Genomic DNA, 72,089 nt, shown 5'->3' with positions numbered 1-72,089 from the left:
TAGACTGTGATTGGTTTTATTTGTTTGCTTTGAATTTGGGGCCACACCTGGCAGTGCTCAGTCTTTACTCCTGAATCTGTGCCCAGGAATCACTCCTGGTGGGCTCAGGGGACCATATGGTTTGCCTGGGATAAAATCCAGGTAGAGCACATGCAGGGCAAGAACCTTATCCACTGTACTATCACTCTGGCCCATTAGTCTGCTATGGATGCCTGCTACATCACTTTGAATTCATAGTCTGGTGGTCAGACTCTCCAGCTCCATGTGCTACTGTGCTCCCTCTTCTGTGACGAATTCCCTAAATTTTGATTACTCTTAGTAAGTCCCCAAACTCTTAATTGTGACTTAGCTTTTAGTCTTTGATTCCTTGTAACCCTAGGTTTATCCCAGCTGAGCTCTGGCTGTTGGGCAGGTTTCTGAAGTTTTTGTGGCTTGTAAGTAACACAAACTTCCCTAGACCAACTATGGGTGTGTGTGCAATATTATTTATAAATGTTAATAACTGTGCATTTTAAACTTTGCCATTTTTCTGGAAATTTACACATATTTTAATATCTTTTAATTTTACTATCGGTTTTCAGAGCAATATACCTTCAGATAATAGCATAATTATTTTCATCTAAATATGAAAAGGGGTATTTATATATTATTATTATATTGCCAAGATGTAGGGGGAAACCTTTTGTTGTGTTTTTATTGTAGTTACATTGCTATATAAAAGCAATTAGAATGAAAATGTATTTTCACCTCATATATAAGTATCCGTGCCCGCCTATACTATTTTTAAACCAAGTATCTGTCCTCCTTAAATGTATTTCTGTTAGTTAGAAAGTTTTCAATGCTATATTTAGGAGTTATGTATTTAATTTTTAAAATAATTTTTCTGCTTTTGATTTATTTTTTAGATTAATATCTATGTGTTCAACAGAGAAGTTTAGTTAGATTTTTTTTAAATAAAATTTTCTGAAGTCTCACTGAACAGAAGGTAGATATTCCCCAGATGAGTTCTCCTCCGCCACATCTCTTTCCTATCAGCGTACTTACCGGACTGGCACATTGTTACAAATTGATAAACCTACATATGTACCCCATCGTTATCCAAAGTCCATAGTTAGGGGGACTACTTGGCTTTGTAGAATCTATAGATTCGAATCAATGTGTAATAGAATGCATCTATTATTATAGCATTACAAAGAGTAGTTTTATGTTCTAAATGTTCTTTCTTTTCATCTATTTATCCTTCTCTTAACTTCAACTTCTGGTAACCTCTTATTTATTTGTACTGTTTGCATAGTCGTGCTTCATTAACAATTAGGAAATTGTTATAAATAACAAATTATATTTATTTAGGTATATGAAAAATCTTGAAGCACTTTCATATATATTCTCTAATTTTCTATACATAATATCCCTGTTTTATGAGCCAAACACAACACAATCTAAAACTAAAGAACTCCTAAGATGCAGAACTAATGATTCTGAGTTTCAAGTTCATTCCATCAATATGTGCAAGTAGGCAGTGCTTGAAGAAAGGCAGGGAATGGAACCCAACTGTCTAATCTTGAACCCAATTCTGAGAGTAACTTTGAGCAAGCTTTCTAATGCCATAATGTCAAATTTTTCTTATCAACTGAAAAATATGCGTAATGTTTTCTTCAGCATAATACCATGAGGATGAGATGAGATAGTGCACTCAAAGCTCTCCTAGCACAAATTTGAACATAGAACAAGTCATGGAATCATTAGATATTTTCCTATCATATTTAAAATATATGGACAGTAAAAATTAGTTTGAAAATATTGAATAAAAGATGAGAAAATGCAATGATAAGCATATTCATTAGCTGTCTAACTATGATTTTGGTCTATTTTTTTCTGGTCATCTTGGTTAGCAAGCATACCATTTAAAAGGAATCTTGTGGGCATATTTACTATAGAATAAAGCTGAATAGGATGAAATGGCATTTCAATTTATGTTCCACAAAGATTGTTATTTTTTGCGATAGTATCTAGCATTCCACAGATACTAGAATATATTGAGTAGTATGATGCCAGTATTACAATGAGAAATTAAAAAACAAATGTAAAAGGACATTATTAGGTATTATGAAAGGTGTTATCATTGCAACCACTATAAATTGCATTGCCCATATGTAATGATGTACAGACATATAGACTTACATAAATATAAAGTAAAAATACAGAAAAATTAAATTGTGTGTTTGATGTTTGAAATTAAATAAAATGAATAATAGCAAATACTGCATTTGGAAGCCTGCATGTCAACTCAGCCTCAATAGTTAAAGTGCAAACTTAACATTGTTAACATTTTTCTTTCAGGAACACGTCCCTGGACTCCTCACTGATCTTCATAAAGTCTCTGGCTCCATGTCTTCCTCATCACCACTTAAAAACACTTGGTATAGGGACCAAAGTGATAGTACAGTGGGTAGGTAGTTTGACCTGCATGCAGCTGACCCGGGTTCAATCCCCGGCATCCCATATGGTCCCCCAAGCACTGCCAGGAGTAATTCCTGAGTGCTGAGCCAGGAATAAAACCTGAGGATCGCTGATGACCCAAAAATAAAAAAAAAAAACACTTGGTGTATCCAATATAATCTTGCATATTTCTTAAACAACAAGCCTATTTCTATGAATGATTTAATATGCAATCATTTGTATCAAATAGCATGGATTTTTTTTGTATAGGCAGATAAAAGTAGTGACTCTGTTATTATAGTAGAATGCTAGATAGAAACTAAAAAAATATATAGATGAAAAATATTTTCATTCTACAATGTGGCAAAAAAATGAAACAATTGAGGCTATGCCATGCCAGACCTCATTGAAATGGTGTGTAGGCAAATCAGAAAACCTAGAACTGAAAAACTTTCCTGGTTTCATTTTCTTTCCTCAGGTATAAGACTTCCTAATTAGAAAATCATTTTTTAATAAGAAGTTATTTCTCAATGAGACCTTCTCTGACATCCTATCTTAAATTGTATTTGTCTTCCCAAACCGATATATTTACATCCTTAGCAATATTAATTTTACATATTGGGGTGTTAATTATTTGTGTGCTCCTACTGGTGAGAACCTGGTAAAAGTCATGGATTGCATGCTTTGTTGACTATTGTTTCCTACCACCTACAATGACTGACAAATAGAAGTTTGTCAATATTTATTGAATTGCTGGTGATTCATGATTTAAAGGCAAACCTGAGGGACTACAGGAGAACAAGGAGACCAGATCTGTGTTTGCTTACAGCTGTCTATCTAGGTGCTGATTTCAAAAGATAAATTAAATGCTGGCATCTTTGGAAAATCTGATTACTGGGTGCTTATTTCTTTTCATTTATATTTTACTTAGTTAATCAGGATTTTTTAATTTAAAGAAACACTTAGAAATGTGTGAGAAGAGAGACGAAGAAATAAATGTTCAAGAGAGAACATGGCCTTCTGAGTGGGAAAGGCCTACAGTGTTATTTCTGAAAAAATAAATAAATAAATGAAAACAAGCATCTGGTCCTATATTAAACAACAGATATTTGAGGGGTATAGTAGATAGTTCAAAGGGAAATAGTGCATTCTTTGCATGAGTGAGGGCCCAAATTCAATCTCAGTATCTCATTCCCTCCCTAGCACCATGCATGTTGCTCTTATTGAATCTCTTTAAAACCCCAGCCCAAGGACTACTGGAAGGTTTCCCGAAAATAAACGTTAATTTTATAATTTTAACCTAAAGTACTTTTCTCTCCATCTCTCTGTCATTTGTCTCTGTTTCTCTCTGTCTCTTTCCCTCTCTTCCCCTCCTTCCCCTCTCTCTTCCCAAATCTTAAACTTATGGTAGTGTGTCCCCAACTGACCTAGTTCTCAGTGTTGCCCAAAGAATTGAATGTTGGATGTTGCAGACTGTCCTAGTTTAGTAACAACTCAGATTTTCATTACTATATATTTTTTCCTTTCAAAACGAATTCTCAAAGCATCCAATACATAAAGTCCTTAAACTTTATGACTGGCAATGGAGCACTATAGCTAACTCTTGGCTTTCAAACTGAGATTTCATTTTCTCTTCACTCTTCTCTAGATTTATTAGTTCAGTGCTGTGATTTTTCTGTGGGTTATGAACTTAGACTGCATTGGTTTTCATTATTGTATCTGACATGTACTATCCAGATACTTTAGGCAAGTTACTTAATATTCACAAACCTTAGATCTTTCACCTCTAAAATGGGCCTAATAACAATATCTCCCTCATAGAATTGCTATTAGCATAAAATGAGGTAATATACATGAACCTCTTAGTATAATGATGTGCAATTGTGTGTGCTCAATAAATACTGTAATATTGTTGTTGTCAGAATTTAAATGTATGAAAGGTAACAATTTATTTCCCCTATGTCAGGATAAACAATAAGAATACAGTGATAAATGCATGCATTAACTGCCCAATGCTGATTACTGACAGTGTTCTGGTATTTTTGGTCAGTAAGCCTATAATTTAAGCATGGAACAATTTGTAATAATATTAAATTGACTACATGTTAAAGGTGCCTTAGAATATTGTGAGGTTTATTTTTAATGCTTCTCAAAAATTCTACATGTAAAATCTTTTTCTCTTTCCTTTTCAGTTCCAAGTATAATGAGGAAAATGTGGGTAAAGAGGGAGCAACCAAGGAAAGGTAAGGAAGACGTACCAGAAGAAAAGGTATCATAGATATATTAGGGTAAGGGGGAGGAAGAAGCATGAAAAACAAAGAAGTATAATTAAAATCTTTCAAGGATCCAAAAGGCAATATTTATCTTGAGCATAGACAGGTGGTAGTACAATCCCTCCTGTCTTTACTTAGTCATGTGAATTATTCTCAAGTTCAATCTTCCCAATTATTTCCTTGTCTTATACATCAAATAACTGGTGACAGATTTCTATGTTCAAAATCCTAGTTCTCAAAGTCAAGCCATATTGGTGATAAATGAGAGAAAAATGTTGCATTATGTCACTTTGTAAAATGTCATTCTATTCTTAAAAAGAAACAGAGATTACTTATTTCAAAATTTCTAAGAATGCAATCCTCCAATTAAGTCAGTGTTAAACACTGAGCCTTGAGCCAATGGCTTCTAAAGGCACATGAGTTATCACCATCACACCCACCTCACACAGTGTCCTGTACTCAACACCCTGCTTTTTATTCCCTCATAGCACGTATTTTAATAGACATGTGATGCAATAGTTTGACTATTTTCTACATTTTCTACATTCCTGGACCAAAAGCATGCTTACTAACAGTGGAACTTTGTCTATTTAATTACTTTCCTCCCAGAAACTGAAAGTGTACATAGTACACAGTCCACATTCACCATAAAATGGGAATAAATTAAAATATTTTAGGGTTTTTATTTTTTTGCCTCTTGGGTTATACCCGGCAATGCTCAGGGGTTACACTTCTGGCTATGCACTCAGGAATTACTCCTGGAGGTGCTCAGGGGACCATATTGGATACTGGGGATCGAACCTGGGTCAGCTGCATTGCAGAGCAAACACCCTCCCCACTGTGCTATTGCTCCAGTCCCAAAATATTTTAGTTTTTATTACTGAGAGGAATCAGTATTTATGTTGACTTTCTGTTTTATATAAAGCTAAATATATCTACCAACAGATCATTGAGTGTAGATTTATCAGAGACTTACTAAGTACAATAAACCCAAGGGTAGTGATCATGCACACAAGAAATCTTGAAATAGTCAAAACTTCTAAGCTTGAAAGTATGGCTTGTCACCAATGCCATCACTTGAATAAACCATGGATAGAATAAATTTTAAATTTTTAGAATATGAAAAGTGTCTAATCATCTTACTTATCTTGTTTAGAAACCAGATAATTAGTTTCTACATGACAAGAGAAACATGGGCTAAAACTAAAGACAACCAACTGAATAGGAGAAAATATTTGTGTTCAGCATATGAGATAAAGGGTTGACAGTCAATATGCATAAAGTATTCAAAAAATCAGCAACAAAGAGTCCAAAACCCCATCAAAACCTAGGAGTAGAAAATGAACAGGAACTTCACTGAGGAAGACCAACGGATGGCCAACAGTCATATGAAAAAGTGTTCACCATCATTTATTATTAGAAAAATCCCAAACAAGAGGACAATTTGATACATCTCACACCAGTGAGAATGGCACATATCAACAAATAATTGGAACAATGTGTGTTGGTGGAGATGCAGTTTAAAAGGAATTCTCATCCACTGCTGGTGGAATGCTATCTAGTTCAACTACTCTGGGAAACAATATGGAGAGATGTTGTTAAATTTAAATTGAGCTACCACATGACCTAGAAAATCCACTTTGGGGTAAAGACCCCAAGGAGAGAAAAACATTCATTCAAAAGAACATATGTACACCATTATTCATTGCAATACTCAGTACAATAACCAATACTTGGAATCAAGCTAGATCCCAACAACAAATCAGTGGAACATTAAGATATGGTACATATACAAATGAAATGCTATTCATGTATGAGGAATTATTAAATCTTGTGATTTGCTGCAACATGGGTGGAATGGGAAGATATAATCTTAAATGAAGTAAGTCAAAAGGACAAACACAGTATGCTATTACTTATATGTGGCATTAAGAGTAACTGGATATTCAAATGCTGTGGTTTAAAGAGGAGATGCCTAGATCATCCTTAGGCCCAGAGTATAGGGAGGAGGAGAAAAATATAATGAATGGAAAAGGAAAAAGAGATAAATATAAGGCAATAGGGGCAGGGGTCAAGGGAATTCAGGTATATTGGTGGTGTTAAGGAATGACAGGGCTAAATATATAAACCACTAACAACACTCACTTTAATAACCAAAGTTATTCAAGACCAGATTTTAATGAACAAATTTAATAGGTGCCTGTCAAGAGAGCAGACAAAGTTTGGGGTGTAAAGTAGGAGAGAGAAACTGAAAACACTGGTGGAAGGAAGTTGACACTAGTGGGGGGAATGGTGACAGAACATTTATGTCAAAATCCCCACTATGAATAACTTTGCAATTCACAGTGATTTAATAAAATAACATTTTGTAAAAAAATAATTTTTAATAGAACTGAATAACTCAGATACTTAAAAATATTTAAAAAGTTATTGAACCTTTCTAATTCCTACTGAAGTAAATTCAATCACACAAACACTAAGAAACTATTATTGAATACTATCAGAACTTTGAGATGTAAATGTTTCTATAATTAGTTATGGTAGTAAATCACCACCAAAAATAACACTCAGAAGGTACAGGATCAGTTGCAACTTTCTATTCACAGAAGTCTCATACTCAACAGTAAAATCTGTCCTTTCTTAAGTATGGGATATTTTAACATGTGTAGCTTACTTAGCATGAATGGTTTTCAATGATAGAGCCGACCTGAGAGCAGTCACCTGTTGAGTAACTGAGAGTTGTCTTCTACAGTATGACTGACATCATTTGATTCTCCCCATTGTATTCAGAAAATCAATTTCAAAAATAGTATTACTACAAAAATTATAGATCTCTGGGATTTGAACTCATCTGACTTCTCTCAAAGCATGTCTTCCAGTACACAGGGGAGAAGACTGTGAGCATTTCTACAAACTATATGATCTCAAATCATATAAACACCTGGGCACACTGAGGTTAATAATCCCTTTTTAACAAAATAGAGGTTACACCTAGAAGTGCTTTGGCAGACATGACAGGCTGCAGGGTCCCCAACTTTGACTCATAGCTTCACTTTTGCTAAGCATGTTTTCTAATGTGAGTTATCTCTCTGACCTTAATAATGCTTGCTATTTTAATTTTTCAAAGAGTCTCTTAATCTAGACTTTTCTTTGGTAACATTATTTTTGTTGCTGTTGGTCTCTTTTCCTTCACCTGCTTGAGATCTCAGGTTTTGGGGCTTTCAGGATCAAGTTGAAAAAGAAGGGGATTAAACTCAGGGTCTTCCACTTCCCTTTAGTGCATTAAGTCACTGAGCGTTCTTCTGAGACACACCTCTTTGTTTTTTACTAATATTAAATATTTCATTAAGCATACATTTGTTTCTCAAAAAAAAACACCTGCCATTTAAAGAGGAATACAGTGCATTGGAATAATATATAAAAATAGATAAATTCTGTTTTCTAGTACCTAATACAACAATAATAACATCAAAATATTGCACTCAGGTTATGTTTATAATACTGATTTTTGTACATGCATTTCAATGATATATAACTGTGAATAATATTAGTAGACCAACTTCAAGAGATGAATACACATTATGGAAACCAAGGACATAGATAAACTTGTATTAGTCAAGAAAACTAGACTTGTACATTATCTAGAATATAATTCTGGCAAGCAAAATTAATTCATAAAAGAAATTTTAACTGAAAATTTTGAGCACATGTAGATATGTTAGTTTAATTGCAGTTATTAAGGCTATAATTCAAAGCCTTTACCTTGATATTTTTACCAAGAGAAAAAATATGGTAGTACTCAAAGACATGACCAGGTTAAATATTTTTGCTTTATCATTTATAAAATTTGTCACCATGGAAATTTACCTAATATTTCTAAGACAAGTTTCTCACTAATAAAATAAAAATAACAGTATTATCAAAATTCCAAGTTTTAAGTCTTCATACATAACTGGTTTTACCAATCATTTATTTCGCATTAAAGAAGTACTTTAAAAATGGATGTGATGTGTCTAGATTTTATTAGATGAAAATTAGATATGATATGTATAGCTTTTATTAAATGAACAAATCAATAGTAACAATAAAACCTTAATGAAATACAGAAAACAACTGATTAAAAGTACTTAGAATTGCCTGAATTTTTAAGTGTTTTAGATAGAATAGTACATGTTCATGTATGTATGTACATATATTTAAAACACAAATACAGGTATGTTTTTACATGTCTACACAAACATACATACGTATGCAGCATGAGAAACATCATTAAAATTATATAAAGGTTATATTTACATATTGGATATGAATTACTAAAGAAAATTTGAGGACATCAAAGATTTATAAGTAAAAAATTCTAAGTATGATGCTTAAAATTTAAGGTAGGGGCTGGACAGGTAACCCAATGGGCAGAGAACATTTGAAAAGCTTGGAATTGATCCCTTATAGTACATGATACTCTCAACACTACTGGGAATGACTTCTAAGCACAGACAGACAAGGACCCCTGAGCACGTTCAGTTTACTCCCAGAATGAAAATAAAGCAAAGTGAAAGCAATTAGTCAATTAAAATGCTGAAAAAGTTTTAAAAATAAAATATTTTATTATAATTTGAAATTGAAATGTTTTAATTGATAATAAAATAACTTGAGGTAATTAAATATATGCAAGCATTTTTAAGTTTACCTTTAGTTTTATTCGGTCAGAGACATCAATATTACTTTCTAGTAATAAGTTTTAAGGAGAGAAATTTTCTACTATAACATTATGACAGGCAATTTCTCACATTGCATATTGGCCATTGAGATCTTGATAATTCTTTGCTCTAAAACTATTTTTCTTCCCCAACCTCAATTAGGTAATATTCCTTTCAGAATAATTTGGCTCTCAGAACTGATTTTTCCAGTGCACAATCCATAAGAGTCATGAATCTCAAAGTGACTTGAACCCTGGGTACCAAAGTGCAAAATACGCTGGTACACACTTAAGCCCCATGACTGAAACCAGCAATCCTGACTGTGGTTCTGAACACCCTTCTGTAATTAACTGTGTTGGCTGATTTCCTGTGTTTGTCTTTCAACAGAAGGGGATATAATGCAATAGCTTGAAAAATGAAAGACCTTCTCATTTACACATGAAAAACCATCTTATGTGGTAGCTCTGCAGGGCTGTCTGCTGAGCTCTGTGTATACATTGCATTTAAGGGCTTAGATCTCTCTGCACCTGCTGTGTCACTACAGACCCCCACTAGTTTGAAGACTGTTAGAGCAGGAGACTTTTCAGGCTGTGTCTACAGGACGCCAATGCAGCTGGTCAATTCAATTCATTTGATGAGAGAAAAAAATCAGTCACTCCAGTGGGGGAAAATTCATCAAGTTGTTTCTTGGGTGTTGTGTAGACAAATAAACTGGTTACCTATATTTCCTATTTTGCCACCTGTTCTGTAGAGTTGTAGATACCCAGCTTCAGGCTCATCATTTGTACTAATTCCACTAAATGCAGCATTGAATCAAGTTTCCAATCTGAAAGCTGCCATCTGTTCAACTCCAGAGAAGAGATTTAGAAGATGCTACCCAGTTGCAGTTCCACAGAAGCCTCAGGCAGCTTTTCCCAGTTAAAAAAATGCAGCAGTACTGGTTACTGTTTCTGTGAGACTGCCCTTAAGAGATAAATATTTTTGTGTATTATTATACAAAGAGATTTATGTCGTTGACCAGTCATTTATAATGGGGATGTAGTGCTACTGAGCTGATAAAAGGGCAGCAACCATTATCTAGTTAATCGAGTTATTAACTGGAGCCAAATTAGTTCCCTAATTTGAAAGCAATAGGAAGTATCTCAGAAAGTCCGTGCTCATCCACACAAAACAAAGGACTTAAAGGATAGAAACACAAATGCTCCACAGAAAAGAACATCAATAATACAATATACAGCATATTTACATTTTACGCATTGTCTTATATATGAGCCACTTTCTCTCTATATATAGATATTATGTTTTGGAAATATTCCCTAATCAGCATAGTTTGAGTAGGAGACTTACTCCAGATGCTAGCATTTTAACAAAAATGTGGTAATAGGTAAACATATAGATAAGAACATTATTGACAGAGCATCACAAGTTATTTGCATTACTCAAAGGTATTTAATGTAAGCTTATAGAAGCAATATTTTACTGCATATTTAAATTTTAATATTAATTCTATTTTCTACAAAACTCATGTTTAAAATCTAGTCATTTTTAATAAAGCGTATCTCAATGTATGCCACCTTATATTATTATTTGAGAAAAATGGTCAGTAAATATATTTATGTAATAAACAATTGTGTATTAAGTTAATAATTTCATTTGATGATTAATAATATAGCCTGACAGTTGTGTCAATGAAAATTGAAATTATCAGAAAAGCAAAATATATGATGCTGAATTTGTGAGAAATTTTAGGTTAGTAAAAGATCAAATTCTTTTCAAATAATGTATAAATTATTCAGAAGGGTATAGTTGGTTAAAATAAATTTCAAATTTAGTTTTCAAAATGATTGTCTCTTTCATTTTTTTCCAAAATACTATGCTATAAAAATATTTTCACCCTCAATTTAAAACAATCTTGTAGAAAAAGGCAGAGGGCTGGGGGAAGGGGAGAGGAAGAGAAAAACATTGGTCAATTCATAGAAAGAACAGAGCACCACAAGGAAAAGGAAAACCAATATAAATGGTATTTTGAGATACTTAACCTGGACATAAGGGAAAAAATATTAGTAATGGAGGTCTGTTAAGTATGAAAATTGGTCACATAGAAAAGAATGACTTTTTGTATAAAAGGCAGATTTTAATTTGACTAGAGAATATAAGAACAATTCTGCCAGAAGTTAAAAGTTTGAGTACTCTAAATGAGTCAGAAAGAGCGGGATAGACACAGAAAGATTGCATTCATCTGGGGAACATAAAGCAACAAAATAGGAGACTAACACCCAGGAGTGGCCAAGATTAGTACCAGGAATTTTGCTCCATGACTTTGAGGTCAGCCACACATGCTAGGGGAAAAGGAAGCTCAGATAGAGAAGGGAGCACCAAATAAAGGATGTTCGGAGGACCCTCCCAGGGTGGGAGAAGCATGCTGAAAGTGGACTAGAGATCAAACATGATTGCCACTCAATGCCTCTCTTGCAAACCACAGGACCCAAAAGGAGAGAGAAAGAACAAAAGGCAATGCCCTGCCACAGAGGCAGGGTGGGGTTGGGGGGGTGGGGGGTGGGATGGATGATGGAACCTGTGGTGGTGGAGGATGGGCGCTGGTGGAGGGATGGGCACTTGATCATTGTATAACTGAAACCCAAGCACAAAAGTTTGTAAGTCTATAACTGTATCTCATGGTGTTTCACTAATAAATAAACAAATAAATAAAATTTTAAAAAAAGTTTGAATACTCTGTCTTGAATTTTAATTAAAATTTTTCTTTAGTAAAACCAGCAAGTAACACAGTATTATACATGTGCACTGCAATTTTAACCATGTGCAATTTTTCTAATTCTTTCTAAGACCCATTCTAACCCATTTAATAGAACTTTCAAAACTCTCTACAATATTTTCTATCATTCAATATTGTGCAGAGATGTCAAATCTTTCCTTTTTCAGGAGACTACCTAGAGCTTAATCTCTAGCATTTTGCACTGACTCTTCTCTGTGAGAACTAAATATCTTTTGTACTGGGTTTTCCCATTCAATTATATATTGTAACTCTTGCTTTCTCAATCTAATTCATTGTCAATACCTATTTCCTACTACCTGTAGTACTTACTCATTGACATCTTTTAAGAAAAGATACATGCAAAACAAATCTTATAATTTTATATATATATACATATGGCATACATTTAATGGCATACATATATGCGTATATGTACATATATGTACTCATATTGAAAGTTTTGTTGCATTCATATTGTTTTATTCCAAATTTGAAATAATTCTCTTTCAGCTTCTAAGTTACTAAGTTTTACTAAGTTACTAAGTTTTATGTGACTAAGTTTGATGTGACTAGAACTTTAATCTATGTTGTCTAATACATTTTATCTTCCCCAAAATATAGATTTTTCTCTGTATTTTTGTCATTTGGAGGCAAATTCTGTTGCCTCTCAATCATTCTTTTCCCCGAGTGCTTCATGAGCTCTACCATCATGATAAGTCATTTCCTCACCTTCTTGCAAGTCTTTCTTCTTTCTTTGATACTTAATATCAGACCTGATTCTTTCTAATTTTTCCCATTCTAAAACTCCTCTTGGCTTGAAGTTGCCTTTCTTGTCTTTTAGTTATAACTGTCTGAAATGACATTTTTAACATGTTAATTATATTTAGCTTTAAATAATCATTTTAATTATTTAAAACATACTGTTTTGTTCAATGAATAACGTATTTTCTTTTATCTCTCTGAGAACATTAATTAAACTTTTTTATGATACATTCTTCCATTTTCTGCATAAACTCTGTTTTCTTTGGGTTTGAACTTGTTTTGTTTCTGATATTGATTTTTATGAATATTTTTAGTGCTATACTACCAATCACATATGCTATAAAGTGAAAAAATTTAAAACTAGTCTAGAACTTTGTGTGTAGGCTAGATTATTAAATCCATTAGCTGCCATAAAAGTCAGTAGGGCTTGAATTTAGAATTGTATATAAGAAAATAATTTAATGTTTGACCATAACACAGATTATAGGACTGAGAGAAAAAGAATAAAATTTGGATGACTATATGTACAGAAATTTGCTTAAATTCTCCATTTTCAGAAAGAAAACTCTCTCTCCACTTCTGTTGTTTTGTGATATCTAATTCAAAATCCCTTGCAAGTAACTGCCTTTAGGAAACAGATTTATTTTTCTCAATTAGAGTTGGGAAAGAAGAAGTTAACTGGCTGTCAATGGTAGGAAAGGAAATCCAATGTTTCTTTATCTTTTTTTTTCTTAACAAAAATAAACCACTATTCTTGATTTTATTTCCTCCAGTTCTTCCACAAAAACTGGTACTTCTATGTGCCTTAGAAGGAACTTAAGAGATTTTTCAAGGTCCAATAGGAATAAAAATAACAATATAATCTCTAATATCTTATAGCTACTTAGAGTTCCAGTCCAATACACTTATTACATGTCAATCTGATTTATACCTAAAGTTCAATGTCATTTCTAAGCTACATTTGTCTTCAATTCTATTTATCTATGTTGTTATTTAGTCCTGTATTCCTCTTAATTGTTTTGTTTTTCTTAGCTGGGGCAATGCAAGCTTTCAGTGTGTGTGTGTGTGTGTGTGTGTGTGTGTGTGTGTGTGTGTGTCTGTGCGCTTGTGCATGTGCGCGGTATTGGGGTATGTTATTGAACACAGGACCTGACACAAGCAAGACATGTGCTCTCCCACTGAGCCCCAACCTTAGTTCAATGAACAGTTTTAATGCACCAAATATAACTAGACTGAAATTCTCTTTGTTCAACTGGAAAAATGGGCTGGAATGATAGCACAGGGGGGAAGGCCGTTTGCTTTGCACGAGCTGTCCACCTGGCCTAGCCAAGTTCGATTCCTCCACCCCTCTTGGAGAGCCTGGCAAGCTACTAAAAGTATCTCGCCCTCACAGCAAAACCTGGCAAGCTCCCCATGACGTATTCAATATGCCAAACACAGTTCACAATGGAGACGTTACTGGGTCCTCTCACAAATCGATGAACAACAGGAGGACACTGCTACAGTGCAACTGGAAAATGAAGAGAGATGATATTCACATACTTTAAGAATCCAAAGAATAAATCCCATATATAGAAAACCTTATATTTAAGAAATATTTGAGTAATCGTTATTGATGAGAACAGATGGAAGCAGAAAGTCTACGGAAGATTATTGCTGTTCTACATCTGAGTTAGGAGCAGCCAAAGTTAAAGCAGTCTGACCTCCAGGAATGTAAGATACTCACACTGCAGCAGAGTGCCAGCAGGAAGAAAGTAAGGGAAAAGATTCAAGGAAATCCAGGAAGACAACTCTGAATGCATTAGCATTTACATTGTTCTTTTGGTTCAGGTTCAAGGACAAAGGAACATCCAGGAGAAGAAGAAACATATAATCTGACTAAAGAACATAATAGAAATGAATAGGTCAGGAGCAAAAATGGTTTGCAGAAGTATTTGTGCCAGGCCACTGAAATTCTGAAGAGAGAAAAATGAAAAAAAAAAGGAGACATCAATAAAGATCAGAAATAATCAATTCCAAATAAGTTAAAGTTCAAAGGTTACAGAGGTGAACATTCAATTTTAAGTGAACATCACACTATATTTTTATTCTAGAGTTTAAACAGTTAGTGAGAGGAGTTCTGACAGTACTTGAAGGATCTACATTTGGAAAAGTTCCATGTGCTCATTTTAATTTTGTTTCCTCTTATTTTTCATTACAAAGCATGCTCAATTTTGAAAACCCTTACTGGAAGCATAAAATATTTTATGCAGTCTGTTTCTCTGGCAACATATGTAATAATTAACAAAGTTCTAGAAAGGCAGAATTATGTTAGTGTTGCAGGTTTAGAACAATTTAGTAATTCCCAGGTTCTAATAAACTCCTAGTACCTACAGATATCCCATTAAAGGCCATACATTATTAGAGATTGAAACATTAACAGAAAAATTCCAAATAATTCACTACAATTTTGACAGTAGAAAATAAGAAGCACAATAGTAAAGTGCCATATAAAATGTGCAGTTATTTTCAAGGAAACATACAACTTAAAAGACAGCATATTCTTCTACTTTAAAGCTATGCTGTCATGAAATCTGCTATAGTAGACACATTATAGAGACGCATATTATAGTTTTCCATAGCAAAATTTCCAAAATGCTTACACTGGACAGTTTTGAACCCAAAATGATCTCTTCTGACATAGATACAAAAAATACTAAACAAAACAAAATAAAACAGAAAATGAGAGATTAGTAGCCAGACAAATACAATAACAAGTAGCTTATATTCTAGACTCTTATAGAATTAGTAAGACTCACTAAAAGTATAAATGTTTTAGTACCGTAGCAATATCATCTTTGGTAACTGCATTTGACTTGAGAAAATACAGTACATTCAAAGATAGCCCTAAAATATGTAAAATATCTGAGAATAATATATAGCAATTCAATTGTTAAGTCATTAAAATTTGGTGGCATTAACAGAAAAAAAGTATCAGTATGTCTGTTGCGAGTATATATGTGGTTGTAGGTTCCTGCAGTATAAGTCTGCACTTCATAAAGATAGCTAACTTTTTATAATGCATCATTCTTAAATGACTATAAAGTACCACTAGTACAGACATCAAAATATTGAAACTGGGACTAGAGAAAAAGTGCAGGACTTAAGTCACTTGCTTTGTATGCAACAAACTCTATTTATATTTGCTTATGATTCCCCAAGCACCCCAGGAATGGTTCATGAGCACAGAACCCTGAGCACTGTTGGATGTGGTGCCAAAATAAAAAAATACAAAATGAAAAACAAGAACAAAATAGAAAAAGTAAAAAGATGAAAACTCAAATATATAATCTATATTTGACTGCTACTATTCTTTGTACAGTATAGAAAAATTCTATAATTTCAATTACTTGTCTGAAGTTAGGGTTATAGATTTAAAATCATTAATTTACTTTTAAAATCTACAGTAGAGTCTAGAGAACAGGGAAAACCTCAGCTTTATTGTATAAACTCTAATGTTTTTTCCTAGAGTGAGACTTTCAAAATTATATCATCTTATCTGGATGTCTGAGCTCCATACAGGCTACTAATCATGGCATACCTCACTTGTCAACTCTAAATCAGCAAACTTTAGCTAAGGACTAGTTCATACATATTTGTAGTTTTGCAGGCAATATATTCTGCCTCTACTCAACTCTATCGTTTTACTGCGAAAGCAGCCATATTCAATATGGAAGTGAGACGATGTTCCAATAAAACTTTGTTAAAAACAGGTGGCAGTCCCAATTTACCTTTTATAGCAAATCCCTAAATTAGAGGATCATATATCTAAAGAATAATAATAGGGGTCATAAGCAAAGAAATCTACGAGTAATATCTTAACCAAAACATAATAGTTTTGAAAGGAGTTGCTCAATATTTTGGCCTAATGCCAGCCTGAAGGTCACAGATGTCATTTGGTTATAAGTTGTCAAGGTATGATCTACAGTTAAGGCAGTGAAATCCTGAAGTTAAGAATTTGAAAAAGCCTCCATAGGTCAAAAAATCTGATTACGTATAGGAATACTGTATGTAGGAGGTCAAAGATCCTTTTTTAGCATCTGGAGAACAGTTGTATTATTGCATTGATTATTATAATAAAATGACTTTCTGGAGACAATATCTTGCATGATTAGTTATAATTTGGTGATATTTAAGATTGACGTTTAGATGTTGAGCCAATTTGAAATTGTATATGTCAAATACAGTTAAAATTATTTAAATTATTCATGAAAAATTAAATGCACACCAATCTAAAGAAGATTTACACAATTATTTAGTTGTGAGAAGCTTAAAGAACCTGGGAAAAAAGCCTAACTTTAAAATGAAGAGAAGAGCTAGCAGAAATGTCAAAGAGTTCAGCAGAGCACAAGTCACCACAATAGCTAAATTCAAGAAGGGAGAACATAGCAATCATTTATGATCTAAAATAATTCTTAACACACATTTAAAATTCTGAAAAATATGTGCTGACATGGTTTTCCTATATCTTGCCTCAGGAATAAATATTCTAACTCTATGTACCAAGGTCAAGCAAAACAGGGCCATACACCTTGTTTACTTTTCTTTCTTTCTTTCTTTCTTTCTTTCTTTCTTTCTTTCTTTCTTTCTTTCTTTCTTTCTTTCTTTCTTCTTTCTCTCCCTCCTTCCCTCCCTCCCTCCCTCTCTTTCTTTCTTTCTTTCTTTCTTTCTTTCTTTCTTTCTTTCTTTCTTTCTTTTTCTGGAAAAGCAAAATCTATCTCATTTGCTCACAGTGTGCTTGGTAATTTTTAAAAATGATTGAGTTTCTGTTTTCCTCACATCCTACTAACATAGCTCAGGCTCTTTAAAGGAGGAAAATTTAGTAAGGACTAGGTATGATATGAAAGATAATGGCAGGAACAGCTTAGATTAACTTCTTCTAAATTATAAACATGACTGAGTATAAATTTATAAACTCTTTCTAATCTCTAGGATAATTATATTTGTATTCTATAACATATTTTTGGAATTAAAGGGAATAAAAATAAATTTATTCTATTTTGTATTCTGTTTATATTTAAAATAATTTTGTTTATATTTAAAATACTTGCTTTAATCAAGTGAACCCAGAGGAGACGTGAGTTTATAAATTTCATAGACACTTTTTTACTTTGATTTCTTCTTTGTTGCAACATGATGGAATTTCAACTGCTAAGCCATGGTTAATCAATATGAAATTATTAAAACTAGAGCTGGAGCATACGTGCTTGGACTTTATTTTTCTATAATGCTTATTTATTTGAGGAAGGTGACAACAGGGAACATTGGGACATTCACTTTGAGAACTTGCACACGAATGTGGGCCTGATATCTTTAGTGCTAGGATCTGACAGTGGCAAACAACTTAGTCCCTGCAGTATTGGGGGCCACCAGGGCTATCCCTTATGTCCTCATTGTTCTCAAGGGATGCATTTGGAAGGGCTCATAGAAACAGTTTGTGCCAGATACCAAACTTGAGACCTTGTATGTTGTTGGCATATGGTCTAGTCCTTTGAGGTATCTCCCAAGCTGCCACTGATTAGGATTTTCAATAGGATATTACGAATAGCTGAATTAACCTTTCTTTTATCTTTTCTGGATACAGGTATGATATCAACCTCATCAAACCTTAGTATAGAAACAAAAAAATATCTCAGAGTTGTAATATAAAACATTAAGAGAGGTATAAGTATTAAGAGAAAGTGTTAATGTTAAGAGAAGTACCAGTATTAAGTATAAAACATTAAGAGAAATATAAGAGAATAAGAGCTAATATAAAATAAGATTTTAATACCTGGTTCTTACAGCAAACTTTTTCTGTATTAGTTCATTTAAACCTTATTAAGTTAATAGATAACAATTATTATTTAGAAGATGTCTTAAATGTCATCAAAATAATAACTGGCTCAAGTTTTCTTTTTCATTCTATACTGGCATTTTAGGTGGATTCAGCCCAAGCAGTTTGATATCTCACACACACACACACACACACACACACACACACACACACATACACACACAAACACACACATACACTGGAATACTACTTGATCTCTCTACAGAATCTCTCCCACATGTAGATATAAGAAAGTACAGTAAGAGAATTAACAAATCTTCAAAGACAATAGAACCTGAGAAATGGACTCAGAACTGAACTTCCCATTATAGGTAGGCAGTAAGGGTAGGTGGTCATGGGGGAACACTGAGACCATGATGGAGGAACTTGGAAATTCTTGAGGAGAGTGTGGGGCTAGAACACTGTGTGCATGAAACTTTATCATAAACAGCATTATAGATACAGTACCTACAGTACATTTTAAAAAATGAATTCATTTACTAAGTCTGATTTGATTCAGAGACAAAATCTTAAACTTTCAGCGAGATGAAAAAGATACCTTGGTATTCATGTGAATGATAGCAAAAGAAAAATAATTGATTTTATTTTTATCTGTACTCTAAACTGTATTATTGGTTGATGAAGAGTTTAGAAATATCTATAATGGAAAGTTAAAATAAGAGGTAAATTGAAATTCAGCAGTGTACTTTATGCTGATTATGGATGGAATATTAAAACTATTAGCTAAGTACCCATCATTACTTTAAAATATTGGTGGGGGAGGGAGGTTGGACCTCACTCAGTGGTGCTCAAAGCTTACTCTTATCTATGCTCAGGGATCACTCCTTGTGGATTCAGGGTGCTGAGTACCTAATATGAGGTGCTGAGCATCAAACCAGAATCAGCCTCTTACAAGGCAAGCACCCTACCTACTGTGCTATTGCTCCAGACCATAAAGTCATTTGAAATATTTGCTGTTTGCATTTTATGTTGTAGCTAGTCCTTACCTGAACCTTATTTTTTTCTTGAATTTTAAGAATAAGTTGCCTGGTCTCTGTTCCTCATTAAGATAGAAAGACACTTGTTTCTTTTGCTTCTTTATGAGCATAAATCAAAACCTGAATTGACAGAAACAGACTTTTGGAAACCATCACAGATCCCAAAATAAATTGCAGGTGATTTCTTCTCCTATATCACCCCTTACATCTGTGATATATAATTTCCCAGGTGCCACTGATTGACTAAAGAAATAGAAATAATATTTAAATTATTTCTTTCAGATTTAATTAATTCATAGTGTCAAGAAAAAAAGGCATATGGTTAAAAGATAAGCTTTAATTTACATAGAACTTTGCTTTTCAACCCTATTAAAGATACAAAAACAAAAACAAATGGCTTATTTATAATAAATGTGACTTTGATCCTTTGAGATATTAAAACTGTCAGAGAAACTCAATTCATTTCATGAATCATGACAGTATGTAATAATTATCATTTCCTTTTTTAAGATTAAAATAAGAGGCATTAAAATAAAATGCTGGTATTCCACTAGGGCTATTTGCACATATTATCTCACTTAATGCTCAAAAACACTATAGAAAGTTGGCATATCATTTCCACTTTAAAAATGAGAATGCCCCCAGAAGCACAAGGACTTAATACAGAAAACCAGCAGCTTGGAGCAGAAAAGCAAACTGACTATGCATTAATCTACGCCATCTTGCCTGCCCGGAGGGGAAAGGGTGTTGCCCCATTCGCCCTCTCCTCTTTTGAAAGAAAGATGGTGGCTGCATGGGAGCCTGTGGAGAGCAGGTCTGAGCCGGGGGTGGGGGTGCGATGGACACCTCATGGGACGGGGGCGTTCCGGCCCGTCCTTCACGCCCTACCAAGGTCACCAGTTGCCCCCCACAAGCGGCTCTCCGGCATGGCCACGGCCCCAGAAGCACAGAGACCAATCTCTTAACTATCTGACTCTCAGTAGAAATACTTCCAGGGTTAATAAGTAAAATAGCAGAAATCCAAAAACGCATGGCTGCTATTGCAGCCGCGCAACATCATTTAATTCTTGAACCCAGCTGTAGAAAGCAAATCATTTCACAATGCTTTTTCAGCATGGCTGATTTGGGGGGGGAGGTAAAGTCTAAATAATAATGGTGCAACTTTTATCAAAACAATGAAGCTTGTCAAAGTAGACAGAGTGTTAACTAGAATTCATCTACCACACAGACATTGGGGGGGTTTGGGGGGGGGGGTTATTGGGGTTCTTCGTGGTGAAAAATAAGTATTGGTAAAGGGAAATGTGATTGATATTTGCATGACCGAGACCTAAACCTGAAAGCTTTGTAACTTTTCACACAGCGATTCAATAAATAAAAAAAAAATAAATAAATAAATAATAAAAATTTTAAAAAATAAATAAATAAAAATGAGAATGCATTTCAAAGAAGTAAAACAACCTGCTCAAAATGATAAAGCTGGTCAAGGGCATTAGAAATTGAATCTAAATCTTTAACTTTCTTCTTGCTTCTTGTTATAACATATGTAGTGTGATTATTTTAAGCAAAATTCTGGTCTTTATTCCTCATTTATTATCTATTCTGATACATTTTCTATATGTAAAGAAAAGATAGGTTAATGAAGAGTGATAGAGTCAAGAAGAAATAAATAAAAGAAAGTTGTATAAGAGGACAAGTGTGCCTTTCAACCAACAATATATTCATTTTCTGTTTTCTGCACTATTTACATACAAACTAAATTTTACTGGTTTGATGGGCAAAATTTAGTTTGGATGATTACGAAAATGTTTCTGTGGGGACTGAGTGGGACAGCTGCTTTAATTCTAAAATGTTTTCTACTCTTTCTATTTGGGAGCAGATATTAGAGAAAAGTTAAGTATACAGCAGTCACTGACTTCAAATTAAGTGGTAATGAATGCAGATTTCCATGAAGATTCCATGAGTTAGTAATTACAGTTTTATTGCAATTCGAAATGGTGAAATAAACTCAGTCTCCACTGTCCCATACATGTAATTGATGAGTTAATTTGTCTTCAGCACTCTCACTGTTCTAATATTTCTCTATCGATGCCATGAAAATTAATAGGATGCAAAATGTATAAAATTATACCCACTAAAAAACCATTGTACAGTACCAGGGAGGCATATTTATTTCATCTGTGGATGGTACAGGGTCACCATCTTTTTTTCTCCTTTCCCAGTGACATTTTCAGATTTGACATTTTGTGACATTTTCAGTTTAATATTGCTAATATCCTGGCTGCAGAATTAAAAGTACACCCCGAGGAAGGGTAGGCTGCAAATGTATCAGGAGAGTATAACTCTTTCTTCCTTCTTTAACAAGTGTTTATATGTAAACAAGTCACACATTAAGAAGCATGGAATAACTCTTTTTTTATTTTGTTTTCTGATTAAATGAGTAGAGGGCGGGTTGTCATTTGCAGTTCCTAGGGCTTGACTTCATTAAAATCCTTATGTCCAATGAGGCAATGTGAAGCATTTCTTGTGTATTACCCAGAGACTACATAATAAGTGGTTAAAATACAGATTGAGGAAAAAGTACTTACTAAAGTCACAATGAGGCAGCCTCCCCTAAAGACAAACTGAAAATTTTTTTTAAAGATGTTCTACAAAAATGATTCAGGAGAAACACAAATATATCTCAAACTGGTAAATAAGAAGTCAAAATGTTAACCGAATGTTAACATTAACCAACATTTACATAGGGTTCTGTTTGATAAATTAAAAGTCAGATTTGGGTTTGGGTTTTTTGTTTGTTTGTTTGGGTTTTCTTTTTTTAGTACAGTTGATAAACTCTGTCTGATTATACCCAATCAATACTTGTGGATTTGAACTGTACACTGCATAAACTTAGCCAAATCATACCTTACTTCACTTAAACCAGAGCAGAGCAATATTTCAGGGGCAAGCGTTATATCTCTATGAGAATCAACCATTGAGTAAAAGAAATGTGAGCAATATCTGAGCTATTGTATTTAAGTCCATATAACATTTTCTAAGTCTAAACAAAATAGTCTATAATAGATTCATTTACCTCCACAACTAATAATGAGTTTATGGTATATTTAATACATTGATGCGGGTGTTGCAATTTGTATGAATTAAGCCATATTCGAGATTAATACATTGATGATAAATGCCAGCTTCAACATATTTAAGGAAATAAGTACCTCCCCGCCTCAGAATATGGAAATTTGAATGAGAGATAATTATTCTTGAAATGGAGACAAAGAACTTGGGTAAACCCAGGGAACAAACCAATAATCTGGATCAATTTATCAGTTGATAATAAGGTACATTAGTTTGCTACTGATCCATTGAGGTATGATTGACTATTTTTTTTCTTTTTGGGTCACACCCGGCGATGCACAGGGGTTACTCCTGGTTCTGCACTCAGGAATTACTTCTGGCGATGCTCGGGGAAACATATGGGATGCTGGGAATTGAACCCGGGTTGGCCGCGTGCAAGGCAAACTCCCTAACCTCTGTGCTATCACTCCAGCCTGATTGACAAATATTTAAGGTGTCAATGTGATTATTTAATGTATGCATTGGGCTCATTATCAAAATGAAGTTAATTAGTACTTAGATTAACTCACACTGTTATTATTTATGTATGTGGTACAACAACACAAGATCTACTTGATAATTTTCAAAATATAATACTTAACTTTAGTCACAAGTCGGTATATAAGTTCCTAAGAACTTAACAATCTTGTAACTAAAAATCTACTCACTGACCACGTTTGAAAATGAAAGTATGTACCTAACTCAATTTTGTTTCATGTCTAGGAGTGTTGCTTGCCTGCATGCTTTGTTTAGGATCTTCAAATAATACTTTGGTATAAAGACAATTTCTTCACAGGCTAAGTCAATATATGCTTAATACTCAGACTCTCTCAAAGAACCGAGAGGCAAACAATATGACAAAAAGTGTGACTCTGAGGGACTTGAATCTGTCATGAGATTTATTTGGTGAAATTTTAGATGGAAAAAGTAATATAGAGTATTGCTATTCAAGTATGCTAGATTTCCTATTGTTCATATGTTACAATCAAGGATTTATGGAAAAGGATAAACAATGATTTCTTCCTTTCCTACCTGAATGCCCTTGCATCCCTGGGATGAATCCTAGTTGGCCATGGTGTATGATCTTTTTGATGAGTAGTTGGATTCTATTTGCTAGTAGTTTGTTGAGGATCTTTGCATCTGTGTTCATCAGGGATATCGGTCTGTAATTCTTTCTTTGTGGTATCTCTTGCTGCTTTTGGTATCAGTGTGATATTTGCTTCGTAGAAACTTTTTGGAAGTGTTTTTGATATTTCAATTTCGTGGAAAAGCTTAAAGAGGATTGGGAGTAAGTCCTCTTTAAAGATTTGGAAAAATTCACTAGTGAATCCATCTGGGCCAGGACTTTTGTGCTTGGGGAGACTTTTTATTTCCATTTCAATTTCCTTGATGGTGATAGGTCTGTTCAGGTATTCCAGGTCTTCTTGGTTCAGCCTTGGGAGTCTGTACGAGTCTAGGAATTTATCCATTTCTTCGAGGTTTTGATGTTCTGTGGCATAAAGCTTCTCAAAGTACTCCCTGAGGATCCTTTGAATTTCTTTAGTTTCTGTTGTAATGACCACCTTTTCATTTCTGATTCGGTTTATTAGGGTTTTCTCTCTCCCTTTCTTTGTGAGTTTTGCTAGAGGCTTATCGATCTTGTTAATTTTCTCGAAGAACCAGCTCTTGGTTTCACTGATCTTTTGGATTGGTTTTTGGGTTTCCATCTCATTAATCTCTGCTCTGAGTTTTATTATTTCCTTTATCCTGTTTGGGTTGTGCTCCTTTTTTTGGTCCTTCTCCAAGCTCTTAAGCTGTGAGGTTAGTTTACTTATGTGTGCTCGCTCCTCCTTCCTGAGGAATGCTTGTAGAGCTATAAACTTTCCTCTTAACACAGCTTTTGCTGTGTCCCATAAGTTTTGGTAACTCGTGTTCTCATTTTCATTCGTTTCTAGGAATCTTTTGATTTCCTCTTTTTTTTACTTTCTAAGCCACTTGTTGTTCAATAGCGCACTGTTTAATTTCCAGATGTTTGATATATTTTTCTGTTTTTGCATGTGATTTACTTCTAATTTAAGCACATTGTGGTCTGAGAAGATTGTTGATACATTTCTATCTTCTTAATTTTATGGAGGCATGTTTTGTGGCTCAGCATGTGGTCTATCTTGGAGAATGTTCCATGCACGCTTGAGAAGAATGTGTATTCAGCTTTTTGTGGATGAAGTGTCCTGTATATATCTACTAAGTCCCTTTCTTCCATTGTTTCCCTCAGATGAAGTATGTCCTTGCTAAGCTTGAGTCTGGTTGATCTATCAAGATGTGACAAAGCGATGTTGAAGTCTTAGCGGGAGACTTTCACATCGCTTTATCACCTCTTGATAGATCAACCACACTCAAGCTTAGCAAGGATATACTTCATTGGAGGAAAAAAATGGAAGAAAGGGACTTAGTAGATATGTACAGGACACTTCATCCTCAAAAAGCTGAATACACATTCTTCTCAAATGTGCATGGAACATTCTCCAAGATAGACCACGAGCTGAGCCACAAAACATACCTACAGAAAATTAAGAAGATAGAGATTGTATCAGTAATCTCCTCAGACCACAATGCACTGAAATTAGAAGTAAATCACGCACACAAACAGAAAACTAAATCAAACACTTGGAAATTAAACAGCTCACTATTGGATAACGAATGGCTTAGAAAGGAAATCAAAGAGGAAATCAAAAAGATTCCTGAAACAAACGAAAATGAGGACATGAGTTAACAAAACTTATGGGACACAGCAAAGGCTGTGTTAAGAGGAAAGTTTATAGTTCTACAAGCATTCCTCAGGAAATAAATTTTAATAATAAATTTAAATTTTTAACTCATCCCATTTTCTTATCGCCCTTTTCTGCTATGTACATACAAATATTTCCCTTTTTGTTATATATTTTCATTATTTATCCTAGGGATCGAACTTGGATCTTGAGATCCATGTTGTACGATGAGCCATATCCCTCGTCACAGTCAATGCCAGAAGCAGGGACTAGGCAGAGCTTCTCCTGAGCCCATGTCTCCTGTGAAAATGCTGCTCAGGTATGGGTCTGTTTCTCTGTGTTTAGATAATTGGTTGATATCCTCTTCCTCACTTTTTTTCCCAGGGAAATTCAAATAAAAACAATTAGATATTTGTATCAGTGAGATTGGCACACTTCATAAACAACTTATAGAAATCTACAAAAACTATATATTGAGCTTTCATATGACCAAGTAAATTTCACTTCTTAGAATCTACACAGGAACCAGAAATGATTCAGAAGAGACATTTACACTCCTATGTTTGTTGTAGCACTGTTCACATTAGCCATAATCCAGGAACAACCCAGGTGTCTAAAATCTAAAGAATGTAAAAATAACTAGTGCATATATACACAGTGGAATATTACTTTGCTCTTAGAAAACATAAAATCATACAGCTTTGAAACCATAAATGGATCTGGAAAGTATCTTGCTGTGTGAAGTTAGTAAGGAAAGCAAGACACAGAATGAACTCTCTGATGAAAGTAGGGGTATAACAAATGCCCAAAGGTACAGAAACTGAGAATTGGTCTTCAGTAGGAAGCTAACCACAGGGGAGGGAGTTGTATAATATTGAGTTGGAATGAAAAGACCAGGACAAAGATGGAGAGAAGCAGATCGATCATCTGGTGGAGGGAGTGGTGCTGCAATGCATTATGCATGGAACCCTTCCATTAATAGTACTGTAAAACATGGTGCCTTAATTTAAAAGGAAAAGAAAAGAGAAGATAAATTTCAAATCGTTCTTTGAACGACCAATGCTCGAGATGCCCAAGTTAATCATTTAAAAGTTTGGTGAACTTGCTTTCCAAAACAATTCAACCTATTTTAAAGCTAAAATAGTTTTAAAAATTGTATTATTTGAAATGCGGTGAAGCAAAGACCTTCAAAAAATCCATTAAAATATGGTTATTATGAAGGAAAAAAGAGGCATGATCAATTTAAAAAATTATTGGTCTCACAAAATAAGAGTTGAAAATACGCAGATACTATCAACCAGCAACTACAAACATGGATAGCCACCATATTACAATTTTTACAAATGAAAAAGAATATTTGTTGTTGCATTGTTAGAAAGAGTTCAAAACAAAAATTATTTCAAATGACAATAGAAAAACAAAAATTATTTTGAGATTGAAGAAATAGTACAGATGTCAGGGTGCTTGCCTTTTATGGAATAGGCATGGGTTCGATCCCCAGAACCATATCTAGTCACCTGACACCTGCCAGAAGTGATCCTTAATTGCAAAGCCAGAAGTAAGTTGAGAATTGTTTGGTTTGGCATAATTCTCCCCTGCACACAAATTACAAATGATTGCTTAAGTGTTGATTTTTAAAGGAATTACACATCAGTGACTATCACAAACAGCAATTTGCAACTTAATGGACAATCTATGAAAGAAAGCAAAATGAATAATATATAAAAGAATACATGCTACATGGTTCCATTTAAATAAGGTTTAAAGCAATCAAAATTTGCATTTAGCAGCATAAGTCTAGGTGTTGAAATTATAAATAAAATTCCTGAAGCTATTAATTTATTAGAGTAGGAGAGACGTCATTGGGAAGATTTTTTTTAGGTCTTTCCACTCTTGGTATGTTCTATTTTGTTTATATTATGTTCTACATTGTTAAGGCTGAAAGCATGTTATAAACAAGAAAACATGTTTGTTTAATTAGTATTTCTATATTTCACAATAGAGTTGTTAGCATTAATTATAGAAAGTATGGGTTATTCAAGTAGAATAAATATCAAAAGAATGACTAAAATGTCTCAATATATAAAAGAATATTAACTTCTTTTACTAAAACCCTTTGTTAAGTTTTATTACTGGTCCATCTGGCTATTAGCGAGGCTGAGAGACACTAACAAAAATTTATTGATACCTGAAAAACACTAAAGTCCTAAAATGCCATCAATTTTCCTCCCAGAATGGAGTTAGATTTCACAGTAAATGACTGGGAAGGAAGATTTAAATGTCTGCCGCTGCCACCACTTCCTTTCAATTTCTTAATTGTGCGCAAACATTTCTGTTTCAAGGTCCAAACAGGTCATTTTGAAGTCTCTCGACTTCTCTTGAGTATAATAGAATTTCCATTCCCAAAGTCACTTGAGGTAAGAGATTACTGCTTTGGTTTGTGGGGATTTTATAGCATCAATAGGTACACAGTGTGAGGAATTTAACATATATATAAGCTTGCAATTCTTTGAGATCCAGACATATCGAAAGGGATGAAACAAGCTTTGCATAATAAAAACTAGCCAGAAACATAGAACATTATACTGTCAGACAACATATGCACCTTAGCACTTACCTCCCTCACAAATGTAAAAAATGTTTATCATAAAGTAAACATTTTCCCCCAGATAAGCCTTTCCAGGCCTTATCATATCACTTACAAGTTCTGTTTTATACATGTTCAAGACTTAGCATTACTTTTCCTTCACATCACAGATTTGCTCACATAGATTTTCAGATATTGCCCTACTCTGATCCAAATAAAGACAAGTCAGACATTTACACATACACACATAAACCAATAAGATCCTCATCAATGTAACAGATTACTGTTGCTTTCCTAGAGGAGTGCTTCTCAGTTTTGTTTTGTTTTGTTTTGTTTTTTGACTCTAGCTCTACTCTAACCTAGTTTTCTTCTAATGGTCACCCACATCCCCAATTCTTCCTACATCTAAACTCCTTAATCTCAAACACTGGTTCCTCATTCATGATACTTCTCACCTACGCCCCCCCTTGGAATATCCTGGGAGTTTACATGGCCCCTGGTTAAGAAATGCTTTCTCAGACTATAGAGACATAATGGGTAAAACAAAAAATAGTCCACCATTAAGAATACATTTATAAAAGCAAAACCACTGTGCACGCAGATGCTAGTGGATACAATGTGCAGCCTTATATAGGAGGAAGCACTCACACACACACACACACACACACACACACACACACACACACACACACAAATCATCAGAGGCAATCAACCAATCATGGAGAAGCCAGTGGGTTATAATAATGGAAATAATTGTAGACAAAGTGGAGTTCTGTGTGACTTAAATGTACAACCCCCCAGGTCCACACTGTATTCTGAAACTATAATAGGGTAAAGTCAAGTTCAGAAAGCCTTCATTTGTTTCACAACCAAAAATAAGTTCCTTTCTTCAGGGCAACCCTATGGAGGGTTAAGTTGATCTGCTGTGCTGAGCAGAGGGCTGTTCACCAGCAGCATCTGCTTGGGTCTTGAAAAAGCTGTTCTCCCTTAATAGATACCATTTCCCATTTTTATTTCTCCTGGTGTATAAACTCGTAAAGAAATGATGCATTGCATGGAAATTCATCCACACTGAGAGTCAAATAAGGGAAGGAAAACAAAATCATAAAAGACATTAAAAGGTACATTTCAGAAAGCAAGTTTACTCAGTTTCTTAGGCAATGAAGCATTCATGTTTTCAATTTTAACAGAGAGGCAGAAAATATAAATACAAAGTGATTCCCAGGGAAACGATATGCTTAACATGGTTGAGAAAAGTTGGTTATTTTTAAACTTTTCCCCTTAAGAGAAAGGGAATTTGTGTAACTGAGAATTTCAGTTGTCTCCTGAGAGTCGGCACTCTTGCAGCCGGTGTATAAGAGGCAAGCATTTGATCAAATATTTGGAAAAGAAAGTGCATATAAGATAAAGCAGTGGGAAACATGACTTTTTATTTGTATGTGTGTTTATTGCTTTCACTGTCTATAACTCACAATGTCTTATTAAACTGTATACTCTTACTGTCAAACACTGCTTGATATTGGGAAGCTACTGAGAATTCAATGATTATGATTCAAGTCTAAATCTCTGGAAACTACAATGTGTTGCTAAAAATGCACGTATTTTTAATGTTTACATATATTTATATACCTGATATGTAATTATAGCATGCTGGTCTTGAGAATAGTCATCTAACCAATTCCTTTATGCCAGAAGTTGATAAAATTTCCAACCATTAAAGTAATTTCTCTCCACCAAATGCATAATGATTTTGAATTCATCTATCTCAGCAAAATTTAAACATAAAATAAAAAATGATAAAATACATCCTTTGATCTTTGGTTGTAATCTTTTTAAGTGTACAGGAAATCTTTTATTCAGCTAAAAGCACTTTAAAGACATATTTGATATCAGTAGGTAGATAGAAGGTTGCCATGAAGGTTGGGGAGAAAAAGGAAAGGAAATACTGCATGGGAAAACTGCTATATAAAGTAAATTAGATTGTTTTATGTGTCTAACAAACAGAATAGCCTTGAGACAAACAAAGGACCTTAAAGCTCTAAGATAGATTTGTCATTACCAATTTCTAGATAAAGAGAGATCTTTTGAAAACTAGTTCCAGTCAATTGGTGATGAATGCTCAACAGATAGAACCCTGACCTTGTTTTACTTTTCTCATTTAATTCAAAATACACATGAGCTAATATGCCCCACAGCTCTCTAACTGAGCTACAGCAATAGTGTAGTGGGTAGGGCATTTGCCCTGCATGCTGCTGACCTGGGTTCGATTCCTCTGCCCCTCTCGGAGAGCCCAGCAAGCTACCGAGAGTATCTCGCCCTCAGGCCAAAGCCTGGCAGGCTATTCATGACGTATTCAATATGCCAAAAAGAGTAACAAGAAATGTCACAAATTGTTGTGAGACATTATTGGTGCCTGCTTGAGCAAATTGATTAACAATGAGAGGGCAATGCTATGGCTCTCTAATTAGGTGTTTTTTTTTTTTAATGGAATGTATAAGCAAGCATGCAGTTCTTATAACCATGTGTAACTTTGCCACTTCCAACTGTACTAGTCATTCCAATACTCATACTAATCTCTTATGTGTAGTCATCCTTTTAGTTACCTATCTCTTAAGAAGCCCTCACTCCCAAAATCTACTATGAATCTACCCTTTGAAAACACCTGCACTCATGCCTGGGGTGTGTATCATCTCTTCAATAATTATTTATACTGCCCTGTCCTTGATTTCTCTCTTCTATAATGACAAAGAAGTGAGGCATAGCTGGGACCAGACCCTGCAACCTTTCATCCTAGTGGTTGTTTCTCAAACTGGTTTTATATACTGTCAAACACTGTAAAACACTGTCCTCCTGTGCTCGTCGATTTGCTTGAGTGGACCCAGACAGTTTTTTCCCCTGATGTTCTTTCTCTCTCTCTTATCTCTTTAACTCGCTCAAATACTTACCCAAATGAAATAATAAAATATATTTCTGGCTAATATAGTGAATTGTACAAAATATATTAGCACTGTAGCACTGTCCTCCTGTGTTCATCGATTTGCTGGAGCGGGCCCAGTAACGTCTCCATTTTGAGACTTGTTGTTACTGTGTTTGGCATATTGAATATGTCATGGGTAACTTGACAGGCTTTGCCATGTGGGTGAGATACTCTCAGTAGCTTGCTGGGCTCTCTGAGAGGGGCAGAGGAATCAAACCCGGCTTGATCAGGCTAGCTTCGCACAAGGCAAACGCCCTACTGCTATGCTATCACTCCAGCTTGGTTTTATATACATTAAATATAAATATCTAGAAAATACTAATAATCTAAACGCTCATTAAGTGTAGCTTTTGTAAGACACATACCTCACAGATTAATAATTTTCTCCTACATGAAATTATATAGTTTGATTTACATGAGTAATCCTTAATGTTTTGCTTAAATCATTTTGTTAATTCTGTTTTTGTCTTTGCATATAGGGTCAACTGGAATAATGTGGTTCTTTCTTGCACATGAGAGATTCCAGTGTATTAAAGCAATAATAATGACTATCATTAAGTGATGAGTGTTTGCTGAATGTTTAATTTGTAGCAGATACTGCACTCGGGTTTAGTTATTGTTTTCTAAGGTCAACATGTAGGTAGGCAGTAGTAAAGATGAGACATGAAACAGCCTCTCTCATGGAGGCAATGAAGCTCTAAGCAGGGCAAAAACTAGTCATAAGAGTCTGCCTGGGGCTGGAATGATAGCACAGTGGGTAGGGCATTTAACATACAGGCAGCCGACCCGGGTTTGATTCCCAGAATCCCATACGGTCCCCTGAGCACCTCTAGGACTAATTCCTGAGTGCATGAGCCAGAAGTAACCCCTGTGCATTGCCAGGTGTGACCCAAAAAGCAAATAAATAAATAAATAAATAAATAAATAAATAAATAGAAGAGTCTGCCTTTGAGACTGAATGAACACATGAGAATGGATATATGTGAAATGCCAATCTCATGTCACAGGACCACAAAGGCATTCTCTGCTCTATAAACAGGATTAAAGAATATAAAAAATATTCTGAATGTATTTCTGTCTTAGTAATCTACTTTAGTTTCAAATATATATTCATATTGTACACACTGCAAATATATACATATATATGTATATCCTACATTTTGTTGATATTACTTTATCACTAATAAAATCTATAATAATCAAAGTAATGCTAAAATTCCCTTATTCTTTCCATTTTTTTAATGGATGAAACAGCATGAGGTACAGTTGTAGACTTACAAGCTTTCATGCTTGGGTTTCAGTTTTACAATGATCGAGCACCCATCCTTCCACCAGAGCCCATTCTTCACCACCAATGATCCCAGTAGCCCTCTCATCCCCCACACCACCATCCCCATTCCACTCCACCTCTGTGGCAGGGCATTCCCTTTTGCTCACTCTTTCCTTTAGGGTATTGTAGTTTGCAATAGAGGTATTGAGTGGCCATTGTGTTCGGTTTATAGTCTACTTTCAGCATGCATCTCACATCCTGAGCAAGTCTTCCAAACATCCTTTACATGGTGTTCCCTTCTATATCTGAGCTGCTTTTCCCCCCAGCATGTGCTGCTGGCTTCCAAGTCATGGAGCAGACCTCCTGGTACTTATCTCAACTATTCTTGGGTGTTCAACACCCATTCTGTTACCTTATATTTCCCATTTGAGTGCAGTCTTTCTATGTCTGCCCCTCTCGTTCTGACACATTTCACTTAGCATGATACTTTCCATGTAGAACCACTTGTATGTAAATTTCATAATTTCATCTTTTCTAACAGCTGCATAGTATTCCATTGGGTACATGTATTAAAGTTTCTTTAACCAGTCATATGTTCTCAGGCACTCAGGTTTTTTTCCCAAATTTTGGCTATTGTGAACAGTGAAGCAATGAACATAGAAGAGCAGATATCATTTTGACTGTACTTTTTTGACTGACCGGGATATGTTCCCAGGAGTGGTATTGCTGGGTCAAATGGGAGCTCAATTTCTAATTTTTGAGAATCGTCCATACTGTTTTCCAAAAGGGCTAAACCAGTCGACATTGCCACCAGCAGGGAAGGAGGGTCCCTTTCTTGCCACATCCATGCCAGCACCGGTTGCTTTTGTTCTTTTGGATGTGGGTCAGTCTCTGTGGTGTGAAATGATATCTCCTTGTTGTTTTGATCTGCATCTCCCTGATGATTAGTGATGAAGAGCATTTTCTCATGTGCCTTTTTGCCATTCGGATTTCTTCTTTGAGAAATTTTCTGTTTGTTTTGTCACCCCATTTTTTGATGGATTTGGATGTTTTCTTCTTGTGGAGTTCAACCAGTGCTTTGTATATCCTTGATATCAACCCCTTGACAGATAGGTATTGGGCAAATATCCATTCCCTCTCTGTAGACTGTCTTTGTATTTTGGTTACTGTTTCTTTTGAGGTGCAGAAGATTCTTAGTTTGAGATAGTCCCGTTTGTCTATCTCTGTTTTCACTTGCTTGGCCAGTGGCGTGTTGTCTTGAAGATACCATTAGCTCCAATGTTGTGGAGGGTTTTGCCAACCTTGTCTTCAATGTACCTCATGGATTCTGGTCTGTAGTTGAGGTCTTTACTCCATTTTCATCTTACTTTTGTACATGGTGATAGGCAGAGATCTGAGCCCATGTTTTTGCATGTAGCCATCCAGTTTTGCCAGCACAATTTGTTAAAGAGGCTTTCCTTGCTCCAATTCACATTTCTTGCTCTCTTATCAAAGATTAGATGATCATATATTTGGGGGAGTATGTCAGTATATTTAACCCTTTTCCATTGGTCTGCGGCTCTGCCTTTGTTTCAGTACCATGCTGTTTTAATTATTACTGCTTTTTAGTAGAGTTTGAGGTTGGGGAGGTTGAATCCTCCCATTTTCTTTTTCCCAAGAATTGCTTTAGTTATTCGTAGAGGTTTGTTGTTCCATGTGAATTTCAGGAGTGTTTGCTCCATTTCTTTGAAGAATGTCATGGGTATTGTTATAGGGATTGCATTTGATTTGTACAATGCTCTGGGAAGTATTGCTATTTTGACAATGTTAATTCTCCCGATCCATGAGCAGGGAATATCTTTCCATTTCCTCATGTCCTCTTCTATTTCCTGAAGTAGAGTTTTGCAGTTTTCTTTGTACAGTTCTTTTACCTCCTTAGTTAAGCTGATTCCTAGGTACTTGATATTCTGGGGCACAATTGTGAATGGGACTGTTTTTTCATGTTATTTTCTTCTCTTTCATTATTTTCATATAGGAAAGTCATGGACTTTTGGGTACTGATTTTATAACCTGCAACTTTACTATACAAGTCTATTATTTTTAGGAGTATCTTGGTAGAGGTTTTAGGGTTCTCTAAGTATAGTATCATATCATCTGTGAATAGAGAGAGCATGATTTCTTCTTTTCTTACCTGAATGCCCTTAATACCTTTTTTCTTGCCTGACCGCTATTGCAAGCACTTCCAATACTATATTGAACAGCAGTGGAGAGATTGGGCATCTTTGTCTCCCTGATCTTAGAGGGAAGACTCTTAGTTTTTCCCCATAGAGGATGATGCTTGCTATAGGCTTGTGGTAGATGGTTTTAACTATATTAAAGATAGACCATTCTATACCCCTTTTGGCTCGATTATAAACGGGTGCTGGATCTTGTCAAATGCTTTCTCTGCATCTATTGATATGATCATATGGCTTTTATCTTTTCTTTTATTGATATGATGGATTGTGTCAATTGAGTTCTGAATATTGAACCATCCTTGCAACCCTGGGATGAATCCCACTTGGTCATGGTGTATGATCTTTTTGATGAGTTGTTGAATTCTATTTGCTAGTATTTTGTTGAGAATCTTTGCATCCATGTTATTCAGGGATATAGGTCTGTAGTTTTCTTTTCTTGTGGTGTATTGGTTTCCTTTTGGTATTAAACAGATATGAGCTCCATACATACTATTTGGGAGTGCCTCTGTTCCTTTAATTTCCTGTAAAGCTTGAGAAGAACTGGCAATAGTTCCTCTATTAATATATATGAAAATTTGCTAGTGAATCCATCTGGATCTGGGCTTTTGTTTTGAGGGAAGACTTTTGATTACAGTTTCAATTTTCTTGATATTAATAGGAATATTCAGGTATTCTATATCTTGATTCAGTCTTGGTAGATTATAGGAATCCAGGAATTTATTAATTTCTTCTAGGTTCTCTTGTTTCGTGGCATACAGACTTTCAAAATAGTCTCTGATGATCTTTTGAATTTCTTTGGTTTCTGTTGTGATATACCTCCTTCTCATTTCTGATTCGGTTTATCAGGATTCTATCTCTCTCTTTCTTTCTGAGTCTTGCTAGTGGTTTATCTATCCCATTTATTTTCTCAAATAACCAGCTCTTGATTTCATTGATCTTTTGAATTTTCTTGTGTGTTTCCATGTCGTTGAATTCTGCAAGAAGTCTTATGATCTCTTTGCTTCTTCCTGGTTTGTTCTCCTTTTGTTGGTCCTTTTCTAAGATCTTGAGCTGTGAAGTCAAGTTTTTTATGTGGTCCCTTTCTACCTTCCTGAGAAATGCTTGCTGTACTATAATTTTTCCTCTTAACATGACTTTAGCTGCATCCCATAGGTTCTGGTAGCTCTTGTGTTTATTTTTATTTGTTTTTCTGTATCTTTTGATTTCTTCCTTGGTTTCTTTCCTGAGCAACTCATTGTTCAACATTGAGTTGTTTAATTTCCAGGTGTTTGATTTGGTTTTCTGCATCTGTACATAATTAACTTCTATCTTTAGTGCATTGTGGTCTGAGAATATAGTTGATACAATGTCTATCTTCCTAATTCTGTTGAGGTATGCTTTGTGGCCCAACACATGGTCTATTCTGGAAAATGTTCCATATGCATGGAACAGAATGTGTATTCTTTTTTGGGGGGGGTCTTAAAGTCCTGTATAGATTTATTAGCCCTGTGTCTTCTATTTCTTCCTTCAGAGCCATTATTTCCTTGCTGAGTTTTAATCTTCTGGATCTCTCTAGGGTTTATAAGGCAGTGTTGAAGTCTCCAACTACTATTGTGTTGCTCACATGTCCTTCTTAACAATAGATAACAGTTGTTGTGGGTATTTGGCTAGTACCACATTGGATGCATATACGTTTAGGAGTGTGATTTCTTCCTGCTGTACATATCCCTTGATTAATAAAAAATGGCCTTCACTGTCCCTTCTAATATTTTTCAACATGAAATGTATTTTGTCCAATGCTAGGAAGGTCACCACACTTTTTTGAGAAGATTGTTTGTTTGCAGGGTTGTTTTCCATCCTTTGGCTTTGAGTCTATGTTTGTTCTGATTGTTCAGATGTTTCTTGTAGACAGAAGAATGTTGGGTTCTGTCTCTGAATCCTTTTGCCAATCTGTGTCTTTTAATTGGTGAATTTAGATCATTGGCATTTAGAAAGATTATTGTCATGGGTTTTTGTGTCATCTTTCTGTAAGGGTTTGTTATGCTTGTAGGGGTTTGTCTTGTCTTACAATAGCCCCTTTAGCCCTTCTATTAGGTTTGGTTTTGAGTCTATGAAGTTCATGAACTGTTATTTATCCAGAAAATTGTGTACTGTTCCTTCAAGTTTGAGTGAGAGTTTAGAATAGAGTATTCTTGGTGAAGTGTTCATTTCAGTGAGTTTTTTCACATTTTCCATCATTGCCTTCGGGCTTGGAGGGTTTCCTCTGATAAGTCTTCTGTGACTCTAAGGGGTGCTCCTTTGTATGTGATTTCCTTCTTTGACTTCACTACTTGCAGTATTATATCTCTATCCATGGCATCCATCATTCTAACTATGATATGTCTTAGAGTGTTTTTGTTAGGGTCTCTTTTTTAGCTGGTACTCTTCGAGCTCCTTGAATCTGGATGCATGCATTGTCCAGCTCTGGGAATTTTTCAGCAATGATTTGTTTAACCATGGCTTTTTCATTGGGACTGTTTCCCTGACCTTCTGGTACTCCAATGATTCTAATGCTGTTCCTCTTGGAATCATCCCCTAGGATTCTGATCTGTTCTAGGGCTATTTTGAGGTTTCTTGCCATTGTTTGTTCTTGCCTGTAGGCTTCCTGCAGCTCATCTTCCAGCTCACTGATTCTGTCTTCAGCTGTAGCCAGTCTACTGTTGAGGACAGAGACTGAGGTTTTTATTTTATCTACCGATTCTTTTATTTGTGACATTCTGTATGTAGCTTTCCAATTTCTACTCTCATTTTGTCCTGTATTTTTTTATTGTTTTTTTCATATCCTCCTTTAATTTACTGGATATCTATCTCACTGTTTCATTGAGTTCATTGAACATCTTCATTACTTAATATCTGAATTCTTTATCACAGAGCTCCCTTAGGTGAGTAACACCGAATGAGGCTTCTGACCTCTTTTCATCGTTCTCTCCTCAGGGTGGGGATTTGCGTTGTTTCTTCATATTGACATGGTGGTATGGAGACTGAGATGTTACACAAGATTTCTGGGTATAAGTAATTGCCAGCCCCAAATTAGGCCACACCCACTTCTGCAGAGGCCATGCCCGTTTCTGAAGAGGCCATGCCCCCTCCTGGTATCTAGTGTGTGTGAGGGGGTACAATCTGGAACAGGAGAAAGCTGGGCACCGTGCTGGGGATGAATAAGAAGAAGCTCAGGGATGGAGGTCCACCCAGGGTCCTAGAGGAAACCTGGGGCACCTGCACAGGGAAATCGGAGTCCCAGGCTTGAATAATGACTGACTTGGGAAAGGAGAAAGCCAGGTGCCATGTTGGGATGAACAGAAAGAGCTCCCTTATTATTTTCTAAACACAAGTTAAATCTAAGAAAAATTGAAAAATAATTGATATTAATTATATTTTATAAAGAATATTAAGCTCACTAGAATAACAGACAACGTCTTAAAAGAATAATCAGAAAAGAAAAACCCATAGATCAAGAAAAATACAGTATTGGAGTCCAAACTTACAGTATCAGAATGGAGCAGAGTAGGTAGAAAGGACATGATAGAGGTGCTTGGGAGCAAATCTGGGCACTTTGATGGTGGTGAGATGAGATGAGATGACTGTGTACAACAAAACTATGTGTCAACACCGTTACCTTAACGATATTAACAGTTCTCTTATCCATAATAATTTTTTAAGATGCAGCGGTTTAAAAAAGAAAAATGAAGTAAAATTTGATTTATTTATTTTACTACTTGTGCTGGAGCGATGGCACAGTGATAGTGTGTTTGCTTTGAGAGCAGCCAGCCTGGTCGAGCCGGGTTCAATTCCTGCACCCCTCTCAGAGAGCCCAGTAAGTTACCAAGAGTATCTCGCCTGCACAGCAAAGTCTGGCAAGATACATGTGACATATTCAATATTGCTAAGCACAGTAACAAGTCTCACGATGGAGACATCACTGGGCCCAAAAGAGCAAACAGATGAATAACAGGAGGACCGTCACCATAACTGTGATTTTACTACTACCGAATGTAACCTGCCTACATGGCAGAGTCTGGCAAACTCCCCGTGGTGTACCCAATATGCCAAATACCAGTAACAATGATGGGTTTCATTCTCCTAACCCTGGAAAAATCTTTAATATGGCACTTTTTAAAAAATATCAGGGCTAGGATGAAGGAGACGTTACTGGGGCCTGCTCGAGGCAATCGACGAACAACCGGATGGTCGTGATCGTGAATTTGCAATAGGGAATAGGCATTAACTCAAAAGAATAGTTATGCCATAATATTGACAGAGCCCCAAGTTTGATCCCTGATACTGCACAGTCCACTGAATAGAACCTTATGTAGCCTTTGTGGTTCGAGAGAACTGCCAATGTGGGTTTAGAGCCCAAGTTATATTGCCTCACCAGCCTGAGTACCATCATAGCCATATCACCAGAATTAGCCCAAGTTCACAGAGGACCACTGAGGAAGCCTCTCCTTCAGTTTTGGTTCCCTGAAAATGCCAGGAGTGATCCCGGAGTGCAAAGCCAGGGGTAAATTCTGAGCACTGCTGGGTGTGGTGCCAAAAAAAATGAAACAAAGCAAAACACAAAAAAACAACATGAATTGAATTACATTCATTTGCTCATATCAAGAGTTACAAACCCCACAAATACCCAATATACTGCAAAGATTACTTTGAAGTGCAAAGAAAATAAATTCTCTAAATGCCAACCATAAGTATAGTTGTAATAACAGCAATCAAAATTACATTCAAGAATCACTAAATTGCTAAGTGTTTTACAAACCTCTCAGAGTTTTCAGAACTTATTGATTTTTCTAAGCACTCAGTAACATATTAGGATTTGTTTAATAATTCTGCACACATGAATTCTAAGCAGCACAAAAATGGCAGAAAATATCATTTTGACTTTGGTACATCACTCTTGTTTAATGAACAAAAGTGCAAATAATCAATAAAGAAATCTGAGTTTCACATAAAAGCAGAATGGGAGCAGAGAAAAACAGGAAGTTTCTTTTTCTTCCATTTTGTTCCTACCCATTTCCCCACCACAAACAATTCTAATGTTAACTATTGTATTACTCTGACTTTAAACAAGTATTGAATGGTCAGATGCTCTGCTCAAGATATCAAACCAGGTATATCACAATACAGAAGTGAATTATATAAGATAAGAGAAACTCATAAGAAAATTAGATAGTGCATGTGTTTAAATAAATCTAAAATAAACATTATAATACGTAAAAGTGAATCACAGAGAAAATATTATGAAAAAGATCATATTTTACTGCAGGGATCAAGAAAGATTATTGGGAGAATAAAATATGCAACCCAGGCCAAGAAATGAAAGCTTTTATGCACATACTCTACACTTTCTCTAATAATATGAATTGCTCTAGTTTTCCAATTCAAGTGAGTAAGCCAGCATTTTGCTTGTCCAACAATGATCGTAAATGATGCTGTATTTTGTGTGAGATTTTATTCAACCCTGATACCCACTTTTCAAGGAAATGTATATTTCAGTTAATAACTAGGTTTGTGTTTGGTGATTCTGTTCACGTGCAGTAAATGCACAAATGAGTGTTTGGAACAAGACTACACTTGCGGAAAAATTACTTACTTAGCAATTAATGAGCCTATTTTCATTGATGCCTGAGGCATTTGAAAAAATGATGGGAATAAATTGAGGCAATTTATTTGGAAAATGCAAAACTGTTCAAATGAATAGTATTTGTTACCTACTACCTTTTACAATGAATCTCTCAAAATACTTAAGTATATAGTACATGGGACAATATTTATAAAATGGATAGATCATAGAACTTAGGAAGAATATGAAAAAGTTTAAATATAAAACCCAGAGGCTATAATAAGTATTAAAAAAGTATCTTGCATGTGGTCATATAATGAGGAAAGCCCTGAGCATAAATTGAACAATTTGATGGGAAAGGTTTTTTTCCTATAAAAACTATAATGTGTAACAGTATAGTTAACAAGAGCTAATAGTTAACAGTTAATAGTGATATAGGCAGCAGGTTAGGGAAGGGCCCCATGGCAATGGAATTCCTGGAGAGTTAAATCATCTAGCCCTAAAGCCATGAAGACCCATCTTGTGGCTAAAGCAATTAAACCCTGACAAGGCCTTTACCTGGAGCTAACCCAGACCAGAGAAGGCTAGACTCTCCCTCTAAGAGAAGATTCAGCAGGAACAAAGGGCAAGAAAAGGAGTTTCCAAAGAACATCCCAACTCTGACCCACCTTGGCAACCACCCTAGCAATAGACTCTTAGCTAGAAAGTCCCTTATGGAGCATCTTGGGAAAAAACTCTAATAGCTAACCTGAACAAAGAAAACATGTGCATATGCTGCCTGAGCCCATGTGCCGCTTCTGTCCACATGGCCAAGCACATGTGGTACCCATATCTCCCCTCTTGTTATGTGTACTGGGGCACTCTCCACGTTTGGAGAAGCCTTATTTCTTTCTTGAACACATTATTTTCACTCTTTCTCTCCCTCCTTCCCTTCCTGAGAAGCCCCCAAATAAAATCTATTTTTACTTCACTGCTTGTGTCCTAAAAGTCTTTTCTCTGACAAGGATAAGGATCTATAAACTGTGGGTGAAGCCTAAGACAGTTTTTTCTTTCCAGCAAAGAGCAATTCATCATACCAGCCTTAGTTCACGGCTCCTTTGGAAACTGGGTGGTGGAAATAAATTGCCATGCTGAGAAGACCAAGTAGACACTACATACGGTGTGATGGCTACCTAGTGGGGCTGGTGGGGCTCTGACCCCACCACACAGGGGCTTATTGCAGACTTTACCAGTTGTAGCCTTCCCAGCCAATACCAGAGTAACAGAGGTGGGTCAGGAGAAAGCGACTCTCTCTCTTCTCCAACTCAAGTAAGCTACCCATGGTGGGGGGCCACCGACTTCAAAAGTTAACAGAAGAATAGTTAACAATATCTAACAATAATATCCTAGGAATAGTTTACAACCATACATGGATAAAAATGGATAAAAATAGAACTGAATCTCTTACTGTGAAAATTCCCTGTAACATCTTATATTTCTTTCAAAATTAAAACCATTTTTGAAAAAACATACAATTTCCCAATCTAAAATCTAATATACAATGTTTAACTTGGGGTTATTCTTCCCAGAAAAGGTGGTGATAAATATTTCCTTATATAATATTGATCCAAGCCCTAACAGAAACACATATTGTAAAATTCTTCTCAGGAGTGGATCTAGCTTTTAAAGTTGAGTTTTTTATCTTGATGTGTTTGTCAAGGGAAGAAAGTTTGATATTAAAAAAGTCAGAAGTTTGTAATAGTGATAAAAATATAGTCACAGCAATAGCACAGGAAGTGACCATTCCAGATATTATTCAAATATTTTGCAGAGTACAGAGTACAGAGTATGTTGGAGATAATTTATATTGTTTAGATACCTTAACAATAACCCCAAGGTTGGAATGGTATCTTGGGAAAAACAGTTTAAGTCTTTTAGAATATATCAGGCAAGCAAAACTGAGCTCAGGAAAAATAGTATAAATCAGTTTAGGGCATTTAAAATGAAAGGGCAACATAGGCAAGAATAGAACAGAACATTATCAGGATTTTATACTTCAAGGTTGCTTGCTTTCTGACTGTTTGAAATACCCCAACCTCAGCTCTATTGAAATTTGATGTTCTTAGTAACTGTCCTTAATGTCTCTGTCAACTTAAACAATGCTGTAAGTGTTAGGAGCCAGGGTCAGGGAGCAGGGTATTGTAATGAATAAACAATGAGCCTTTGAGCTGACTGAGGGCTGCCCAGGTGAACCTAAACCTTGCACAGTCCTTTAGTATTTGTTTATCTTCTTATGCATTTGTTTGTCTCATTTTCTGCAACCAAACACCAGACAGAGGTTGGAGATATAAAGACAATTGAAAAATCATAAGGGCAGAGCCTGGCAAGTTCCCCGTGGCGTATTCGATATGCCAAAATCAGTAACTATAACAAGTCTCATTTCCCTGACCCTAAAAGAGCCTCCAATCCTTGGGAAAGATGAGTAAGGAGAGGCTGCTAAAATCTCAGGGCTGGGATGATGTTACTGACGCCCCCTCGAGTAAATCAACAAGCAAGGGGATGACAGTGATACAGTGACAGTGAAAAACCATAAGACTAGAATGTAAAATAAATATCTCACAGTTCTCATTCAAGAAACCAACTGCTTTTAAATTTATTATAAAAAATAAAAACAAAAAAGTTCCAAATAGAAGGGAATCAAAACAAATCCAAAAGCTAGAATGTTAAAAGTATAAAGTATTGAACTAACACTAGTGGGATACATTCATCATTGTTAGTTTCAGAAAGGTCATGGTCCTCCCGTTGTTCATCGATTTGCTCGAGCGGGCCCAGTAACGTCTCCATCATGAGACTTGTTGTTACTGTGTTTGGCATATCGAGTACATCACTGGGAGCTTGCCAGGCTCTGCTGTGCGGGCGAGATACTCTCGGTAGCTTGCCAGGCTCTCCGAGAGGGGCGGAGGAATCGACTCAGGTCGGCCATGTTGGCTGCGTGCAAGGCAAACGCCCTACCGCTGTGCTATTGCTCCAGCCCCACACCAATGTTACCTCTAAAAAAACAAAATGTGTTTCAGAAAAGGTTTACCAATTTCTAGGGCATGCTGTTTATCACAGTATCTTGCTGTTAATACATCTACATAAAAATACAAATTTTAATTCATTTTCTATGCACAAATTCTAGCATAAAGATACATCCAAGAATCCAATAGACAGTGGTTTAAGGAAAGGTAATGTATTTGGTACATTGTCCAAAATCTCATATACTAAGTCCCTGAAATTTCTCTGGGAGAGAATTGTGTTATTAAGTCTCTGCTTCATTTGCAAGAGAATTATAAGAACTGAGAAAAGATTTTCCTTTTAAATAGGCAAGTATCTTCACAAATCTTTTTTTTTCTTTTTGGTTCACAAGTGGCAATGCAGAAGGGATACTCCTGGCTCTGCACTCAGGAATTACTCCTGATGGTGCATATGGCCCTCCTGTTGATCATCGATTTGCTCGAGGGGCCCAGTAACGTCTCCATTGGAGACTTTGTTGTTACTGTGTTTGGCATATCGAATACGTCATGGGGAGCTTGCCAGGCTCTGCCGTGCGGGCGAGATACTCTCGGTAGCTTGCCGGGCTTTCCGAGAGGGGTGGAGGAATCGAACTCGGGTCGGCCATGTTGGCTGCGTGCAAGGCAAACGCCCTACCCGCTAGGTTGGCCATGTGCAAAGCAAATGCCTCACCCCAAATCTTAATCCTATTTGTATAACACTGAGATAGTTAAACATGAAACATTTTGTAACATATGATATGGGTACAGTGGTCCTGATTATCCAAGATTCCTATAAATGTGTGTATCTATGTTAAGGAATGGAATGTATCATTTAAGAGTCAAGAACTAGATTCTGACACAAGTGAGATCCAGTTTATTTGTACTAATTTACTCCACTAATGGTTATACATACATAGCTAACACTGGGTTTTCATTCGACTCCACAAATTTGGTTGGTCTGGAAATTGTTCATAAGCAATCAGCAAGTTCCAACATGGATAATGTGCCTACATTTTGTGGCTTTATTCTCTGTTAGGGAATATTTGGTCATGCAATACAGGTCCTTGAAATCTGAAAGATTCATTTCAATTCCAAAAGAGCTGCCTGTTTGACTTCTAGTTACAAATGCAGGCTCTGTTGTGCTTAAAATATGTTTGCATTATTTTTCTTTCCTCTCTAGCTAGAACATCTGTTCTCTAAAATATCCATTCCTTTTCAGTAGCATTTGGTCCACAAGGTATATCAAGGAATTCCCTCCAAGCTTACATAGTAGCTGTCAACATCACCCAGAAGATTTGACATCTAGGTACATTTGAACAGCTGAAATAGAAGCATCTGGTTTATTGCTCAGATTCTTTTTATACTACCTAAAAAAACTAGAACTCCAATGAGCAGTTTAAATATGCAGCCATCACAATAAACAGACTTTACTAATTAATCTACTTTCCATATATGTACATATAATCCATATATGAATATATAAATATATACACACATATTCAATTTTAAATGGGGGTGATATAATTTTCAATACTGACATATTTAAATTGCCATATTTTAACAGTAAAATCTTAATAAAAATATTTGCTAAGGCTAAAATCATTTCCATTCATAACTGTGAAAACATTCTACAGTCCACATACAATCTAACTTTCATTAGTACTTCTGACATTATCACCTAAGAGTAAACATACAAAGTTTTTTATTAGTTGTATCATGTCCATTATAAAGAAAACTATTGATATATAAAAATAAGATAGTAATATTAAAATATAAAATAGTCGGTCAACACATTATCCAGATTGATTAACATTTTGCATAATTTTATCTCAATCTATAATTTATCATATTTTTTTCCACATGGCAGAGCCTGGCAAGCTACCCATGACATATTCGATATGCGAAACACAGTAACAACAAGTCTCACAACGGAGACGTTACTGGGCCTGCTCCAGCAAATGGATGAACAATGAGAGGACAGTGCTACAGTGCTGTTACTAATCCTCTGGTTAAGGAAGACCATCAAATTTCAATCAGGACACAAAATATAAATATACCACAAATTATTGAAACTGTTTGAAATTTCACCTATCTGAAGCTAACTTATATCACTAAATATAAATTAGAACTATACGTGTAAAATTACACTGCTTTGTAAAACCTCAATTACATGTAGCAATGTACCATATAAGTTTTACACAGTAGAATTGATTTGTATGCTGAAATTAAAAAATGAGAAATTCTTGGTAAAAATACTGTTAAATTAAAACATATAAGGAAAAACATGTTTACTGAATCTGGCAATCCTGAATTATTCCTTCTTGGTCTGTAATTTTCTGTTTTCCAAATTCTTGATATTTGCTCTTTTAAATCTTTCCTTTGCTGAGTGCTCAGAGGCCACAGGACTATTTCAACAAGGATAATTTTAATGAGAAATTAAGACCAAACCACCAATCCAGATTTAGTTATCCATGTCTTCACTCATGAAATTATTACTGAAGCAACATTTTTGTGCCAGTGTGTGTACACATGCATATATACATAGGTCTATGTTAGCAATGCACTTTATATAAAGTTACAAAGATCTAAACTAAGCCTTAACTTTATCTATGAACAGCTAGTAGAAAATCCTTAAGTTATAGAAACATGTAGTTTGTTTTATGATGAGTCAATTCTGGCAGTGTAGCATAAAATACAAAGAAAAAAGTGAACAAATATTGCTATTTTTAAATAAAATTTTACTTATATAAAAAAACTTTATTTACAAAGGAATTGATTTCATTTAATAAGTTTGGTTCCCATTTTGATTAGGATAATAAAACCTCATTTAAAAATATTAAATATTACTTGTGAGTTATGCACTAATTTTCTACAAAATAATTTGTTAAATTTTGTTGTTAGTTGAGTGCTTCACTCTTATGCAAAAAATGCTGCTCTGGGAACAGGAAAGTCGCTTAAATTATAAAACACACATGGTAGGCGATAATTTTAACCCAGAAACACAAGGTTCCATCATTACCATCAATGTGAACTGGTGGCCTGGCAAACACTTTGAAATTGAGAAATAATATATTGTAGGACCTTAACATAACACCAGACCCACTGGCTCCAATTAAAAACAAAAAGAAAAGGATAGAGTTCTTTTTTAATTCCCAAACATGGGTCTTTCATGTTCCCTTACTGTCACACACAGATTCTATCTTCTATAATGGAATAGTCTCTCCCTAACTTTTCACCTACTTAGTTCTCAAGATTCATTCTTGATCTTTAGTTTTGAGTATCACCTACTAGATCAGTCTCCCTGGAAATCTACCTTTTTAAAATACACAAATAGAAATGCCTCCTAATGGTACCAGAGACCACTATCATCCCCCTGTAATATTCTAGGAGATGGTATAGCACACTTTGGGGAAACACTATTAGTAATGACCAATAAACAATACCTATCGCTTTTCAGCCTAATATTATTTTTTCAGTTTAGACTGTAGACTCTGTGCGGTTGGATGTTATTTTCTTGACCACTGCACGTCTAGTCCCTGGCCAAATGCTTAGAAAGATCAGATAATCAATAATCAAAATTAAATAGCTTTTGGTACCAGAGAGATAATACAGGGATTAAGGCATTTGCCTTGCATGTATCTGACCCTGATTTGAATCTCCAGTACCACATACAGTTCTTGGAGTACTTCCACAAGTGATCTCTGAGCACAGAGCCAAGAGTAAGTCATGAAAAACCACCAGGCATAGCCCCCAAACAAACAAACAAATTAGATACCTTTCATAATTTTAAATCCTAAGTTTATACATGTATTCCTCTTGCCATTTCTAGTTTCCTTAATTCTATATATAATGCTGCATAGCACTGCAGCACTGTCCTCCCGCTGTTCCTCGATTTGCTCAAGCGGGCACCAGTAATGTCTCCATTGTGAGACTTGTTGTTACTGTTTTTGGCATAGCCAATATGCCACAAGTACCTTGCCAGGCTTTGCCGTGTGGGTGGGATACTTCCAGTAGCTTGCCAGGTTCTCTGAGAGGGATGGAGGAATCAAACCGTGGTCGGCCACATGCAAGGCAAACGCCCTACTCGTTGTGCTATCGCTCCAGTCCAATGCTGCATAATTTCCTTAAAATGGTCTGGTGACCACTTCTGTCAAATCTTCTAGTTAATATCTTTCAACATGTCTCCTCTTTTTCCAGCCCTAACTTCACTTTATTTCATTATGCAACTTTAACAAGGGTTCAGATCCCCAAGAGTATACAATGCAAACAATTTGCATTTTTGCCCTTTTTCTCTTCACATGGCAAGGTCTTATTTCAGGTTCCTCTAAATCCCTTGAATTTCCCATTATTCTTCCTATCCACATAACAAAAACTTTTATGTCAAAAAACAACTTCAAGAAAAGTTCTTTCATCTAGTTAACCCAGTCCCCAAATCACTCTTTATAGTTTCTCACTCAATCCTTGGGAATCACTGTGAAACCAGCACCAGAATTCTTTTTTAATGTCCTCAAATACTTATTTTCCTGTTAATTCAGTTCATATTCTGAATTTTTCAAGGAACTCAAACCTTGATTTATTCATCTGTGCATTTCTAGCCCTTACGTGGTAAGTGGCACTAATACAAAAGAAAAATAATTTCAAACCTTCCTCAAGGAAGGCTTGTATTTCTGGAAAAAAAAAAAAACTTAAGCAATTTTATTGTGAACTTTCTTGGAAAAAAAACTAATCACCTACCCCACCCCATTGATTATCAGATATAAGTCAAATTCTAATTGTCTTTGATTAAGCATATCTGTCCATTTATAGTAATCTTAAATGTGGCTATGTAGTCATTCTGTTTTCTTAGAAAATGTTTCTGCCAAGAAGGTGACTTTAAATGGATAACAAATGAGGCTCATAACAAGATCACGAAGATGTGATTTTAACATGCACTCATAGTTAAATTTTCTGAAGAGTTTTGTAGGAGAAAACCTTGGGATAATACATTTGTTGAACATATAATATCTTTATTATACAGAAAACTATTATGAATTTGTGTATGTACCCTTTAACAAAAAAAAGAAAAAATAGGAAACAACTTCAGGTAAAATTTTTGCTGAATCACAGAACTATGTCTGGCATACTTTCTGGCTAATAATGAATTCTTCTTAAAAGATAAAGGAATTCACTTTAAAACAATCCATGCTCAACATCATAAAGCAATGTGCAAATGCTTATGGACAAAGTAGGACGTTCAGCTTAAATTCTAAAAGCATTCCAACTCCAATTCCGCTATTGACTTCCTCACCTTGTGAAATTATTCTTATCAATATTTTAATTTCACTGAGACTGAATTAGAAAGAAATGTAGCTGCTTAAGCAGATGGTTGTCACAGACTGCATACCACAATTAAGAATCAGTATACAAGCAGAAGCAGCCTGATGCACTATAAACAGTAGCTGAATACCAATGCAGCCTAAGCTTTGCCTTATAGAATACATGAGACCGACTGAAAAAATAATAGATCAATTATTTTTCAATGGTCACCTGAAGCTTCACTAGGTAAATAAATGAAAGAATTCCAGATCACGAGAAAATGTTTGATTTCTTGATTTCAAGTTTTGCCCATCTGTGCTGCCTGTCCCTAAGGGTTGCCAAATGTTCCAGCATATGTAGCAATTGGTATATTCAAGGAAGGGCATTCCATTGACACAGCATGGGCCCCAATCAATACAGCCAAGGTGCTCATAGAATACCAGAGTTAAACTCTTACTCTAAGTGAAGTATATTTTCTACACCATCTGATCACTATTCTTCATTCCTAACCTTCCTTTAAAGTGTGAAACCTCTGCCAACGTACTTTGTATCTCTGTTCAATTAACATGCATTGAGTAAAAGATTTGAAATCTTGCCTCCGCAGAAATCTCAACTTTTGTATTATCTCTGTTAGAAACCTCTGTTTTCAGGATTTATTTTCTATTGTGGCATGAAGAAGAGAAAAGTTCTTTCCTTCATAAATCATGGTAAAAGTATTTAAGGAATGGGAAAATATTCCCAAAATTGTATTAATCTGTATACAGAGGTAAGGATAAATGTTATTTTTAAATTTATTTAACATTAAAGTTTTAACCAAAAAGAAGTGAGGTGGGTGGGGAATAGAGATTGTGCTAATGGTAAAGCATCTTCATTGTATATGGTTGACTTGACTTTGATCCCTGGCACCACATATGGTCCCAGGGGCCCACCATTAGTGAGCACAAAGCCAAGTGCAAACCATGAACATTTGTAGGTGTGTGTGTGTGTGTAGGTGTGTGTGTGTGTTGGGGGGTGGGGAAGAACGAAGCTCTGAGACTCTAGATTTTTTTTCTTTCTCTTGGGTCACACCTGGCGATGCTCAGGGGTTATTCCTGACTCTGCACACAGGAATCACTTCTGGCTGTACTCAGAGGACCATATGGGATCCGGGATATCCAACTCGTGTCATCATTCCCATGCAAGATAAATGCCCTACAAGCTGTATCATCGCTGTGACACCGATTCTAGTTTTGGGAGAAGAGATTCACAGATTTCTTCAAATAGCTGTTTTACACAGTTTAGGAGACTCCGACTCTAAATCTTTGTCTATAAAAGAACTAGAACACTTGAATATTTATTTTTCCCTTTCTGAAGTTCCATTTTAGCCTCATTTACAGTGGAAAATGGGGACAAAGAGATAGTATAGCAGTTAAGGCACTTGTCTTATATGTAGCCAACCTCGGTTGAATCCATGGCAGCTCATCAGGTGCTCTGAGCACCACTAGGCTTGATTCTGTGGGCAGAGCCTTGAGCATTGTCAGGTATAGCCCAAAATCCAAATAAATAAATAAATAAATAAATAAATAAAGGTAAACTGTGAACAAAAATACTTATTCTGATTACTTAACAAGGTTGTGTTGCAATCTTCAAAAATGAAATTATGGGAAGAGATTTTGAAAGATAGAAATCACTAAATTGGTTTCAGATGTAACTACCACAGTCTCTCTTTTAAGGAAGAAATTTGAGATTAAGTCAAATTAAAATTCAAGCTTGAAATTAAATGATTTTTATCTCTGATTCCCCCTGCCAGGGCCCCATCTTTCTGAAAATTGTGGTTTTCTTTATAAAACTAACCAAATAGTTTTCTTTTTTTCCTATTTTCCAGTGAGATCTATGGTTTGGGGGTAAGGTGCATTTTTCTTGTTGTGACCTTATGCCATTATAGTCACATCAGAACACAGCAACATGCCATTAGGAGCATCAAGAAAGTAAGAGGTGGCTGCAGTCTTTTGGCCCTTAACAAAATGCTTGTCTCTGTGTCACAGAGGTGGTGATTACAGATTCTTCTTCTGGCTGTACCATTTTTAACCCTGTTAAGGATCTGAGCAACTGAGGTGGGTTTAGGTGACAGAAAGGAAGATAGAGGGGAAAATAGTTACTAAGGAAGTATGGCCCCTGGAAATAGAAAAGAAAAGAGATCTTGAGATTTTTATAATCTATAAATTGACAGCTTTTAGATACTGGACAATTATATAGGTTTGAGGTCCCCTCTGAACAATGTAAAGTTTCCCAGTATATATTGATAATTTCTGGAAGAACACCATAATTAGAGGCTCCAGATAACGGGACTCTCAAAAGACAGTCTATTTATTTTCTTTTTTTTAGACAGAATAACTTGATTTCTAATTTATAAAATATTATATGTGTATATGGGGTTAAATGGGGGTTTCAGGAGAGTAAAATTTTTCTGTTTTATAAAACTTAAGTTCTACAGACCTGGTAATCATTTGAAAAAGCCTCACCCTGCAGGAGATGGTATGCACAAAATTTCCTAGGTTCTCTATCTAAATATTCGCTCTGATAGACAGCATTATCATTGTTATTTAGCATATATATTGCTCTTCACTATCATATATTGCCTAATCTTAGCAACACATCCCCAGTGAGCATTATCATCTCTATTCACAGATGCAAAGTATACAACTTACAAAGGTTAAGTGACTTACCCATCACGAATCAGCCATTCAGTGCTGAACAAGAAACTAAGCGGAGGACTGGACTATAAAACAACAGGGACCCTAGGTACTAAATTGTAAACAGAGACTTGCCCTCTTGAACATGAGAAGGGTCTCAAATTCACATTTTTTAAATGCCTTTTTCAAAGAAAGAATTAAATTATTAAATCTTGGCTTATCCTTTCTGCTTTACAAAGACATCACTTTTAATCTCAGCCTGAGGAGGAATAGAGCAAGCATGCTTTCAACCTGCCAGTCACCTGCAGGTTTACATCAGACCCATTTCCAAAAGCAAAGATTTTTCTCCTTTCTCTGCAAAATTCATCATGTATGTTCTCCCTTCAAGGTGTGGCATTTTTCCTTTCAGTCCTTACTCAATTAAGTTGAAACCAAATAATACCAACAATAGTAAAGTGTTTTACAACTCTTTTGTATAAGAATTTGTATGAAAATACTTACATGGGTAGTATATTGATTTTCTGTTCCTTGGGGGGGAAATGGCACTAGGGAATTTTCATATATTTAACCTCCCCTTAGACTACATAATTAGAAAAGGCAGAAAATAAAATATATTTCTAATTTATAATAGATTTCTTTTTGAAAAGTAGACCATGTATATACAAGGTAAAGGTAAAGGTAAAGGCCCTCCCGTTGATCGTCGATTTGCTCGAGCGGGCCCAGTAACGTCTCCATTGGAGACTTTGTTGTTACTGTGTCTGGCATATCCAATACTCTCGGTAGCTTGCCGGGCTCTCCGAGAGGGGCGGAGGAATCGAACTCGGGTCGGCCATGTTGGCCGCTTGTAAGGCGAACGCCCTACCGCTATGCTATCGCTCCAAATAATTAAAATTAAAATTAAATAATTCAAGTTTCAAATCAAATTGTTCTAAGGACTTCAATTATTGTTTTCTTTCCAATAGTCTTTAAATACGCAAGATTCTACTTCAGTTATTAAGGCCACCATATACTGCTGTTTTAAATTCGTCTGATACATTTTAACCAATAAAAACTACTAGTTGTTTATTTTTTTGGAAAAGTTATTCCCTGAAAGACTGAGGTTAAGGAAAATTCCTAGGCCATGACTTGATTAAGACAATTTAGAGACAAATTCTATGATCATTAGTTTATTGCTAGACTAGCAAAAATTTTAATCTCACAACAAATAGCTTCCAATATCCTTAATAATCTCTGTAAAAGGAAATAGTACTTTATGATGTCTAGACAGTGTATAGGTCAATATATTTCACAGTATACATTTGTGGTTTATGCTTTTGAAATGCAAGCAATAGTTGATATGATATATTACATTATCTTTCTAAATGGCTTCACAAATATATGTGCTTTGTGATTTTCCATCAAAAAACCCCAGAGGTGCTGGTGTACTTTGGCAGAAAGCCATATTGCAAATCTAAGACTCCATATACATGCTTTTAAGTGGTCCCATTAGATGGATAAGTATTATTTCCCATGAGAAATGACTGTTTTGATATTCAGTCTATCTCTGGTTTCAGGTAACAGGAATAGAATGCCACATTAGAAAAATACACACACACACACACACACATACACACACACACACACACACACACACACACATATATATATATATATATTTGAAAGAGAGGTTCTTGAGTTTTCAAAAGCAATTGCAGAGTATGACCACTAATACCAGGGAAACAATTTTAGTTTGTATCTAATGATGGATTCAGGAATCAAGAGCAGAGCAAAATAAACATTCTAAGACCTTTCATTAGTATAATAAGCCACAATGTGTGCATCAGGGTTATAAAACTTCCTATATGAAATATAAGTAACCCTGTCTATTTCTGCCTCGGTCTATCATATTTAATAACAGCTGTTTTAGCTGACATCAACATTTCAATTGCATGCTGATGAGACTTGGGGGTAGCTTTATAAAAGGCTCTTTTTCCTCCGGAAAAGCACAGACATACGCAAATAGAGATTGGCCAGCAGACAGAAATGATCTGTTAGGGCTTACTGGCAATGCTTTCCCTACTCGGTAATTTCATAAAGGTCAGAGACACTTCTTTAAACCAAGGCCTATTAAAATTCTGAAGGATAGAGCTGCTCATCTCAAATACCTAGGTGGAGGGTGAGAAAGAAGAAGAAGAAGAAAATATCCTACCACTTTGTACAGCACTAGATTAGACCCTGTGTACATATAGATATCTGAGGGGAGGATCAAGCCCTAAAGATTTTAATTTCAGTGAAGTCATATAAAGCTAATGGAGCCACTGGCGATCAATAGCACCCACTCTCTTCTGAGAAGGAGAGATTTATTGAGCTCTCCCCACTGATCCTGCATCAAGTATAGCTAGCAATGCTGATCACAGCACCCCCCAATTCCTGCAATGTGCAAATGATTGACTCTATTTCTAGTGGCAGTCCATAGGCAGTATAGAGTTCTCTGATAATCCCTTAATATGTCCATTGAAAGAATATCTTTATGACATTAAGACTGAGATATAAAGAATCCACTAAATCATTCATCCCTTCTCCTCTCTCCCCATTTTCTCTCCTCTCTCCTCTGTCCCCAAATTCAGATTTAGCTCAGGAAATATACAGAAGTTGGAATGATAATAACTAAATAACAGTGTTATTACTGATATCTGAACCTTTGTCTCCTTGGCTCTGTTCTTTCTCTAGTCCATGTAATACTACCCTACAGTATTTTCTCTGTACCACGTCACTCAAATACATTCTTCATGCTTAAAAGCAAATCATAGGACAATGGTTGTTAGGCCTTTACTTCACCAAATCAAGGAGTTTTCTCCGAGCAAGAGAAAGAACAAAAACCCATTTCTCCTGAGAATGCAGGTTCCTATACAGAACAGGCTTTTTCCTAATACTGAAATCAAATGCCTAAGTTTGGTCTTACTGGATACTTGTGAAGAGATTTATATTTAAAATAATGTATTTATTAAACAATAAATATAATCACTGTGAAGCATGAGATAAAATAATAAGACTTTTCCATTTAATTCCGTGGTGACCTTTCTCGCTGCTAGCACACATAACTACTCTTTTATTCCTAGCCTCCAAAATCAGAAATTCACCACTGTCTTCCACAGACATAAGTATTCTATGCTGGCAAATATTCAAACGGTGGTTAGCAGTACTGCACAAAGTTGACAAGTAACCTGGTTTGCTGCTCTTTGTACTTAAAAGAGTCAATTCAGTTGTTTGCCACTCAAATTAAATCAGATAACAGTTTTCAAGAGTGGGCTGGAAATTGACAGTCCCTGACTTAAAACACTAGTACAACTAATGCTTTCTGAATCACACAAGAAGAGCAATGAAATTGTCAGTCAGCAGTCAGATGGCATCCAGATTAAAATTTATTTATCTGGTTCTTTTTTATATATGCCCTTTCAAACTGCACCTGAATCATATGCTGAATGCTATGTAATCAATAAATTCAGATTTTATAAATAACTTCTATCTACTAGCAAGTGCACTAGGAAAGCTTCCAAACTTGACATCACTAATGAACTTAATGAATGTAAAATAAGGTAATATGGCTACTGTTTTTAATATTCTTAGAATCTAGTCTTTACCTCCAGGAAAAATATACAAATTTCTCTGATTACACTTCACATAACTACACTGGTTTCTTCTTATTCTTTTTGGATTTGTTAAATTTGCAAGTTCAAGCTGACATTTTAAAAGATCAGAGAAAGATCAGATAGTCACCATGTGCTGTTCCTAGAAAAGAAAGCATTAGATCAATATGCTATCTGTTCCTGAAATGAAATCCTCAGATCAAGGGCAAGTTCACTGAACTGAGGACTCATCATATCTTAGGTGTGACAGCAAAGATCATGTAATCAGGTATATGAATGGTATCCTTTTTAACCAGTTTCATTTACACTTAAATACAGGAAACATGAACATGTACACGGATTTATACGAAGAAGAAAAGGGACAAACTTAAACCCCCGTCCTCCAAAAAGGCAATAGAAACTCAAAATATTTAATGAGTTACTATGCTAAACACATGGTACATATTATTATATCTTTTGGATTAAGAGATTGAAATCCAAAGATGTTTCATACTTTGTCATAATAGCAAGGAATTAGTAGAGCTAAGATTTAACCTCACAGCCATTAATTTAAAAGTTCATGCTATACTGACCATTATATATGGTGGATCATTAACAAACTGTTGCATTGTTCACTAAAATAGATAATCTTTGTGTTTAAATTACTCTGGAAAAAGAATTAGTAAGACACTAAAAATTGGTATGAATTTTGAAACCCCTTTTAAGTATAGCTATGCATATTTATATGTATTGCTATATGTATTTGTTTATTATTTACTGAAACATTATTTATTTAAACTGTATTAAATCATTAAGTTTACAACTATTCAAGGAGAAGTAATTTTTATACAGTTTTGGAAGTCATATTCAGGGCAATAAATCAGAAAAAAATGTAAAAGGGATCCAATTGGAAAAGTAGAAAAACTATTATTAGTCCTGTTTACATGATAATCTCTCTCCCCCCACTTCTCTCACTCTATATATACATATACATGTCTGTATGTTTATATATGCATATGTGTGTATATATGTATAACATATTTATGTGTGTACACATATATATTAATCCCTGAAGACTCAACCAAAAATCTATTAGAAATAATTGAGTTCAGTAAAGTGGCAGGATACAAAATCAATACACATAAATCTGTTGCATTTCTATAAGCAAACAATGAATTGGAAGCAAGGGAAATTAAGAAAACAGTCAATTATAATTGCATCAAGAATACTTGAGAATAAATATAACAAAAGAGGCAAAGAACTATTTATTGAAACCATAAAATATTATTAAAAATAGAAGATACAAAAAAGTAGAAAGGTAATCATTATTTATTAATTGAAGGAAATATTATTAAAATGACCATTTTATCTAAACCAGTCTACATACTCAATATAATACTTACCAAAATACCCATATAACTTTTGAGGAACTAGAAAATTCTCAAATATGTAGTGGAATCACAAAAGATCTAAAATAGTTGAGATCTAAGATGAAAGAAGAAAAATGGAGCTAACATGCTTCTGACATCAAATCACACTATAAAGCAATAATAATGAAAACATATTACTGAATAAAAGGAGTAGACACACAAATAAAATATAATAGAGAGCTTAGAAAAAATCCACACACTATGACTATGATAAATATCTGATAAAGGAGTCATGATAAAACAATGGAGAAAGAAAAGATTTTACAACAAATGATGCCGGAAAAACTAGACAGACACTTGCAAAAGTTATGAAAACTGTTCACTCTTTAATGCCTTTTTCAATTATTAACTCAACAGAAAATCTAGATATTAGATAAAATGCATTAGGAAATATAGAGGCCAGATATATAGTACAGCAGGTAGAGTGTTTGCCTTGCAAGGGGCCAACCACATTCAATCCCAATCACCATATGAGGTTCTCCAAGCCCCACCAGAAGTAATGCCTGAGCAGAGAGCCAGGAGTAACCCAGCTTATTGCAGCTTTAATACCATCTCTAAATATGAAAAATAAAACATATGAGATGCAATCCATGACATTGCCTTATGTGAAGCATTTATATACTTTACTCCAATGGCAAAGGAAATAAAGCAGGAAAAAAAAAAGGTATTAAATAAAATGAAAAAGCTTCTATCCAGCAAAAGACACTACCACAAAGACAAAATGAAACATTAACATTAGGGACAAACTGTTTTCACATTATACATTCAACAAAGGGTTAGTATACAAAATACATTACAAATTCATACAACTCAGCAACCAAAACAGTATATGACCCATTCAAAAATAGCCAGAAAAACTGAACAATGCAGCATATAAAACACCGTATACTTGAAAGGTAAAGGTAAAGGTAAAGGTCCCCCTGTTGATCGTCGATTTGCTCGAGCGGCCCCAGTAACATCTCCATTGGAGACTTTGTTGTTACTGTGTTTGGCATATCGAATACTCTCAGTAGCTTGCCGGGCTCTCTGAGAGGGGCAGAGGAATCGAACTCGGGTCGACCATGTTGGCCACTTGTAAGGCGAAGGCCCTAGGATTTCTTATTATTTACAAATTTTAAAAAAGCTGGGGCCAAAGTGGAAGTAGAGCAGGTAGGGTTCTTGCTTTACAAATGGCCAAACCAGGTTCAATCCCCAGCATCCCATATGGCATCCCATGCACCGTCTAAAATGATTCCCTAATGCAGAGCCAGGAGTAACCCCTGAGCAATGCCAGGTGTGACCCAGAAATCAAAACAGACAAACAAAAAGTTAGATACTATTCATGTCAATGAGAAGGCTATATGTAAAAAAAAATTATGGCAAGCATGCATTGACAAAAAATGTGAAGAAAAATGAATTATACACTGTTAGTGGGAACTGAAATTTATTCAGAGACTATGGAAAATGGTATAGAGCATCTTTTAAAAGCTAAATATAAATATTCCACAACTCTGAAGTACTACCCTGAGGGATTTATTCAAAGGATATAAAAACTAATTCAATAAGATATTTGTATCCCTATCCATGGCATTATTCATAATAACTAAAACATGGAATCAGCCTCAACGACCTTATGAAGATAACTTAACACAGAATATATGGTTTGCATATGCAACAAAATGCTATTTGGCCATTGAAAAATGGTTGAATTGTGTCTTTCAGAATAACATACCTAGATCTTGAAGTGATTATGCTAACTATAGTTAAAGAAGTGAAAAATTATAATCTGTGTTTAATATGAATAAATAGTGAAAACAAACTGGGGAAAAAAAACCCTGCCAAGTTAAATCTAAGACCAGGTGCAAAAAAGTCCATAGTAGTTCTCAGAAGGAAAAAAAAAGGGGGAGAAAAAGTCAAACTGGAGGGGCCAGTAGGCCTTTGTTTCTGGGAATGGTAAATATTCTACACATAAAGAGGTGTGAAGAAAAACTTTTAGAATTCAATCAGCTTGTACGGTCACGGTCCTCCCGTTGTTCATCGATTTGCTCAAGCGGGCCCAGTAACGTCTCCATCGTGATACTTGTCGTTACTCTGTTTGGCATATTGAATATGTCACGGGTAGCTTGCCATGCTTTACCATGTGGGCGAGATACTCTCAGTAGCTTGCCGGGCTCTCCGAGAGGGGTGGAGGAATCGAATCCGGTTCGGCCGGGCCAGTTGCGGGCAAGGCAAACGCCCTACTGCTGTGCTTTCGCTCCAGCCCATCAGCTTGTAACACAATGGTAAATCAATTAAAATCATCTTTAGAAAAACCCAGATATCTCCCATTTATAAAGAAAGAAATGAGATAATTATAAATAATTTGAAAAGCACAAATAAATGCCAATGAAAATAAGAGGGCTACGCAACCAATAAAACGATATTAGACGGAACAAAATTATTTGGCAGCCTATACTGAAACTGAATGTATTTATAAAGCTAGACCTGGCAATTCCACCACCATCCATATAACCAACCTAAATGAGTCCAAATGGTTACCAAATACGTGTTTAAAAATGTTCACATTCCAAAATAAAATCCCCTTTGTTCATAAACAGTAAAAATGGATATACAAAGATATATTTATACAAAGTTCTAAAAATCAGTAATAATTGAAAACTGTGAATAGACTGGAATGTTGAGTTGAAAAACAAAAAATATAAAACAATTTATATGTTTCTATTCCAAAATTGAAAAATCAATGTATACTGATAAAACTTGAGACAGTGGTTATCAGAAAAAGGGGTGACTAGGAAGCAGAAAGGCAACTTACATTTTTTTTCATCAAAACCAGCAGTACTCAGGGCTTACTCCTGGCTCTGTGCTTAGGGTTCACTCCCTAGTAGACTTGAGAGAAAATATGGGATAGTAGGGATCGACAGGAGCTGGGTATGTGCAAGGAAAATACTCTCCCACTGTATTATCGCTCCAGCCCCCAGAATGAGATTTATTGATGCCAGGATTATTTTTTCTCTTCATCTGGATATCTGTTACACAGATACACTTGTGAAAACTCATGAGCTGTACACTGATGTTTTACGTATGCAATATTTTAATAAAAAATGTATTTGGGGCCAGGTAGATAGCTCAGTAAGAGGCTGTGCAAAGAGTCCAAAGGGATCTGTGTTTGAAGCCAACCACAGACCTTCACCCCCTGCAGCACTACAGATGTGGCTCTGGTGGTTTCTGGCAGTAGAAGAACCAAGTAGTTCTACAACCTTAGGCATTGAACAAACAAAAGCAGTTGGTAGAGTATCACTGTGATCGGTCACTGGGCCTCTGGCACCACTCGGGCCTCCTCCCAAAACAAGAGAATACACAGATGTATTTTTTAAGTATGTTGTAAACCAGATAAAGATATTCCATTCATGGACATGAGAATTCAAAACTGTCATAAAACAACGTAGTATGAATTTATCTACTTAATCGTAAGTAAAAGTGTTAGAAGAGAGGTGTAATTTTAAAAACCTTGTTTGCCGTGTACTTCAGAAATGAGTTTATTTTTATTTGAGCAGGTTATTTCAGGTGCCCCTGGGGAAAGACCAAAATTAATAGTTGTGTGGTTATATAGGCCACTTGTTTATATAGAGAGTTTTATGGCTTAGTTCCTCGGGCTTCTGTCAGTATTGCTGTTGGAGTTTTCTCTGTTAATTATCCTCCGGGACGTCAGTGTGCACACAGATGTCAATTCAGATGGGCCAGCATGTATCTTTCAGGAAGCAATGGACTCTGAGTTTTAACCAGATGGTTGAGGCGAGTTCCCTTAAGGCCAAGCTCATTCTAAACTTTGTCTATGGATTTAATTTGTGATGAGGGTTTCATTTTCAATGTCTAATCTGATTTATCCACTCAGTGCCTCGGTGCCAATTTTGTTTTTTCACCTTTCTTTTAATTTCAATAATCATTATTTTTATATGATGTCAGATTAGTAGGTTCTAAGATCTTGATTAATGTTTAATTGTTCTCAAGGCAGAAGTGAAGCATTTGTAAATGTCAAAAAAAAAAAAAAGGTATTCAGCCATCAGCCCTTATTGCTGAGAATATATATTCCACCTCAATCAGTTTATTTATATACATGAGGTCTCCAAAACATTCCTTATGTAGTATGGCTAAAAATTACTAGATCAAAGCATCAATTTACAAATGACATAAAATAAAGTATGAATAAACGCTTCATGCAGACATTGCACGTGTTAAAAACTTAAATACTGACCAGCTTATAACAAGTATTCTAATTTATATTATTAAATTATTGTTACTGGGAACTAAAATCTCTGCATTATTTACAAAGGAGGGAGCTAGAAAAAAATTTGAGTACTGAGCCCTAGCGAAATTTCCTGAGGCATTAAACATCATGAACACTGTGGTTGATTTTCCCATTTTTAAACTAACCATTGCCAGATCATGCACTGCCAGCAAAATCTCTGGAGCCTTCAGATCTGGGCATCCACATCCTCCACTCATGAATACCCCACATCATCACTATGACTATGTGTTAATGAATAAAATGGGAAATCTTATGGACCTTTCTCTAGAGTTCACACATTTTATTTCATTGTTCTTTGTTCTTTGAATTATTTTCCAACTTTAGCAGAACTTAAAACCAGCGAACTACTTTTTTGTCATAATTTAAATTCCACATTATGCAGAAATAGAGTTCTACATGTAAATTCATGTATAAACATGATATTTTGAATCTTTTTCTATTACCATTTCTATGTTTTAATTAATTTTCACTTCACTAAAGAGTAAACATGTACATATGCTACTTTTTCTTTTTTGTTTAAGGTAACATGTTATTACCATAGAGTTAATTTGATATTACAATAGAATTTATTTGATATTTATGATGTTGCTGTATCATACCACCTATAAAAGTTCCCATATCCCTCCACTTCTTTCCCTAGTTCCCTTCTTGGTCATGCAAATTTGGGGGGAAAGGGGAATTAAATAAATAGGCAAAATGCTCTCACTTTGCTAGAGGTAAAGTAGATGTGTTTACTAGAGGTAAAGTAGATCTCACTTTACTAGAGGTAAATTAGATGTGTTCTGGGAAAATTTTCTTTCATCTTCACTAAGAATACAAACAAGACTGTTAGTAAATTCAACATATTTCTTGGTAGGGCATGGAATTTACCTTAAAGACTCAAATAGATTTGATGTGTGTATATGTGTCATGAAAAAAATGATGATGATGAAGGTGTCAAAAATCAGATGGGCCAGGCACGTAGTGCAATTTGGAGACGACCACTGGACTAGAGTTGTTACTGACTGGATTCCACAGGACATCAAAAGAACACTTGGTTGCCCACATCTGAGATGGTCAGACTTCTACGCAAAGACCCTGAACAAACAGCTTGATGCTCTTCGTGTTACTGGAGTGAGTAGACACCACTGGGCTACATTAGCACGCAACAGGGTTGAATGGAGACATTACTGCTACCCACTCGAGAAAATCGATGAACAACAGGATGACAAGTGGTTACAAGTGATACGTGTCATTAAAGTGGACTGATAACATGGTTAACATTTTTCAGTTGTTGACTTTTCTTGCAATTACTTAAGTTTCACTGAAATGTGATAATAAAGTCAAGAAATGTATTTTCATGTAAACACCTTCTAGTTTCCAGAATGTACTTTTTCTCATTTCCTATGACAGTGTGCTTCTTCACAAATATACTTCTCTCCATAGTAATTTTGGTATTGGATTTGAACCCAGATATTTATCCTACTTCTATGTACTCCACTTTATTTTTCATCATGTGACATGCATTTTATATGTCATATTTTTATAGTCTGCATTTCCCTATTTGAGAAAGCTCACAAAGAAGTATTTGTAGTCTACATTTCCACTGTTTCAAACATCATAGTTGCTCATCAAGAGTTTTTATTTTTTTGTAAGGAAAAAAGGAAAATCAGTAAAACTTCCTCTGTTCCTTTGAGTGGCAATTCATACGGAAATGCTGTATAAGTATTTGCAAACCAGTTTATTCTCTCGTATTTCAACTAGAGTGTTAGGATGAAGATAAACTTGTAGAAGCAGTTAAACCACATCTTATTAACATTGAAACATACAGCCAAAAGTCATTCTATTACAGTTCCTTCATTCTAATAGAGAAGCTATCAGAACATAGATAAAGAGAATTATCTGGCTTGTAATTAGACTTCTGGGACACTAAAGGATAACTGTTTCAGTTTGAATAGCCTATACCAAATGCATTACATATACTGTATTACATTGACAAAATGAAAAAGTGACATTAGCATGCACTTAAGAAGCACATGTTTGTTAAGAATTTCCCTGTTCATTGGTGGTACAAGCTGTTTACAAGACACTTCTGCAAAATATCCCATCATAATGCATAGCACGGCTGGGAGAAATTCCTTGAAGGAATTGGCATTCTAGAAGCAATGTTTCTAATTGGTGATTATCCACAATATTGACCCATGTACAGAAATGTTTAGAACTTGTTTCAGGTAATTCTAATCTACTGATGATGTTGTCTTTCAACTAAAAATGCTTTTCTTTGAAAGGATCTAGGTGTGAGACTATATTCTCTGGTATTTCATCATTCCTAGAATTCTTTGACTTATAATTTATTTCCAACCTTAGAGTTCAAGAGGTGTATTCTACCTGAAACTTCAGATGGTAGGTGATGGTTTATCCAGAAAAAGAACCTTTCTGATATACCTACAAAGAAGTCAGAATATGAAATTTCTCCAAGTGGCAGACAGTACTGATGCCAAATCTACATAATTACATTTTGAAATTTCAAAGTTTGGTCAAACCTTCAGAATCTTATTTTGGGTTTTCTGTGTTCTTCATGTTTCTATTTTTTGGTACCAAAATTATTTTATCCTCACACAGAGAAATCAAATATGCTATTATATTCTATAAAGCCCTATGCAATTGAGTGTGAATTTTTTTCTCTCCAAAAGGGATCCGATATGATTTTCATGATGGGATGCAAATAATCTGAGCTGAATATCTTGTCAGTTTTTCTACCTAACTTCAGCTCAGATTTTAGTAAGGCCAGAGTTCTAAGTAAAGATACAGATTTTTCAGATCACAAATCCCTTTAATTAGAGCAAATTTTTCACTTTTCAGTATCGGCCTTGGTACCCCTGTCTCTCTCCCTATGGTCACACTCCTTAGCTTTGAATTCAATCTAGCTCCATATTTCACAGGGCCCCTACTGGATTTTCTTGATTGCAGGGGATGATACAGGGGATATGTGTTTAATTCAGATGTATATGTTCCTTTGAGCTATTTCCATTGGAATATTCTCAGTTTTGTCTTATTTTTTGTTGTTTTGTTTTTTTGTTTGTTTGGGGACCACACCCACCAGTGCTCAAGGACTATACCTTATCTCTGCACTTAGCAACCACTCCTGGAGGTGCTCAGGGGACCACATGAGATGGCAGATATCAAAGTCAGATCACCCACACACAAGGCAAGGTCCATGCCTGCTGTACTACCCTCCAGCTCCTCAGAATTTTTTACTATTTTTACAAGGTCTCTTTAGTTCATTTTTTTCCTATTGTGGCTTTAATCTTTTAAAGGAAACAACTTTCTGTCTGATGGCTAGATTGACTTTTTTGCAGAATCTCCTTATCCCAGTTATTCTCAGATTCAGAATTCAAGTAAGGAGATCTGTTTGTATTATCACTGTGCTAGCATGTGTCTGTCCTTCATAAATCTATAATGTCATTCAGTCCTACAACACTTATTTTGTATTCTACTTTATTTTTGCAGAGTCTCCTGCCTCCATGCCTGGCTGTCCTCACTGGGGCCCCTTGGAGGGGAGCGGGTTGAGTTTCCCTCCCTGCCCTGACCAGGGCTCTGGCAGCCGAAGACCTCCAGAAACAGCCACCACCATGCTGAGACCACTCTCCGCACACATGAAGGTATCGGCAGAAGAACAAAGGCATGCGGGCCCCGGGGCTGAGATCTCTAAGCCTGCTCGGATTGGGGCTGGGCATCCTCCACCCAGATCCTCCAAATTCCAGTAGGCAGGGGATCACACCCACCAACTGGACCCCCTGGCACCGTGTAATCCCATCAGCGGCCAAGACACAGCGACTATAAAACCCAGCTCTCAGAAGCGCACGTATTCCTACTTTGGACAAACTGGCAGGCCACCAAATGTAACCTGCTCACACAGCAGAGTCTGGCAAACTCCCCGTGGCATACCCAATATGCCAAATACCAGTAACAATGATGGATCTCATTCTCCTAACTCTGAAAGAGCCTTGAAAATGGCACTTTTAAAAAAATCTCAGGGTTAGGATGAAGAAGACGTTACTGGGGCCTGCTTGAGGCAATCGACAAACAACAGGATGGTTGTGATCGTGACTTTATTTTTAAATACAGATTCTTTTAAGTTTATTGAAAACTGAAAAAAAAATATTTTCCCAGCCAAGGAGATATTTAGTATAGAACTAAGTTCTGTATTTTTTTAAATTTAAAGTCATCTTCATTATTAGATTTATTAATATTTATTTGAATCATTATGTGTACAAAGCTGAAAACAAGTTGCTAAGTCAGTTCATATTATGTTCCAAACACACAAGAACTCCACATTACTTGACTTTATTTTTAGTATTAATAGTTTGACATGCCTGCATTTTGAGATTATCAAAATCTGATTTTGATATGATGGGCATCAACTGGATATCAAGACCAACCCTCTCAGTTCTTCCCTCAAATCACTTATGTCTTCTTCGTCTTGGCCCTGCTTGCTACCACACTCTCAGGAAAGATAGAGCAAACATCTGAGGCAAACATACACAGGTTCATCAACAATAATGCTCATGCAGGCACCAGAGGGCAACATATCTTGGCTCCCTTGTACATTTTTCTGTTTCATCTTTTTAACTTCAATATATTACTAGTTATATTTTATGGTACCAAGGTACACATTTTTTCATGTGTGCTATGGCTTTGCCAGCGCATTCAAACAACAGAGTGACTTTTTCCTTATATTAGTTATATTATCCAGTTTTCAATTTAATATAGCATGCTAGAAGAATTCACCTATTATACTACTGATTTCCCTGAAATTCCCTGAAATTCTTAGCTAAAGTATGAATTTGATTCTAAGCTGAATATTTTAAATTTATAAATACACCTTCCTGGGAAAATTTTTCAAATTCTAAAATAACTGCCATTTGAAATTCTATTTAAGCTGATTAAACCCTTATTCATTTAAAAAGTATATATATTCATTCTATCCAAAATGATCTTTTTTTCTATACACTCACATCTGGAGAGGAACAGAAGTACATTTTTAAAAGAGAAAATGAGCTTCTCAACAATAGAAAATGCAAAGAAACATAGAAACAAGAAAGCAAGCAAGATCTGTGTTCAAAAACCACAGGCCTGAAAATCAAGCCATAATCCTAAATTCTTGATGGTAATGGCAAACACTATTGTGCTTCACAAATCTGGGGACACTTACAGGTTTTTATTTACCTACTTTGGTTTTGGGGCCACATCCAGCAATGCTCATGGGTTACTTATTTCTCTATATTCAGGAATGACTCTTAAAAGGCTCAGGGGACCTACTATAGGGGATTTTAAGAATTGAACTGGGCCAACTGGGTTTGTGCTTAGGTGCTTAGGGCTTACTCCTGGCTCCTGAACAGGGATCATTTCTCGCATGCTTGGAGAACCATACGTAGTTACATAAGTCAAACCTAGGTCATCTGTTTGCAAGGCAGATGCCTTAACCCCAGTATTATCTTATATACCCATAATTAATAGCATTTAAAAAGATACATGTGCTGAATCATGGTTCTGACCTGCAATCTTTTAAATTTAAATTTTTAAAATCCAACCAGACATGAACTATTTTATCCATGTGATTTATAAATTTATAAAATCATTGTATTTTTCACTACATTGATCAGTTAACTTAAAATGTATCAATTCAAACTGAAGTACAGGACTATTAGTTGAACAATTATTCTTTGCTTCTTTGCTACTTCCTAACAGGTACTACTTATTTATTCATCTTATAGTACTGTAGGTAACAGAAGAAACTAAAATTTAAAGAATAAAGTAATTGATATTTATTTATTTTATTAATTTATTTAATAATTTAATTAGTTTTTATTTTATTTATTTATTCAATCAAATTCCCATTGTTCTCATTCCAAAATTATATTATTAACCAATATGTGTTGGCCATATACTAATAAACCACTTTTACATACTGAATTTATTCATTGAAAACACTCAAGAATTTTTTTTTGTTTTATTGACTATCCAATTTTCTTAGCTTTCTAGACAGTAATAAAATTTTTATCCAATAAAGATAATTTCATCCTCATTTTCCTAATACTGACTCATATTTTTCATTCCCATTCAATAGGTAGAGCAATGCTAATAATAGTAATAAAACAAACTTTTCATAAAAACTTGATTTAATGGGGTGTTACTTTATTCATTCTTAAGCATCTCTTGGCTAAAAATTTAACTTGTAATGATTTATTGTGTAGTAGAAATATTCCATTCCTAGTTTTATATGTTACTTTTTAATTAGCTAGGTATTGAATTTTATTAAGTGTTCCTTGAAATAATTCATTAAAATAATAAATATTTCTCCCTTTAATTTATAAATTAATGATCACTAACGTGATAGGTAATAGACTTATCATTTTATTTCTAGCACACTTCAAAGTAAGCAATTAACTATAACTGGCAAGTTTACCTTTTGCAGTTTACCCATTTTCCAATATAGTGAATGAATCTGTAGTTCCTGCTCTCCCTTCTCATTAGATTCAAAACAGTTTAGATAAATCTGAAATCTCTTAATCTACAGTGTATTTAAATACCTAGGTTTAATACTGTGATACTCATACATGCAAAAAATAACAACTAATATCAACAATGGGATGATGTTAACTCAACATTTATATAATATAATAAATTTATATTTACCTTATTTTTCTGGATAAATTTCTAGATTCTTCAGATAAATTTTGTTATCTGTATTGCCTAGGACACAATTGATCCAGTATGTATTTGTTATTACTATACATTTGAAATCATTCTAGTGACTTTCCGAATCTCCTCTCTAAGTGCATTTTTTTGAATTTTGTTTCTAAATGTTTTAAATTTTTATTTAGGCGAAATTATTTACAATACCTTTGTTTGCTTGTTTTTGTTTGGGATCATGCTTGGCAGTGATAGGCCTTACTCCTTGCTCAGTGCTCAGAGATCACTCCTGGCTGGGCTCACAGGACCATCTGGAGTGCCAGGGATCTAACAGAGGTCAGCTCAGTTAGATTCACCAATATCCAAATTTCCCCTCCAAACTTCCCTCCATCCTACCGCCCATAGAGAACTCATTCAGCAACTTGAATGTGAGAGTCTGATGTCATTGACTATTTCCTATAATATCATTGTATTTCTTTTTATTCCATATACAAGATCATTTTGGATTTGTCATCTCTTTCTGACTGATTTCACTCAGCATTAGTTCCATTTGAATAGTGATATGTTGCATGATTTCATCTTGGAATAATTGAGTAACATTCCACTGTAAATAAATATCACAGTTTCATTATCTACTCATCTGTTGTTCTTGGACACTTTTTTGTTGTTATCAAATTTTGGCTATTGTGAATAATGCTGCAATGAACATAAGAGTACAAACATCTTTAGAAACTAATGTTCTTGGACTCTTTGGATAGAGGCCAGGAGGAGTTAAGTCATATGGAAGCTAAATTCTGAATTTTTTGAGACATATCCTTATTGTGTTTTATTAAGCCTGAACCAGATAACATCTCCACCTTTAGTTTATGAAGGTTTCATTTTCTTCCTATCTCTATCAGCACTGGTCGTTTCTACTCTATCTGACTTGTGCTCTTCTCACTGGTGTGAGATGATAATCCCTTGTTGCTTCACTTTGAATATCCTCGATGATGTAATAAAGATGCCTTTTTACATACAAATTGACCATCTGTGTTTTCTTAGAAGAAATGCCTATTTCAGTTCTTGCCCCTATATTTTGATAGTATCTGTATGGGAGATTTGTGAATAAGTTTTTCTAGTGTTTTATATAGCACTGTAGCATTGTCTTCCCATTGTTCATCAATTTGCTCAAGCAAACTCCCGTAATGTATCCATTGTGACTTGTTGTTACTGTTTTTGTCATATCTAATATGCCATGGGGATCTTGCCAGGCTCTGCTGGGATACTCTTGGTGGCTTGCCGGGCTCTCCAAAAGGGGCAGAGGTATCAAACCAGGGTGAGCAGCCTGCAAGTCAAACGCCCAACTGGATGTGCTATTGCTCCAGCCCAAGTGTTTTAGATATTTTGCATATTATTCCTTTGTCAGATATATAGTGAACCAATCTTTTCTCCAATTCTGTAAGGTATCTTTTTATTCTATTCATTGTTTCCTTTGGAATACAAAAAAACTGACTTGATATTGTCACATTTGCTTATATTGTTTCTGTTCGCTCAATGACATTAAGTTATTGAAGGTGCCTCTAAAATTAATATCCTATAGTACTAAGCTTAAGTTTTCCTCAATGTAATTTGTAGATTTGGATCGAATACCAAAGTTTTTAAACCATTTTCAATTAACTTTTGTGTCTGGTACAAAATAGAAATTCTAGATTATTTTTAAAATGCGGTTAAACAGTGTTAACCATATGTTGAAGAAACTTTCCCCATTCCCCTTCATATGCTCATACTGTGTCAAAGCTTTGCTACTGATATACATGAAGGTCTGTATCAGGTCTCTTAAGTCAATGCCATTTATTTGATAATCTTCCTTTAGTAATACTTTACACTCTTAAGTTGTATAGCTTTACTATTTAATTTTTTAAAATTTTTTTATTTATTTATTGAATCACTGTGGGAAAAGTTAGAAAGCTTTCAGGTTTAAGTCTCGGTCATGCAATCATCAAACACATTTCCCTTCACCAGTACTTATTTTTCACCACCAAGAATCCCAATATACCCCCCCAACCCTCCCAATGCCTGTGAGGCAGATGAATTCTAGTTAACACTCCATCTACTTTGATTAGATTCATTATTTCGACAAAAGATGCACTATTATTATTTAGAGTTTACACCCCCAAATCAGACCTGCTGAAAAGGCATTGTGAAATAATTTGTTTTCTACAGCTGGTTACAAGCCTGGAAGCATTTCTGCCGAGAGTCAGATAATTATGAGATTGGTTTCTGTGCTCTGGAGCCATAGCTATGCTGGAGAGCCGCTCATGGGGGCAACTCGTGACCTTGGTAGGGCATGAAGGATGAGCCGGGAACACCCCCCTTCCCATGAGGTTTCAGTTCCCCCGTCACGACCGGCTCATACCTAGCTTTCCAAAAAGCTCCTAGGCGGCTGCCATCTTGCTGTCCAGAGGGAAAAAGTTTACTATTTAATTTTATACTGAGAAAAAAAAAAGTTTTTCATCTTCTGATTTAGGTATAGCCACCCTGGTCTATTGCAGTCAATTGTTTTCTTTTAATGTTATTTCCCATCTTTTTTTTTCTTTGAGTGCTTGCTTGTTTGTTTTTTTTTTCCCTTTATTTTATTTTATTTTTTTTAAAGTTGTAGATTTACAATTTTTTGTGCTTTGGTTTCAATTATACAATGATCAGATACCCATCCCTCCACCAGTGCCCATTTTCCACCACCATGGATAATATCCCTCCCACCCCCATCCCCCCATCCCCCCTGTCTCTGTGGCAGGGCAATCCCCTGTGTTCTCTCTCTCCTTTTGGGTGTTGTGGTCTGCAAAAGAGGCATTGAATGGCAAACATGTTCAGTCCATAGTCTACTTTCGACATGCATCTTCCCTCCTGGGAGGATCCTCCAAACATCCTTTATTTGGTGCTCCCTTCTCTATCTGAACTGCCCTTTCCTCTAGAATACCCGGCTGGCCTCTAAGTTATGGAGTAATCCTCCTGGTGCTGATCTCAGCTATTCTTGGGTATTAATCTCATACTTTATTACTTTATATCCCCCAGATGAATGCAATCTTTCTATGTCTATCCCTCTCTTTCTGACTCATTTCGCTTAGCATGATACTTTCCATATTGTACCACTTGTATGTAAATTTCATGACTTCATCTTTTCTAAGAGCTACATAGTACTCCATTGTGTAGATGTACCAAAGTTTCTTTAACCAGTCATCTGTTCTTGGGCATTCAGGTTTCTTCCAGTTTCTGGCTTGTTTTGACTGTGTAAAAGTGTCTCTAGTCCACAGTAGAAAGTTGGACTCAGTACTATGTGTCACAATACCACTCTATGCCTCTTGATTAGTGAATTCAGGTCAATGGCCTTGAGTTTAATGAAATGAAGAAATAAATTGCCATTGTTTTGTTGAAATTATATTGTTTGTGAAATTTTCTGCCTTATAGAGAAAACCATTTATCCTTCTTGCTAATCTGGTTTCTGAGCTTTGAACTTTTTATTTTATTTATTTATTTTATTAATGAAACACCATGAGGTACAGTTGTAGAGTTACAAACTCTTGTGTTTGGGTTTCAGTCATACAATGATGGAGTACCCATCCCTCCACCAGTGCCCATTCTCCACCACCAATGATCCCTATAGTCCTCCCACCCCCACACCCCATCCCCCCTACCCCACCCTGCCTATATGGCAGGGCGTACCTTTTTGCTTACTCTTTCCTTTAGGGTGCTGTAGTTTGCAATAGAGGTTTTGAGTGGCCATCGTGTTGGGTTTGGAGGACTCGCTTGGGATGGGAGATGTGTGCTGAAAGTAGACTATAGACCGAACATGATGGCTTTGAACTTTTTAAATCATTGCTGGTCCATGAAGCTTTGAGTAATTCATTGTAATCTGAATCACAACTTACCTGGATATTTTTATTGAAATCTTTATTTCATTCATCTTGATCGTTATATGGAACTATTATATTCTAGTCTGTAGAGTTGTATTTCACAGTTCTATTGTGAATCTTGTGGGAGATCCAAACATTCTGTCTTTGGTATTACCATTTTAATGTGCCTCAGAGATTTTCTATTTGCTTTTATATTAACTGGACCTCTTTGAACTTCTTGAATATGAATGCATGACTCAATTCTCAACTCCAGGAAACTATCAGTTATAATTGCTTTGACCAATTATTCTTTGTTCTTCTCAAGACCTCATCCTCAGAGATTCCTACCATTCTAATATTGTTCCTCTTTTGTTCCTCTTGGAGTTCATCCATACTTCTCTACTAGATTCTTCATTTTTTTAGAAATATTTATTTTCATCTTCTGTTCTTTACTGATAACTTCCTGACTCTTGTCTTCTAGCTCACTTATTCAATACTTGTCTTCGCCATTCTGCTAGTAAGACCTTCCCAGGAGTATTTTATTTTGCCTACTGTGCTCTTAAGTACTGATGGCAGTTTTCTTATGTCCTTTCTCCTAATTTTTCTTTCTTTAATGGAGACCTACTACTATCACTCCCAGCTCATTAAAGAGACTCACAAAAGTCTATCTGAATTTGCAATCTAAGTCGTTAAAGAGGAGGTAGGTGTTGCTGGACTGACCCTTCCAGATAAATCAAATTCAACAATTAATTTTTGGTAGACTCCTAGGATCCTTCATTATGTTTAATACACACTGAATACTATGGACAATGATCTGGCTTTGTGTTGTCCTGGTTTGCAACCAAAGGCTCACTTCACCAATTCCACCTGGAGTCTATGCTGCTGTATTTATATTTAGTCCAGCTCCTGCTGGCGCTCTGCAGCACAAATCTGTACTGAATATTTTTATATAACATTTTCACTGACTC

This window comes from Sorex fumeus, unplaced genomic scaffold, assembly GCF_029834395.1.
Source record: "Sorex fumeus unplaced genomic scaffold, SorFum_2.1 ptg000034l, whole genome shotgun sequence".
Lineage (NCBI taxonomy): Eukaryota > Metazoa > Chordata > Mammalia > Eulipotyphla > Soricidae > Sorex > Sorex fumeus.
The sequence above is the reverse complement of the archived record's forward strand: the minus strand, read 5'-3'. Positions refer to the sequence as shown.